The 72,089-nt window shown below is 41.2% G+C and overlaps 1 pseudogene; it reads left to right on the top strand.

The window, feature by feature from the left end:
- Nucleotides 1–38,073: 38,073 nt before the first annotated feature.
- On the top strand, nt 38,074–39,051 carry LOC142455423 (ribonuclease P protein subunit p40 pseudogene; annotated as a pseudogene).
- The last annotated feature ends 33,038 nt before the right edge of the window (nt 39,052–72,089 follow it).

Genomic DNA, 72,089 nt, shown 5'->3' with positions numbered 1-72,089 from the left:
ATTTTAGAAGGACTTACTACTTATCACAGGATCTTTGTGCAAATAACTCCTATTCTATTTAAATAAACTCCTGTTAATTTGCCTGAAATGGATTAGAAAAAGAGATTTTAACAACACTTAATCTAAGAATAAGAGGATATCTAACAGTTTGTTTACCTTATGTTTGAATAAATATACTTAAAATAATTAGCACTGCAGTAAGTCCCCGACTTACAATTTTCTTGGTAAATGAAGCATTTTCTGTATTCTGAAATGATTCCGTATTTCAAGTTATACTAGAAAAAGACTTAAGTCTCTTTTCGCTCACATACTGTATGTGTGCATGTGTATGTTCGAGTGTTGGTGGGGAAAGATGCTGAAGGAAGTAGTAATGTTAGGCCAATGAGAAGCAGTGGAGGATACGTGTATGGTTGCTCTATCCTTGCCTGTCCCTGTTCATAGAGACCAGGAAGACCCCATCTCCAGTTGAAATGCCATGAAAGACTGCTGCTCACATGGAAATCAGGGGTGTAAGTAAAGGAGAGGGAACCTGGCCACGTGAGGAGGATCATTCTGAATCAGGGGATCAAGGCACCACACTAAACCTTGTAGCCGCTACTCCCAGATCCCAGGAAGTCTGTACCCTCCCATCTGGGAACTCCTCCCTTAACCTTGCTTAGTGGTGCTCAGAGACCTCAGGTATTGGCATAAAGGAAGAAGACTTACTAAGCAAATATCATTTCCACTTATTTCTTTCTCTGAATTTATGTTTGGCCTTTTCTTTTATTCCTTATCTTGACTTTTACAGGCAATGTCTGTAATCTCTGTTCTACCAAATTATAGTATCTGTGTTCTTTCTTTGGTGCCTTAAAGTGTAATACTTAACAACTTCTCACAGACACATGTGCTTCTGAAAATAGAGGAACAGCTAAGGCTCAGGACACAGTCATGTTCATTTGACAACTTGGTTCTTAGTCTCCAGAAAAGCGCAGGTTCTCCCTTATATTAAGGGACTCACAGACTCTCTTAAGACTATCCATAGAACTCCACTGCATGGGCCTAGCGTTAGCTGGCTGCCTCTTAGAATGTGGCCAGAGTCCAACACTATTGAGAGACACACTTGAAGACAGATATACAGTGACCCCTCTGACACAGCACAAACAAGAGATAAGGCTTAGTTTCCTAGATTCAATATATTAATTCTATTCTTCTCAATAACAGCTGTCCATCAAAGAGAATACGGTTAAAAAGCCATCTTGGCTTCTGGAGAACTACTTTAGAACTTAAACTTTTAAAAACCATGTCTAATATTATCTTTTCGAAGTTCCTCTATGGGCTAGAAGTGGTGGAGGGAGAAGATTCAAAAATCCATATCTGTTTGGCATCGGTATTGCACATGGCGCATGCCCTTAAGTCTAAACTGAGCCAAACTCTACATCAAGTGTACAATGAAATGGGAAAACCAATGTCTTCCGATTATCCTAAATAATCTAAGAAGGGGAGGGTAGAAAGTAAAACTATGCAAGCTTGATGGTACAATAGAAAGATGGAAGAAGTTGCCTTCATCTTGATTAATGGATTCAGCTCCTGAAACAGGAACTCAGAAACACCAGCAACTATTTTTTATAAGTTTGAAAATCAGATCTACATAAATTTGACACTTCAGTCAACTTTTCCGATGCACATAAATTAGCAAAATGTCATGGGACAGACTAGCTAGTGCAGTGGAAAAGTCAAATGATGCAATGATTATGAATATGACTTCTGAGTCAGACTAAACCAAAAACATTAAACTCACTGCCATCAAGCCAATTCTGATTCACAGTGACCTTGTAGGACAGAACAGAAGTACCCTGTGGCTTTCCAAAACTAAACCTTTATGATAGCAGAAAGCCTCTGCTCTCTCCAATGGTGTGTCTGACAGGTTCAAACTGCTGGCTTTGCAGTGCACCGCCAGGGCTCCTTTTGAATCACACATGAGTTTAAATAATAGCTTACCAACTAACTTACTATGTTATTTTGAATAACTTCAATTTCTTTCACCTTTACTTTCTTTGCATATAGAGATAGTCATTATTTTAGTGGGTAATTGAAAAAAAATTAATAAAATGTTTTAGCAAAGTATTATGTATTAATAATTTTCAGAGAATGATGTGTATTACTTGAACTACATAAAGGCAGTATTTTGTTTACCAACATAATTATTTAATTGTCAGATTTATGGAGTAGGTGATGGAGAGTATTGTAACATTGATGTATAGAAAAGGAATTAGATCATAGGTTCCAAAATGTGTTTGGTACCCCACTTCTTGTCCAGAAACACACACACACACACACACACACACACACTCCATGCCCCCTGATCATTAACCGCATTCGTACCACAGCTGTAACGAAGAGAAACTGTGGTATGTGCTTGGCAGCACCTGCATCCTTCTAGCAACCACCAAGGATCAGTATTGTCTACATTGGGAAACACTAATGTAGGTGAAGATTTAACAAGCTTTTAATATTGGTTACTTTTAAGTGTGTGTTTGTCTGCATACTTTTTCTTTCTTTTCTAAATAGGACATGTGCTACTAATCTAGCTTTACAGAAATACCATGGAGACAAATGAAAAAGTTCCTTAACAAGCATGATAGATAAATAGCTGAGTTGAAAAATTTAAATTTAAAGGGAAGATGAGTTTTCAAATAAAGAGTGCCATCATGCAAATAAAGCAGTGTTTTACTATGATAATTGCAAGAAAATGTTTTACTGGACAATTTTTTAAAAGGATGGTTTATTACATTGCTTTTAAAAAAATAAAAATCACTTTTTGTACTTGACTAGTTTATTCCCTGTGACCTTCTCTCTCTTCTAAAGATTTGCCTCCCAAATTGCATTCTGCTGTCTCCCTAGCTTTTGAGCTTGTGAGTAAGAAGAGTCTCAACACGTGCTGGGAAGTGCTCCTCGGCCACTCAGCTGCAGTGACAGCTGCATCTTCACATCGCTTTGTTTTGTAGCATTTTCTCATGTGAGAACACTTAGCGCATCTATTATTTAGAACTGCCGTGTCAAATAATTATAGTCAGAGAGAAATACCAGTCGGCAAAATGAGGTTTAGAAAGACAAATAAGTCACTGTGATGAAGATGGGCAGGAGGAAGCGCTCCCAGATGGCCTCCTTTAAGATAAAGGGAAGTCTCAATGGCCTGAGTAATCCCCTACTGATGAATTAGCCTTCCCAGTTTCAGCAGGGCTTCCAATCTGTGGCTTCATTTGATCTTCATGAGAATTGCTTGAAGACAGCGTCTTTCTGTTTTGCACGCTCCAGATATGAGGCTCGGTGCTTCTTAAATTAGAGATCCTTCCAGGAGGGCCCGGGCCTGGTTTCAGGTTGCACATCTGGACACTCGCATGGAAACCTTAACTGTGACTCAGGGATCCGCAGCGGAAATAGCATTTGGGAGCTTGTTAGAAATGCAGAATATCAGCCCCACACCCAGTCCCTTCAGTCAATCAAATCCTAACCTGTCTGTTAGCAACCTGATCATGTGCACAGCAAACTGTCCTAAACAAGGGGAGACCCACATCCCAAGCAGTCCCACCCCGCCCCACTGGGTTCCCACTGCCCTTCCGGGATCCCTTCCTTTCTAGTCTGCTCTTCCTTGTTACTGGGCTTTGTCAATTTCTATTCTCCCTGTGAAGTCGAGTTTATATGCCACCTTTGTGAAAACTTCTTTGATCCTCTCAGGCTGAACTAATCATGCCTACCTAAGTACCCCGTAATACTTTCCTCATTACCCTACGGCAGTGGTGCACCACCCTGGCTGCACATTAGAATCACTTAGGGAGAGTCTTTTGAAAATCCAGTGGCCTGACCCCATCTCAGACCAATTAAATTAGGACCCCTAAAGGTGATGGCTGAACATCGGTATGTTTAAAAACCTCTCCAGGTGGTTCTAATGTGCAAATTGGGCTAAGAATGATGCTCTACAGATAGAGTGACCATATAATTTATTTTCCAAATTAGAGCAATTTTGAGAGGTTGAGGGAGAAGAAATGATTCCTCCAGGAATTCCAGAACGACCTCAGAACTTTCCAGGGAAATTGGGGTGTCACTCCAGTTAATAGTTTGTGGATCACTTCTGAAGCAGCGTATGAACAGACACTATTTTAATGACTCTTTTTTGCTCAGTAAGTTCTGTCGGTAGATAGCACAAATGGATAAGCACTCAACTATTAGCTAGTAGGTTGCTGGGTCAAATCCACCCAGTGTCACCTTTGAAGTCCTAGAGATATGCTTTTGAAATATAACCACCTTGGGAACCCTATGGAGCTACTCTGGACACCAGGGGTCCCCATGGGCTGTAATCCACTTGAGAAAACCTAACAGCACCTACCAGAAGATTGTAGACATTGACCCACAGAAAGACTTGAGAAGTACACAAATCGTGATATATTACTGAGGGTCTGGGTCCAAGAATGGATTTCAGGTTTTCTGCTTTCTCCTGCTGTCTTTCCATTACTGTATCAGGGTTACAACATCATATTGCACAGACTTTAAAAAATATTTAGGAGAAACATATGTTAAATGAAAAATTCAAGACTGTGAAACCCTGTTTTGAAAAATAACAGATAAAAGTTTTCAAGAGAAATGCACAGCAGTTTGTTATACATCCTGTTTTTTTTTTTTTAAGAGATTTTACTTTAGTAGTGGGGCTATAAAATGATGCCAAAGGGTAACTGGACATAAAAAGTGAGAAAAAAAAGTTGTAATTAAGAAGGGTCTCAGGGAGGAGACAGCCAATCAGAGTGTGATGTAGCAATGATGAAACATACAACTTTCCTCTAGTTCCTAAATGCTTCCTCCTCCCCCACGATCATGATCCCAATTCTACCTTACAAATCTAACTAGATCAGAGGATGTACACTGGTACAGATAGGAACTGGAAACAGAGGGAATCCAGGGCGGATGATCCCTTCAGGACCAGTGGTGTGAGTGGCAATCCTGGGAGGGTGGGTTGGAAAGGGGGAACCGATTACAAGGATCTACATATATCCTCCTCCCTGGGTAACGGACATCGGAAAAGTGGGTGAAGGGAGATGTCGGACAGGGAAAGATATGATGAAATAATAATTTATAAATTATCAGGTGTTTGTGAGTGAGGGGGCTGTGGGGAGGGAGGGGAAAAAACGAGGAGCTGATGCCAGGGGCTTAGGTGGAGAGCAAATATTTTGAGAATGATGAGGGCAATGAATGTACAGATGTGCTTTACACAATTAATGCATGTGTGGATTGTGATGAGTTGTACGAGCCCCTAATAAAAGGATTAAATAAAAGTTGTAATTAGTGAAATGTACTGGCATTCTGGGATTGCAGGCAGAATGTGGGGACCCCAGAAGAACAATGTGAGGGCAAACATCTGGGGGAGTTCTACTAATCATGGAGTAAAACCTTTCTAACATGCTCTCCCGTGGAACTTCACAAAGAAAGAGACAATTCAGTAAGGAATATAAAAGTCCAACTATATCACTGATGGCAAGAGAAAGCTTCCAATAAAACAGGATTGGAGCAGCCATTAAATTAGAAAGTTTTGATACGCTAAACTCAGGAAAGAGAAAAACTACAACATACCCTTAAAATAACAATATGAAGGTTTGATAAAGCTATTATGAATAGTAAAATATCTTTAAAAGAGTACAAATGCTCATTAACGAAACTATTTCAGTTACATAATTGGATACTGTATGACTACTGAAAATGACATGGTGGCTTAGGATAGAAAGACAAAGGACGGTATCATAGTTTCCCCCTTTCATTTACAAACTCAGCAGCGTGGGAAAATTGATCATAGATATTGGAAAAGTAATATAACTGTCAGAAATATGCTAAGTATGAAGATTAAGTTACAGTTCTATTTGTTTTATTACAGAGTTAAATCGTGTGTTATTTATTAAGCTAGATTTTTTTTTTCAGTTCCATATGCAAGTAAACTGACCCTGAATATTTCAGTCATACAGCTCTATGCTGCAGAAAAAATTTAGAAACAATGAAACATATTGATAATCCATTAAGTCATAACAATAGAAGTAAAGAATTATGTTCATGAGGAGGGGAGGGAGACAGGAAAATAAACATGGAAATGCTATTTTTAATTATCTCTGGGTGGGCCTAATAAATACCTTTGGTATTTGTCTACATATTCAAAATTTTTAATAATGATTAAAAATTACTTCTGATATGATATTTGAAAATTATGTCAACTATGATATTTGAAAAAATATCATGTTTAAAATTAATATTACCCACATATTTCTAGAATTAAAGTGATAATGCAACGAATTGCTATCTGATAAAAATGGAGCATTCTAAATATCAAATGAACGGAGCAATTGATTGGAGTAACAATTAGAATTACTCCTTCTACCAAGGTATGTGTTTACTTTCAAATCCTTTATTGATGGGAAAATATTTAGCCATATCAATATGATAAAAATAACTAGGTATATGATAATCGTGGTTCCTAGCACAATCTTAATTGCTAAGCTAATCAATAGCATGTTGGATGTCTATATCGTATATCTAACAGCAGTTCTCAACCTGTGGGTCACGACCCCTTTGGGGGTCAAACCACCATTTACAGGGGTTGCCTGATTCATAGAAGTAAAAACAATACAGTTTTGAAGCAGCAACTAAAATAATTTTATGGTTGGGGGTCACCACAACATGAGGAACTGTACTGCAGCATTAGGAAGGTGGAGAACTACTGATGTATAATCTCCGGTTAGATTGAGCAAGAGTCATACTCTGTTTTTCCAAAGTTTAAGAAGGTACCTACATAGACAGTTCCCTATAAAAACTGGTTAAATTAGAGAAAGTCTAGTTTTGCTGCATGCTACAAACACGGAAAAGAAACTCCAGTATGAAATAACAGTGGCCCTGAATATGAGTTTTAAGTGAAGTCATGAATTAATAAATCTATGAATTAACAGGTTAAGCAAGAGAATAGAAGGAATTTCTATGATTTACCAAACATTGACATGCAATCTTTGGATGCAGTTATGTAACATAATGAGTGATAATCAGTGTATGCAAAATTAAATGTTTTAGCATTTATTTAACGTGGAGTGTGTTTTAAAGAAGAGATTATACTAAATAAGTATTACATATCAAGTATATTGGCACATCTCTTCATTCAAGTGGTACTTCCTCAAAATTACATTTCTTTGAACTTCCTTTTTTCTCTTGGATCACATCTCTGATATCAAATTTTCTTTTCAATAGCTTTTACATATTTAAAATGTAATCCTTGAATATTTCATTTTTCTATAGAAGCCCCAGCTGTTTAGTTAGAAAAATCACAGTGTTGTGGAGTTTCTAAAGTAGTCTTATGTACTTTACATCATATTTGCTGCATAAAAGTGATTTAAAAAATTGGTCTTCTAAACTAGGCACAAAAGTAACAGTTAAAAAGTACAATTAAATGAATGATTTTCAGACATAGGTTATAAAAAATTCACCAAATACACCCCATTAATTCAACAATAAAGGTGTAAGGATGGTTTGTCACTTCACCTATTATCATTATAGAGTTCCTGGATATTTCAAACCGTTAACATGAGCTGCTAACCCAGAGAGGTTGGTTGCTTCAGTCCACCCCAATGCACCTCAGAAGGAAAACCTGGTCATTCTTGACCCCAAACGAAGTCGATGCAAGCCTTATGGGGCCAGTTCTACTCTGACACTCATCAAGTGGCGAGGAATCAAAAATGACACCACAGTAACACAAACCTTTCTATTGACAGATGGGTGATTCTTGCATGTTGGGCATTGGCCGTACATCAGACTTATTTGTCCCACACGAAGAGTGAAAATTCTCCAATGGAACCACCAAACTCCTCACAAAAGGGAGGTGGAGCAGTTTATGTAGATTCGTGATTGGGTGTCTGCATCAGGTAAATCTGTTGTACAAGGTCTCTTCAAAACGGTGAAGAGCTAGAGTGCAGTTAGAGGACTAAGGTGCGTCTGACCTAAGTCATGGTATTTTTAATTGCTTCATATCCTACATATAACCTCCTCCCTGGGGGGTGGACAACAGAAAAATGGGTGAAGGGAGACATCAGACAGTGTAATATATGACAAAATAATAATAATTTATAAATTATCAAGGGTCCTGAGGGAGGGGGAGCAGGGAAGGAGGGGAAAAATGAGGAGCTGATACCAAGGGCTCAAGCAGAAAGCAAATATTTTGAGAATGATGATGGCAACAATTGTACAAATGTGATTGACAATAGATGGATTCATGGACTGCGATACGAGTTGTATGAACCCCCAATAAAATGATTTTAAAAAAAATCTGAATTCAAACTTATTGCCTGCGGTGGCAGATGAAACACTGATGCCACATTCTGTTTGGAACCAGTAATAGTAGCAGTGTACAACCTTATACACATGTGTCACTAGGAGCAAGATCAGATATTCTGGGATCAGATAAGTACAAGCTGGAACATACATAATATATAGATTTTAAAAACTCAGAGTGTAAATATAAAAAGCAAACAAATTAAGGAAAACTTCTGCTTATAATGTCATTTCATTTCTGTGCTTCTGCCCCTTTGCTCACGCATTTCTTTCACCTACCTTGCTCTCGCTATTTGTCTAGACCAATGAGCAGTACTGGAGTGGGTCAGAGAGCATGCAGCTATGGACTCTGATTGGCACACATTTGAATCTCAGTTCAGAAACTGAAGCCTTTTGGAATTCCTTCGCTCCCTCACCAGGAAAGAAAGCTACTGGAGTTATTGTAAAGAATTAGATGTAAAATTTGGAAAACAGTTTAGTGACTGGTATTTGGTACACGGTTGCTACGAGTTGGCATCGAGTCACTTCCGACCCATGGAGATCTTTTGAAAGGCGATTGTCTGCCCTGTCTCTGAGGCACTTCTAGGTGTGTGAATTACCAACCTGTGGGCAAGTAGTCGAGTTTTTTGTGCCACTGCTGAGTCCATGCTAATGATATTACTCCTCAGAGTCAAAGCTCATCTTCATGGCTTGATGTTTATTTTTCTCTTATATCTCTGTAACACTCGTATCACCTGTCCCACAACCTGACATAGGCTAAACTGGGGTGTTATTTAATTTTGATGTGCCTGTCATAGTTGGGCTACAAAATTTAAACAATATACATATTTTGAGGGGCTAATGCTTAAAGAAGTTCTTAATATTTAAACATGCACTACCTATGCGCATTATTATTGAAGATGTGTTTGTTAGGTCCGTGGACCTAGCTCAGTTTGGTATTTCCCATTTCTTCCTAAAGAAACTGAGGCATTTAGAAGCTATTCTAAACCTGAGACGATTATTTCTTTATAACCCAACATACTTTAAAATCTAAATGATTTTAAATATTTAAAAGAAAGATAAATATTTTAAAAAGTGCTTATACTCTCATACTTATATGTATTTAACACTTTTGACAATTATGTGATTTCCAATAAAGCAGAGGTTCTCAACCTTCCTAATGCCATGACCCTTTGATACAGTTTCTCATTTGTGGTGACTCCCAACCAAAACATTATTTTCGTTGCTGCTTTGTAACTGTCATTTTGCTACTGTTATGAATTGTAATTTAAATATCTGATATGTAGGGTGTACTTTCATCATTACAAATTGAACATAATTAATCACAAAAACTATATATTGTTAAATATTTATTCCTAATTACAAATAAATGAAACTTTGTCTTGAAGCATGGGTAACAGTCTTCATATAGCAACAGTAAACTACAGTGCTACATTTTGCAACAGTCTGCGTAAAACGCCAACATCAGTGTCAAGGTTAAGATAGCTTCTTTTGCACCAGATCAGCATATCTGCACGAGGGCAGACCCACCTGGAGACCATAGGAAATATGTTTTCCGATGTTTTTAAGTGACTCCTGTAAAAGGGTCCTTCGACCCCCAAAAGAGCCGTGACCCATTGACAATTGGTGCAATAAAAACTATCACGGAATAAATTAATATTAAGAAAACAGTATTAGACCCATTCACATTCCAACTACATTCTGCTCATGAAAAATTTGTGAACTCTATTCCTATAGCAACAATCAATATATTTTTAACAACTGTTACTGCTTTCCATTCTAAGAACTGCATTGTCATCTATTTATGCAAAAGCAATTTTCTGAAGAAGTTCATATTGTGCTAGGTCAAATGCCAAGTTCCAGAAAAGTCTTTTGACAGTGTTTACCTGTTTCTGTTCCAGAGGGTAAAAGACTTCTGACTTTTCCTTCAGTGATAGTTCCAGGAATACATCCTAGATTTAATTAAATCTTTTAAACAATATTTAGTTTAAAATCTAGTGGTGAATTACTAACAAAGACTTTTCTCTAATATCATAGTTCTCTGGGTCTTATTACCTTTAACTTAGATGAATACTTTTGTTATCTCGAAGAAGAAAAAATCCTTAGCAACCCATTAAAATGGCATCCTAATTTAAGCTGGAGATCTGGTCAGGTGACAAACACATCATACAATTGTAATTTTTCTCATGACTTTAGTTCTCAGTAATGGGAAGATCTTTATTGTTTCTCTCTCCCATGAAAAGACAATGAAGTGGGACATAAATAAGGGTAAGAGTGGAAGTAACACCTCAAGTCTAAAATAAAAATGTAAATGAATGTAAAATGTCATTTAAGAACATGTTTCAAAGGAAACGATGGCAGAGAGTATTGCAATGTGCAAAAGTTGCACACAGGATAAATCCCCCCTGCTACTGTGAGCTGAGTTTTGCTACAAAAGATCTCTTTAAGTGTTAAGAACAAAGCTGTCACTCTGAGGACCAAGATGCACCCGAACCCTGCCTCACGCCATGGCATTTTCAATGGCTTCAGACGCATGTGAAGGTTAGGCACTGAATAAGGAAGCCCGAAGAAGAACAGGTGTGCCTGTAAATTATGGTGTTGCTGAAGGATGTTGAATGTGCTCAGGACTTCCAGAAGAATGAACAACTTTGTGTTGGAAGAAATATAGCCAGAATAGTCCTTAAAACACCAGGAAGGAGCAACTTTGTCTCAGATATGTTAGACATGTCATCAAGGGGGACTGGTCCTGGAGAAGGATGTCAAGCTTGGTTCAAATGAGAGTGTGTGAAAAATAGGAAGACCACCCCGGCTATGGGTTAGCATAGTGGTTGTAACAATCACTCAATCACATCAATGATTGCGAAGATGGGAAATCATAGACAATGTATCTTTCTGTGGCACAGTGTCCTGTGAGTCAGAAGCAACTCAAAAGCACCCAACAACAATATCACAAGAGAAAGCAATATTAAGGTTAGAGCTCTGTAGATATGAATAGACAGGGTAGGAAGAAAATGAAAAGTCTGGGATCTTCAACTAGTGCTATATTGCTCATTATATATTGCTCATACACATCCTTTATACCAGATATTATCATTTAGGTTTCCCCACTTATAACAATTTTTAAGAAATGCATGACTATCAGTCAAAAAGTATGGCTTTTAGATTTTCTTGTCAAGAGGAAATGTTTAGTCTAAACAAAACATGCATAAACATGGTTTTCCAATAAGTATCTTGCTTTATTTCTCTCAAAAACATGCTTGTCTTGATTGTGCTCCTTGGCTTGGCAAAGTTTCCGTGCAAACAGGGACTTGTGAAGGGACTGGCGGGGTCAGGTCACCTCGGGGCTGGAGGTCATCTTTGAAGGCTATTATGATGGCTTCTTGAGATGGCAAAGGGAGAACTTTGGGAGACTTGCTCCATAGACACCGCACGCTGCGGGAGCTTGTTGCCAAGGAACGTTAAGGAAATAAAAACAGCATTTGTGACGAAAAGACCTAGAATAGTTGTCAAGGCATTCTGGTTCAACGTGGCAATGCACCTACTCATTTCCCAAGAGTGGCAAGGGCTGTTCTGTGATAATTTCATTGGGAAAATTACCCTATCCATCCTAAATCCCTGGTCTGAGTGCTTCCAAAAGAACATATGTTCGGGATGCGCTTGCTCGATTGATTCTCTAGAAAGGCTAGTCTTAAAGGCAGCCATGTCTGCTGCAAATAGAATAGAGCCTACTGCGCATGCCCATATGCGATGGCATGGGAAGTAAGCCCATAGAGCTAGACAACTCAGTAACCAGGGCCACTGGGCCTCTAAATTGATTTAAATCACGTCTGCCAGAAGAATCAGCCCATTACTCCCATCTGTGTCCCTATGACGCCCCTCTGCACCCATATTTCCTTCTATATTTGTAAATATACTTACATAGAAGAGAGGTTTAGAGTTGAAATACAAAGTGTAAGCAGGAGGAAGTAAGCTGCCCTTCAAAAGAATGTTTGATTGTTCTAATATGTACAAACAGAAACCCAAGGACCATGTGTGGAAACGACTGTTAAGGATGTATAATGGCACAAGGAGCAAAAAGATGGGTAAGTCTGAGTTTCCTTGGTAGGAACCCACTAAGCACAGGGCTTTTTCATCCCATTCTCAGCTGGAGCGTTTAGGAAAGGATCTTCCAGTTTCTTTGGTTGGTTCACTGAAGCATGGACTTAGCAGTGGCTACCCTAAATCAAGTTGAGATGCCAGACTTGCCTTGGTATCCAAAAGCCTGGGGAAACTAGTATGCTAGATGAGTTGATCAGATTGGACCCCGTATCCAAGCACGGAGCGGCCAGAGGGTACATCTTGACCTCAACAGTGAGGAACAAATATTATGGGAAGAAAGCGCCAGCAGTCTTGATGACTGCTCATATTGCTGTTTTATGTCAGTCAGACTTTTTATGTTTTGTCAGTCATATTTACAATGGGAATTTCCCTCACTTAATTAAAATACCAAATTATAATGGGATGATTGGACTCCGTGGTGGGAGAGGCCAAGTGATGGCATTTAATTGAAAACGGTGAGATAACCATGGTAACCATAATGAGGAGCAAAGTCAAGCCGTAATCACATGGACATTTGTCTGACTCATATGAAATTTGAGAGTGGATATTTCGTCATGGTGTCCCTAGGAAGGAACTAGGATGTAAATATTTACTGTGTCTGTACAAGCAGAATTATTCTAGGTCAATTGAATGGCACTCTAGCTTGAATTGTCACAAGAGAGAATGATGGCCGGTCTGGATTGGATCATGTACCCCCAACAAAATACCGGTAGGTCACCTTGGCTGGATCATGATTCTCAGTGGGTTTTCTTTTGTGTTACAATGTAACCGCCTGCTGTCATCTGATGTGATCACTCACTCAGTTGTTACAGGGTTAGTGGGGACTGCCTACATCACCGTTGATCTTACAGTATACAAAAAGGAGAGATAGGTGAGCAGCGAATAGGAGCCTTGTGGCTGTCCAGAAAGAAGAGCCAGGAGCAGAGATGTCTCTCAGACTTTAAGTCTCCGTGTTGAGAGCCAGCTCCTCTTAATGAAGCTGGATGTCAAGACACACAGAGATCTCCAAAGGGTGGTGGGCCCCGGGAAGGGGAAAGGAGACAAGTTTCTCCCTTTAGAGCCAACACAGAGAGGTCTTCACTGGGACCTCGCTGAAGTCACCTCTCTACTTCCTACACTGTGGGAGTATACATTTCTCTGTGGGATTTTTAAAAACAGAAGCACTAGATAACCAATCACCATCCCTCAATCAATTCCCTCCTTGAGCCAGTTTACAGACCCACAGGCCCCTTAATGAAGAGCAGAACTGGTTCCCTGGGGAAGGTTCCTGCTACGATGACAAAATTAGACGGTTCATCTTCCGCCTGGCTTTCTCCAAAGGAATCTATCCCGCTTATAAGAATGGCGAGAGAAAATAAAATAAACGGACTTTGGGCGGATTATTGGATACTATCTCTGAACTGACACTAATGGCAAGAGACCCAAAATGTCACTGTGGCCCAACAGTAAGAGTAGGGACATATGGAGATCAAGTTATTAATGTAATCTTAAGCCATGCTGGTATCATAGTGGATTTCTGAAACCCCTCGGTAGAGCTTTCCTCAGTTCCAGAATGCCCCACTGGATTAGACATACTCAATCATTGGCAAACTCCCACTCTGGATCCCTGAGATCCATGTAGATAAAGGCTATTGTGGTAGGAAAGAGTAAGTGGGAGTCATTAGAATTGCTCCTAACTAGTATATGCAAAGGAATACTACATTCCTGAATGGGCTACAGAGCTTACCGTCGTCATCAAATATCTGAAAGTTGCACATCCCCCATTCAATTTCCCTATTTGGCCTGTGTAAAGAGAAACAAATGCATCTTGGGGAATAATAGTGGATTATAATAATCAGGTGGTGACACCAACTGCAGCTGCTGGTGCAGATGTGGTTTCATAAACCTATCCATACATTTGGTATACCAGTGCTTCACTTAAACTGTAGTCTATTACAGATATTCTGGCAAGAGCCAGACCAGAGCCAATGACTCATATGCCATAACCTTCCCCCGCCCCTCCCTTCTGCCCCGCTCGTATGCCTTTAAGCCCCACAGAGTTGTGGGGAAAGAATCACAACAGCAATGGAAGGTCAAGGCATGAACCCACCCAAACGGAGGGTCTTATTTACATTTCCACAGGAAAGGAGGAGGAGAGGAGAGCTAATTCCAGGGTGCAATTCACGAGGGAGAAGTTCCTCCTTGGAACAGTTAATTCCCAGAGACAACTGCAGGGCTGGCTTCAGCTCAAGACCTGACAGCCTCTCCCCAGATGACAATGCTGCAGTGGACAGCCTGAAATACAGTTTTGGGAGAGCTGCTGGATTGACTTGCTCACCTGGTGCAACAGACCAAGATGGCAGTGCAACAGACCAGTGATGGGAGGGAAACCACAGAGTCCCCATAGGATTCTGAATGTAGACTTCTGGCTTGAGGGCAACACTTGGCACCCCATCTGAACGGGCTGTGGACTACTGAAAGACTAAAGGCATACCTTGGGATGGGTGGTGGTGGTGGTGGTGGTGTACTAGACTGCTCCATCTCTGACCGTGGGAATAGCGACATGGACTTACAGGATGCTCACCTTTTGGCCATGAGTGCTGAAGACTAAAAGGGTGTATGTGCTGTTAGGTAAGCAGTACCAGGGTTGGTACCCTGAAAGATGGAGACTACCATGTCTTTCTCCTGTGGGGCTGGTGGGTTAGCAGCCAAGTGCACAGTTACTTATACCAGGGTTCCCTGATTATTTGGTTGGGGATTAAATACGATTTTCTCAGGATCAGACTGAGCAAGTTTCATATTTACCATGAGAAAACATATCTTACATGAAATACAACTGAGCTGCTGAGCATTAAATTCATTTTTGAAGACCCCAAATATAACATACTGTAATGTTCTCTCCAGTCCTTTCAGATAAGTCCACTTCTATAGGGAAGAATCCTAAGTAGGTTTTGGTTCTTGAATAATGTGTGACATTGTTTATTTTGGGGAAATGGATAAGCTTAGTAATATCCGTATTTCCTTTTTTCTCTCTAATGATATTTACATAAGGGATCTTGGCTTGTGGTTTTCAGAGAGGTATTATTCTCTCTGCTTCTAAGAGCTTAAGGTCCCCCAGGGAGCTGTGAGAACATTTGTTATACTAGATTACATATGCTAGGTGGAGAAGTAGTGTTAATAAGTAAACAGAATTTGTAGAGAGTTTGATAAAATCTGGATTACTGCAAATAGGACTTGATCTGCTCACTGTTACCTCAATATACGAATTAACTCTAGAAAAGAAGTCATACTTGATGAATCTGTTTATCTGCAACACCTAACACAGACCTACATATCTAATGGGCGATCAGTGATGTGCTGAATGTATGCTTTTAGAAACTAACACAAAATTTCCAGATCAGTCTGTTTGATGCTTTGATGCCCAATATTCAATTGTTTTATCATATTTATTAGGCTCAGGCTTCAAACATGTCAGCTTTAAAACATTTCTTGGATTATTTCACCACACAGGAAGTACCATTCACCAAAACTCTGACATGATTCACTGAAAAATAAAACCCTTTTTATCCAGAGCAATCTCAGTAGCAAGTTGAAAAGATTGAAATATCCAACATGTTATTTAAATATGAACTCTAGCCTTTAGGGAAGTTTAAGGGATTCTCATTCATCAATTATTTCCAATCACCTGGATTGAACACATGGAGTCTGTGAGTAATTTTAATTCACTAAAAAGTCACAGTTAGAATCATATAAGAATATTTTCAGACACTTTGACAGATGACCTGGTTAGCAACTATAGCCAAAATTTTAGAGAGAATTTTTAATAATTTAAATTCAGGATAAGCTCTTTGAGTGTCAATAGAGTACATGCCAAGAAATTTCCTGAAGGGGATTTAGGAATGCTGTCCTAATTCATGTTTATCTGCTCCCCTCCAGGAAATCACATCTGAAATATGTGGGTTGGCCATGCCAATTCCAAAACACAGCTAGAAGCAGATTTTAGGATGGTCAACTGAGTGAATAAAGAAGCTAGATAGGGCCATGGAGATAATCTATACAATGGGTGCAAAATTGTAGAGAGGTTGTGTCCCCAGAAGGGTAATTGTGTGACCAATAGCAATGTTAGGGCTCAAATACACAGCATGTTATTTTGCACACGTGTGCTCACTATTTGAGTGCCTGAATTGTCTTCACTACACTCCTGCCACTGCAAGAATTGTAGCATTTGATTACATCAGCCAATCTCCTCTTAACCAGTTTAACCAAACCCATGTGCCGGGGAATGGCATGTGCTGCTTGGGCTGACGGGCTGTGGCGCTGGTATTGTGTTTTCAAAAATCCATAGCATGCCAAATATAAAAGATGACGCGAAGAACAGTGTGATGTAAGTGCTTTCAACAGGAACATTCCGCATGTGTGCGACTAGCAAGAAAACACTGGCTTTGCCTTTCTAGAAACAAAACTGGAAAGAGATAGCTGCACAAATGTCCTAACATCTGCTCTTCACTCTTTGCCATTTCACCTTCTCCCCCTTGCTCCAACCTTGTCGGGCAACTAACAGTCATGTTTAGACAAAACTGCGGTTTCTGGGATTAGGGTACTCTCTGGACTGTGACCCCTCGAAGTTTACAGGATATTGCATTCCCCCTGGTTCTTTTTCACAGGCATGTAGCATTCCTGCAATGGGAAAGCAGCTTCCCAGACGACATTTGGCAGCGTATTTTTGCAAGGAAAGCAAAGCAAATCAATGGAGAATTTTTAAATGCTACAATCTCAGTCTTGGCCACTGGCCTTTACAAACTGTCTGTGCCAAGAATAAGGACAGGGTAAAAACATAAGGAAGAGTCGCTGATCCCGTGGTGTGTGTGTGTGTGTGTGTGTGTGTGTAAGTGGTAGCACACTCACTGCCATTGAGTCAATGTTCATTCAATGTGGGTTTCTGAGACTGTCACCGCTTAGGGGAGTAGACAACCTAGTCTTTCTCGTGTGGAGCGGCTGGTTTTGAAGTGCTGAGCATGTGGATGACAGCTCAACACACTAACCCAGTCAAAATGCCTGGGTTCCATTCCCAGATAATCACTGTATGTACCTAGCTGGTATGAGGTGCTGTGTGACAGTTACTGTCTCAGGGTTTTACGATTAGTTACTCGTTCAAGCTTCTAAACCAGCTGAAATAAATACATTAGTGTCTCAGGTGTATAAATGATAATACTTTTAAAAAAAGTTTGGGTACAGTGCCCCAGATTGCCAAAATGATGAGGAAGAGTGTTGAGACTTACACTCAGCACTCATACTCCAGTCTACATTCTCAATGCCAAGAAATCTCTCAAAACCCTCTAACTTTAGAGTGAGAACCTGCGCCTGAAAACTGTTCAGAAAACCAGTACGGATATTCTGGACTCTTCCTTCTTTGCTGTTACTGCTCTTGATGTGTTTATTTGCTACTATTTGTTTATGGGTAGGATCTTCTTGGTTAGCAAATAGGCTTAGCATAGTGTTTGACACCTACTGAGGGCTTTATACCAATTAAGCCATAAATACAGTAAATTAATGAATAAAAGATACTCCTACTTTAAATGATTAAATAATGAAATTTGCTGATATTTAAATTCTGAAAATTCTGAAAACCTTAAAGCAGAGCAGAAACACAATGATTCCAATCATGTGTTTGACATGATGCTACTCTTATTAGTAACACATAATACATATAAAGCATATTTCAGTTCAGATTTAAACTTGAGTATGTTTTTTCTCTATTTTACCCTAAAATTAAATGTTAGAAAGTAATAATAACACCTAAATTTGCTTACCATTTTACAGTTTATAGATATATTTTATGTCTATGTATGAAATATCTCACTATTTCTCAGGCAAGAGGGGTAGATATTCCAGTTTCATTTTGAAAATAAATAGAGCTAAGTAATGAGATCACCAAAGCCTTGTCTGACGAGCCCCAGTGAGACCAGAAGCCAAAGCAAGGGGACCATGAGCAGAGCAGCAGTCCTGGGACTGAGAGTCAGAGCAGCCATGGAAACCTAAATCTTTATCACTGGGTTAGTGGTTGCAGGGGCAGTGAATTATTTAATGTGGCTCTTCCAGCCAAAGTCTCCAATTCCCCCCAAAAACCTTTTCTTGCAAGGGTCTGGTAAGAAGGTGGGGCAAGATACTGACAGGAGTCACCTGCGAATATTTGGGAACAGGATTCCCTGGAGTGCCATCCTGCTGTGTATAAATGAACCCTCTGGGAAGCAGGAGGATAGATCTCATTACCAGCAAGAGCCAGGAGTGGAGTGCATCCTTGGGACCATGTAACCTTTGCACAATGAACCTCCTGGATCCAGAAGACACCTAAACCATCAGAGTAGCAGAACCAGGATCCAGAGCCTGGAACAGAGTGGTGGGCTTCCTAACCCAGAGTGCAAGTAAAGTGGAGTGGGGCAGGTGGCTGGCCCGTAGAGTGGAATACCTCGGGATTCTTCACTGGAGAAGCTGGGCTTGCTGACCCACAGAGCTTGAGCTGAATGCCTTTGGGTTGAGGCTTCCCCAGAGTGGCATGCCATTTTGGGCATTTATTAACAGACCTGAAAGAACTTTGTAACATTTTCTGATAAATAACTCTGTCTTCAGCATTTCTTACTGGCACTACAACCTACTAACTTCCTTAATAAACCCTTTAATCAGGAATTTCGCCGCTGAGTTCTGTGTGGCCATTGCAGTGGGTATTAGAACCTGGAGATCAAGTAGAGAACACTAAGACATCTCAGTGGCTGGTTCATACATTTGAACAATAGTTGTATTGACTGGATTCCTCAGAGGCATATAGATATTATCCTACAATGGCAGCACCGTACTTCAAGAAAGATTTTGAAATTTACTTTTTGGCCAAGAAAGTGATGCCATTCCTCTTGCATTTGTCATTCAGGTATCATAGCCCATATGACTGTCCAATTCAAAGTGGACAGTACCAGAGTATTTCAGTTCACTAATGTCTAGGCTATACATATGTATGGATTTCAGTTCATTTTTGTAGACTTATTTTTTTCTTGATTCATACTTCATTTATTCTATGTTCCAATGATTCATGGATGTTTGCAGCTGACCTTTCCTATTTTGAGTCAGGCTACAATAGCAAACAGAGATGGGAGAAGCTTTTCTCTATTGATATCATAAAGACGGACTCTCATTGGAGGAGACAACCCTCCCTAGTCGTATTTTGTGTGCCACCCAACCGGTATCATCTTCCAGGAATGTATCAAAAGTGGTCCACTGTCATTAATAAGGCAGCTAATTTTTCAGACCTGGGCTTATTGATTTTCTAGTAAGTCTAATAAGTCTTATTTCCAAAACTTCTCTGAAACTTGTCCAACTTGTTGGTATTTCAAACACCAGTGGCAGAACTTTCCACATCATAACAACAGGTAAGCCATCACAGAACACCAAACTGAGAAACCTCCAGAAGAATGAGCACATCTGTGTTGGAGAAGTAAAGACAGATTGCTCCTTAGAAGCAAGGACGGCAGAATTTCATCTCATATCCTTGGACATGTTGTCAGGAGGGTCCAGTCAGTCCCCGGAGAAGTCATCATGCTTGGTAAAGAAGAGGGTTAGAGGGAAAGAGGAAGAGCCTCAGTGAAATGGACTGGCCTAGTGCATGCAACCATGGCCAGAAAGCAAGGACCGTGAGGACGCTACAGGATGACGCTGAGCTCCTTTCTGGCAGATAAGGGGTCATCAGAATTAGAAACCAACCCAGCGTCCCCGAATAACGACATAAAGTGTTCTGCATAAGAACTTTTTAAAAGTTGAAACCATGGCGTTACTGTGAGGACTAAAGTGTGCCTTACTCAAGCCAAGACACTTTCAACCATCTCATACACATGTGCAAGTTGGACATGAAATGCCTTCTTGTCAGGTGCCATTGCGGCAGCTCCGGCCCACAGTGACTTTATCCACAGCAGCATGAAAGACTCACTGGTCCTGACCATTCTTATGATTTTTCCCACCCCTGAGCCATTGTTGGAACTATTGTGTCAGTCCATCTCCATGAGGCCCTTCCTCTTTCCACTGCTCCTCCCTCTTACCAAGCATGATGGCCCTTTCCAGGGGCTGGGCTCTCTTTACAATAGATCCAAAGGATGTCAGAGGAAGTCTTGCCATTCTTGCCTCAAAAGTGTATTCTGGCCATACTTCTTCCAAGACAGATTGGTTTGTCTTTTTAGCAGTCCATGGCACTTGGACAAGCCCCACAATTCAAGCACATCAATGCTTCAGTCTTCCTTGTTCAATGCCCAACTTTCACATGCATAGGAAGCAATAGAAAAGACCATGGCTTGAGTCAGGTGACCTTAATCCTCAAAGTCACACTCTTGCTTTTCATTTGTTTAAAGAGGCCGTGTGCAGTAGATTCACCTAATGCGACTGGAATTTTGATCTCTTGGCTGCTACTTCCAAGAGCATTGGTTGTGGATCCGAGCAAGACAAAATTCCTGACAACTGAAAACTTTCCTCTGTTTGCCATGGTATTATTACCTATTGGTCCAGTTGTAAGACTTTTGGTCTTCCTTAATTGAGTTTTAATCAATACTGAAATACTGAAGGCTTCAATCCTTGATCTTTATCAGCAAATGCTTCAGGTCCTCTTAACGGTCAGCAAACAAGTTGTGTCATCTGCCTATTGCCGGGTGTTAATAAGCCTTCCTCCAATCCTGATAACACCTTCTTCATTTAATCCCGTTTCTCTGATGATTTGCTCAGCAATCATATTGCATAATTATGGTGAGAGAATAGAGCCCTCCTTCACAGCTTTCCTTATTTTAAGCCAGGTAGTATTCCTTTGTTCTTTTTTGCACAACTGGCCTCTGGTCCATGTACATGTACAAGTTCCACATGAGCACAATGAGGTGTTCTGGAGTTCCCAATTTTCCATAGCTTCTTATGATGCACACAGTTGAATGTCTAGGCATAGTAAAAAAAATTAAACATGATTCTGGTACTTTCTGCTTTCAGCCAAGATCCATCTGACTTCAGCAAAGATATATTCCTTGTTCCCTGTCCTCTTCTGAATTCAACCTGAGCCCTGGAAGCTTGCTGTCAACACAATGCTGCAACCATTGTTAGATGATCACAGCACATATAACTTCCATGTGGTTTCAATGACATTGCTCCATAGTTTGAGCATTCTGTGGGGTCACCTTGCTGTGTAACGGGTACAATATGAATCTCTTCCAGTCAGTTGTCCAACTAGCTGTCTTCCAAATATCCTGGCTTATATAACTAAGTGCTTTCAGTGCTTCATTAGTCTGTTGAAACATTTCAATTGGTATTCCATCATTTCCTGGAGCCTTATTTCAGCTAATACTTTCAATATTGCTTTAATTTTTTCTTCCTTTAGCACCTGCTACCTGCTGAAAGGGTGGAATAACAACCAATTATTTTTGGTACAGTGACACTGAATATCCTATCTTCGTTTGATGATTCCTGCATCATTCGGTATTTTGTCCTTAAAACATTTCAATATTTCAATCCGAGGCAGGATGTTTTCTTGAATTCTTTCAGTTTAAGATATGCTGAGGATGTTCATCCTTTTGGTTTTTGAACTCTTGAGTTTCCACCACTTGTTTGCCAGCTTGCCATCCTGTGATGCCTTGTGTCTTGCTGGGGTGCTGGAAGTTGTGTCACTGGTATTTCGAATGCCAGCAGGGGCACTCAAGGTGAAGAGGTTTCAGTGGAGTTTTTAGATTAAGGACAGACAAGGAAGGAGGTACGAGCTGCCTGCTTTGAAGTTAGTAGCTGCTTAAAATCTTATGCACAGACCGTTGAATAAGGAAGAACAAAGAAGAATTGTCGCATTTAAATTTCAGGGATTTTGATGAATCTTGAAAGTACCATGGACAGCAAAAGGACAAGCAGATCTGTGCAGACAGACTGCTTTTTAGAAGCCAGCATGGTGAGACTTAGTCTCATGTGCTTTAGACATGTTATCAGGAGAGACACATCTCTGGAAAGGAACATCATGCATGGTAAAAGAGAGGGGGAATGGAAAAGAGCGAGACCCTCTACAAGATCAGTTGACACAGTGGTTGTAATTGTAAGGGAGGTGCAGGATGGGGCCGTGTTGTTTATGTTGTACATCAAGACATTATAATCCAGAACCAACTTGACCACCCCTAACAACAAACAATAACAAAGTTATCCGCTGAAATACAGAAAGTTCTATTCCTTTGACACTTGTGGGAATTCGAAAGTAAGCATTCAAATAATTAATTAGATAAAGATTTTTAAAATTAATTAGACAAAATATTTTATTAGCCATTTCATTATTACTATTTGATTAATAATTAATTAGACAGAATATTTTTTCCTGGCCTTTAAAAAGATTATTATTATTGCTTCTATCCCATAAATTCACTCTGTTTTTTAATTTTCTTGATGACATATATTTTAGTGGGCTTTTGTACAGTTGCCAGTAAATCGAACCAAATCAGTTGCCATCAAATTGATTCTAACTGGCGAGTGCCCTCTGTTTGCAGAGAGCTGCTCAGTAAGGATTTGGATGGCTGGGACTCTAGAAATCGGTCACCAGGCCTTTCTCCCGAGGCGTCTTAGGGCGCATTGGAACCGTCAGCCTATTGAGCAGTAGCAGAGCACTTACGTGTGCCACCCAGAGATGCTGGCGGAGTTACACCGCCGCCACTGCTTTCTGGTTTTCCACGTAGACATGAGATTTGGGTTGAGAAGTTATTTTTTCTGCAACATTTCAAAGCTATCCCTTTATCTTCTTGGATAGACCATTCCTAATAAGAACACTGTTGTTGTCCAGTTTGAGTCAAGGGCCTCCCCAGTGTTCCCCATCTGCACCCTCCGAGGTGTAATTGCAGTTACTTCACTCCTCCATGACAGCCCTGCTGGGGCTGTCCCAAAAGCACTAGATGGCAGGCAGCGACTGCCTGTCAAACCCACCAGCTTCCCACCACGACAAAGATAGGCTAGAAAGACGCCCAGCCTTGGAAACCCTATACAGGGTTTGACGTAGAATCGACTCGATAGCACAGCTTTGGGTTTGGTATGAGACTCGAGACCATCGACTAGACCCGAGGACCTGACTCCCAGCAGAGGAAACCTGGCCCGGGGTCTCTGAGGACACACATGGGGGAGCGAGAGGAAGGAAAGCCTCCTCTTCCTCTCGTGGAGCCTCTGGTGGGTTAAACTGACCTCGCGGTCGTCAGCTGAGCCTGTCGTCCACTGCCCCGCCAGGGCAAATGGCAGGGAATCATCTAAGCGTACGGACTGTTACCGTCATATTACCTGTGATTGTCATTAAGTTAATTCCAGTTCTTAATGGCTATATATGTGCAGAATAAAATTTCTCCTTAGGGTTTCAAGGCTGTGACCATTCATGAGCAAATCACCAGACCTCTCTAGTCACAGCCTTCTGGGTGGGTTAACCACCAATCTTCAATAACCAATCACATGATTAAATCTTCGCACCTGCCAGGGAGTTTTCTTATTACCGATTCTATATGAAAATAAAACTCATCATTCTATATTGAATAAGACCCAAATTATATTTTTTGGCTAAACAAAATATGTAATAGTACATTTAGCAGACACTATTAGAAAATGATATATTCCTTAAACTATTCCTTATGTTATTTATAAAGGAAATACTTTAAATCAAATAGTATTTTTACATAAATAAAGCACTTGGTGTATGTGTTTTATCCTTTTGCCAAGTGCACTCTCCCCAACATGTTGGCTGTAAAAAATCAACATATTGTGCCTAAGTGAAGACCTTCTGGGAGAAGACACGGTTGGAGATAACATGTCGACTGTGTACATTATTTGTATCAAAATACACCAAATAAGGTTCAGAATTCAAACTCTCTGAGTCCATAATAAAGTCAAAGGAAGAGAAAGAAAACAAAGAAATCTTCTTCTTGACTATTGGATGGTAGCCTATCATCTAGGAGACATGCTTCATTTAGAAAATTACCGCCTTCAAAACCAATGTAAGGATTGCATTGGGCTGGTTTTTAGAAGGCGATTGGACAAGAGAACGATCTCCCCATCAATTATTTACTCTTTGAAAGTGGAAAATAACGTTTTAAAATGGAGAGATTTAACACTCACACCTGAACTACATGATATGTGTTTTTATTACTGGTCATGGATCAACCTACAATCATGTGGCTCCCAATGAGTTGCCGGTAGAAGTATTCCCACCCACCATGTTCAACCCGAGCCTCCTCCGGACATCATTGTTGGGAGGAAATATTGAGAAATGACTTGAGGAATTTGAGAAATGACTTGCATTCTTCAGAAAGACAACGTCGTGCCAAAAGAGGTTCCATGTTTAATGTAACTAAAGTGATAACGTGATTGCAAGTGCAATCACATGAACTTTCCTAGTTTGAAAAACAAAACAGAAGCTGTAAAACCCAATATGAAAACAACATAAAATAACAAATTAAAAATAAATATTATAAGAAATGGGGAATTTAAATGACAACATATCATTAGTATTAAAGAAATCATTATTATCTTGTTTGATAGTATTGTGTTTTCTTAGGAAGAAGTCCTGGGTGTTCATTTTGAGGGATTTAGAATTTATTTAAAAGATGAAACTTTGAAAAATATATAGAAAACATTGCAATTGTAGAGAAAGGAAGCAAATTGTAGAGAAATATAGCAAATTTGTGAATTTAGGTGGTGGGCATAGAAGTTTAATAAGCTTCACCTTTGTTGCATGTTTGTATGTTTTTATAATAAATACTTTGGAAAACATTTTCAGAGAGAGAAGAGTCCTTGGAAACAGTCCATCATTCTATACCTGGGGTTTGGGACTTTTTGTTCTGTTTTCCAATTGGCCTGCTCCTAGTTTTGTCACTTTCCCCAACTGCCTTCAGTGGCTAGGACGATCAACATTGTAATAGACATGGCCTAACATTTTGTGTCTTCATGTTCCACCCACTGTTCCCGCATGAACTGCAGACAAACATTGAGCTCCCTCTCCTCGATAAGGCCACAGAGCTGATTCCACGGCATGAAAGCCTCACTTTATCTCCACTGTAATCGAAGACTCTTGTCTCCTTACTTGTCACTATCTCACTTTTTCTACAGATAGTAATTTTAAACCCCTTTCATTCTCCTCCATCGTTGGATTCTTTCCCCTGATTTTTACAGGCAAATTTGCTTACTTTATAAATTCCTTCTTCCAGGAAGCCTCCTCTATCTTCACGGGACTTGATAGGGCACGTTGATAGTATGTCCACACTGTGTTTCCCCCGTAGCCCTTACCATACTATGTTGAAACTATTTATTTATTTATTCCCTCACTTGAGTGCAAACTCCATGAGGGCAGAAATGATGTCCAGCACCCAGCATACTGCCCGACACATACAACAGCTCCCCAATAAGTGGATGTTGAATGGATAAAATTATCTACTCCACTGTGTATCCTGAAATGTCTTTTCAGCTTTAATAAGTAAGACTTGTCCTCTTTTTGAACAGTTTCAGCAATAAGGATTTCACGGAAATTTCTATGTTGTGCAAAAATATGCTTACTCAAACTTTCGGTCACTTGACCTCCTTTTGTCTTTTAGAGCAACACAACACAAATGGAACCCCTTAGCATTTCTATATCTGAAGACGATTGCTGAGCTAAACATCCCTGTTCCTTTCCAGTGTTTCCCATCGAGGACTACACCACCCCCAGGGGGTTGTGGAAGGATCCAGGGTGATCGCATAAGCAGATACCTACACTTTATCCTGGACGATGGGCTATAGTACTAAAGTTTTTATTGCCAAAAGGGTGTTGAGTAATTATTTTTCTTTCTGAAAAGCAGGGAGGTATAAGTCAAATACGTTTGGGAATGCAACTTTAGCCATTGCTCTATTGACAATGAAACAAATCCTTTTCAAATTCTGGCTATTTTCTGATTCTACATATTCTTTGAATATTTAACAAGATTTACTACAAATCACCCAAAGTGCTAACCAGTGAATCTAAGCTTGCCTTCCATTAATGAGTGCCTTAAAAATGGCAGACAGTAAATCAGGATTTATCTAAGTGTTCTATTGCCCACTCCATTTCCTCCACTTAATTTCAATTTTCTGTCTTAATTAAATTAAGATATAGATAAATTACATACATCTTAAAAAATAGAAATGAGACCTGATGCAAAGGGCTTAAGTGGAGAGCAAATGCTTTGAAAATGATTATGGCAAAGAATGTACAGATGTGCTTTACACAATTGATATATGTATGGATTGTGATAAGAGTTGTATGAGTCCCTAATTAAATGTTTTAAAAAAAGAAAAAAATAGACATGAGGATTTTCTAGCTGAATCTGATAATAGTAAAACCATGATCACTTTCTTTTCTCAATATCAGAAACCACTCAGAGCCTACTTGTGAATTTTGCAACAAATGGACATCTGGCCAATATATAATTAATTACTAGAATCCACTGCTTCCCTTTTCTTGAAAATCAGAAAGGTATTTTTCTACTCTTGGTCTTCTGGCATCTTTCCCATTTTCCATAACTCTTCAAAATCACTGCCAGTGTGGGGGGTTCTTCTCGACAAGTTCTTTCAGTTTTCTGGGGGTGACATATATGGGACTAGAGACTGAAGCAGATCTAGTATGTCATTTTCTCATGTATACTCCTGCCTGCTGTAGACTGTGATTCTCTCCTATTCTATGGGATGGCCAGGGCCCGGGTTTGCTGGTCTCTGGAACACTAGGAGCCAGAAGTGACTCAAAGGCGGTGGATTGGCTGTAGGTGTTAGTTCTGGGTAGTGGCTCTGCTAGAGGATCACATCCATAACTGACTCAGAACCCTTTAGGAAAACAAGTCCAGAGAAGTTAAGGGGCACTGATAAAATTTCAGATGAAAGAGCTTCTAAAGGGTTGAGGGTACATTAAAGATAAGAAATGATTACTCTGATTAGAGCAGTTTGTGTCAATGTGATGGTTTCTTATATTTGATGGCTCTAGAAGGCACATCTTCAATCACAGGGAGAGGTACAATAAAAACCGAGTCACTTTCGTGTCATTTCTCCATTGAAGGTTATAACACAAAAAGCAAAGCGCCTCTCCCTGAGCAGCGTCCATCTGCACCCCTCCCAGTTGCAGACCTGGGACTCTGGAGTGACAGAGAAACCCAGCTTCCTACTGTGTGCATCTCTGCTTTGGACGGGCTGTGTGAAATTAGGAAGCTCCGTCAACTTCATCATGCTTTAGGAATGCCGTTGAGGGTCTTCCTCGATTACAATGACTCCGTCTTGCCGACCTAATGTCCTTCTCTAAGGACCGGTCGCTCTTGATGGCATCGACGTGCTAGGCAATCAAACTCTCACCTTCCCCTCTTCTACAGAGTATTCTGAATGTACTTCTTCCAAAACACTCTTGTTTGTTCTTTCCATCTATGTACAAAAACATTGTTTTTAGTTGCCATCCATTCGACTTTGACTCATGGGAACCTAAGTGAACAGCATGAAGCGCTGCCTAATCCTGCTTTATCCTTGCAGTCACCACTGTGTTCCTGTCCGTCTCACCCAGAGGACCCCAGGCTGCTGCCGACCCTCCACTGCACCAAACCTGTCTCCTTCAGGGATTACCCCTTCCTGATGACAGGTCACAGCAAATACGTTGGACAATGGACACGAGCCATAAGTTTTTCACTGTCTAGATTCTGAAAGTGGGCCACTAGGCCTTTCTTCCTCATCTTAGTCTGGAAGTTCTTCAGAACCTCTTCTCCACGGGCTGCTAGTACTGAAATCCTGGTGACTTAGCTTGCCTCATCACAGAAACGTATGTCACCCCCATACTGACAGCCAGTTGGTGATCTCTATCTCTAATATACACAATATATTAATATGTAATATGCACATGTATCAAGATGAACAATTATATAAGTATATCATAATAATGCACACGTATTTAATGTGTTATATATTTTATATTATATTTAATATATAATTATACACAAAATTATCCCTTTTGCCATTAATCTCTATTCTGACTTTTTTATAAACATTGGTCGCATCAATATATAGAAGTATAATTTTCATAAATTCCCAACTTAAGATAATAATGGACATCTTGCCCATAGTTTATAAGCATATTATAAGACTGAAAATATACTATAAAACTGACTCTGCACTATCAAACTTTGCTGGCCTATATATTAACGCTGTGTGAATTGTTCAGGTGTTATTCAGAGTCTCATATTTGATATTGATTGATGAATTGCAGTCAAAATTTTGTTCAAAACACAGCTGGCAGTTCTAATGCATGCAAAACATATACACTTTTTTCAGTTTAAAAAGTACTAGATATAAAAATTGGAGAAGAGCAAATGGCAGGCTGTGTTCACAGATCACAACAGCTCATATACACATGTCATAAAGAGCATGAATCTAAAGCAGTCTCTCTGGAAACAGGAAATAAGTATCCTATTCACGAACCAGACTATTCAAAGACCTCTGCTGGACACTGGGGTAGCTTGGTCCCCCAGTTTTCACTTGTCATGAGTTAAAGAAGTGAGCCCTTGCTGCGTACAGGGTTGCATGTGGGGCCGCTAACAGCAGCCCCAAAGGAGAACAAGGAGGCGTGCTGCTCCATGAAGGCTGACAGCCCTGGCAACCCCAAGGGCAGATCTCCTCTGCCTCAAAGGGTCACTAAGAGTGGGAGTCTACTCAGTGACAGAATTAGAGGGGAGAAAATGGAGGGATAGGAATGAAGTTTTCTTAAAAGTACATTTATCTCATATAAGCTGAAGTCAAAGCAGGGATTCGTATCAGAGTCTAAACCGCGAGAATCTGGGTTGCAGAAGCTCTGGATGACAGTGGAAGCCCAAGATTCATTTTTGGGAACTATATAGAAAATAAGCCTCTGGCGAACTCCCTCTAGCCACAATTGAGGATGGGACAATATTTATTTCTAAACATGGTGCATTGGAGAGATGAGTATGAAAGATCAAAGGCATAAATCTGACTTGAGCAGTTACAACCTTGTCAGTTGATCTCTCCCCCCGCACCCCAGGCATGCTGGACCTGATCTGGTTTTTAGTATTATCTGTATTTTGTTTGGTCCTAGTTGGGTGTATAACATCGCAGAGGTGTTACGTCATTGGAGATCGCCATCTTGAAGTTGTGCTATGTGTTTTCTGAGTTTTGGTCTATTAAACCCAGAATTGATAACCCGACAGAGACAGCAAGTAGAATACGAGCTTGTGGGGTGAAAGGGGGAGGTGCCAAGGAGTCCAGGGAGAAAAAGAATGTTTGGAAACTGTGGTAGCAATTGTACAATTCTGCTTTACATTATATTTACATATATAGCTCAATATATATGTATTGAGGGATATATGTATCAACTCCCAATTAATAACATTTAAGCGCATTTATCTGAAAGAGTAAAGGTAGACTTGCTAATTTATTACTTAAGAGAAAGAAAGAAGTGAAAAATGACTTCTGAGTAATGAAGAAATAATTATTTCTCCCTAATATGCTGCAATTACATAGCTCCAATAACTTTTTTGTGTGTCCTGAGAATATACATTATAAAAGTTAATAGTTTTCAGTTTTAGGATCATTTAAATTGAAGGAATAATTTTATTCTAACAATAAAATTTAATAAAATGACTTGGTTCTATTATATTGACTATCCAACTCTTAAATATTCAATGGTGTTAACTATTACTAAGCAAGATTACATTTCTGCAAGTTCTTTTTAAGAAGAATCCCGTTTATATAGCAATACTACTTCGAGCTACTCGCTGAATTCTTTGAGGGTAGCTAATTCTCTACTTCCCAGGCCTAGAATTTGAATGAAGACAGACCACATTCTATCTATAAACACATGCTAGTTCTATGTATTTGTTTCTTTTCATCACAATAAGTAAATGTGAATGGTCGCTCTGTTTTTAAATATAATATTTCATTTTAGTACTCTAACTTGTATGTTGTAACCCTGTGAACTCTTGCCAGTGAAGCAGTAATTAAACACTTCAAATACATTAGCTATATTTGTGAAGACATGGATCAATTTATGTGAGATCATTTTACAGGATGTCCCTTGGTCTGTGTCAAAATTTTGGGACTTCTCTACATGAATCTTTCACAAATAAACCAGGCAAAAAGTGGCCCCACCGGGCTAGTGGGAAGGACTGAATACGCAATCATCATTTCCAACCTTATAGTTTCACCCTCCTTTGTATCTACCCTCCCCCCTCTATTTCCCTCTCCCTTGTTTCCTTTGAGACTCCGAGTTCTTCTGCATTCATACCTCTTGGTTATCTGCTCCCTGACCCTGTGACAGGACTGCACGGCTCATCGTTTGAAGCCACCGGAGGAAAGATGAGGCTTGGCCCCCCACGAAAGAGTTCCAGCCCAGAAACTCACATGGGCAGCTCCAATCTGACCGACAGCGCTGCCCTGAGCCAAAAAGCGTCTTGCTGCCATTGAGCGAGTGAGAGGGCGAACCCTTCAGAGGGGAAGGCAAAATGATTTGAAGGTTGAGAGACACAGGTCTGGTTAATCGGGCTTCATCTACCAGTATAAAAACAGTGGTAATAGCACAGAAGGCTGTTTTTTCTGTAAAAATTCAGTCAAATCAGTCTAGTTGCTTTTCCCTTTTCTTCCTGCTTTCTTTAGCTGAACACTGTGGTAGGGAGAATGTTGACTCGTTACATAAACAGTATTGATTATGGTTCCATTGTTGACTCAAATGGTCGGGTTAACAATCAAAGCACCGCCTCTGGAGCCCGGAAACATCAGGGATTTGGGGTTTCTAACTAAGTAAACCTATTACTTAGAACAAAAGTCCAGTCTTGATAACTTCAATAGGTATTCACACAGAGAGCAGACTTATGCCCATCCTTTGGAGCAAATGCTGAGGAGAAACAGAACACAGGAAGGAGGGCAAGTGTGCACGGACCCACATTCCGCCGCCAGGAATAGTCTCTTACCCGGGACCGCTGGGAGACTACCAACATCACATGCCCTTTGTCTCCACTGCTGCTCACACGTATGAAGCCTCCGGGTAGATAACGCTGCTCTGTGTTTCCATGTTGACATTTCATCAAACAGGGCTCAGTGCAAAGCTCGCAAGCCTCCTTTTCCAGCTGTTTGGCTTTGGGTGGTTATGCACTCCTATTCAGGCTCCTGCTGTTCACCAACAAAATGGAACTGGTATAATTTGATTCTGCTACCACACAGGTCATGTTGCGGATCAGACCCATTGATGAAATGGTTTGATCTATCACCATGACCGCCTTGCCGTGGAATGGACTCAAGCTTATAGAGACCCTAACTGATAGGATAGAACTGCCCTGCAGGTTTCTGACATTGAAAATCATTACAGAAGCAGACTGCCACACCTCCCTCCTGTGGAAGGACCTTGCAGTTAGCAGCCAAGTGCTCTTACCACCAGGGCACCATTTAATTTTCCACACACATGTAAATAATAACATCATTTCTTTAAATACTTTTGAAATTTCAGCCATGTTGCAAAGCGTGCATTTAGTAAAACTTATGAATGTTACACTAATCTTTGAAGACCAGTTTCCCTAGTGGTCATGGTAGAAACAAGAAATGACATGCCAGGCTGAGTAAATAATGGTATAGTTAGGTTTGTACCAACTTGGCTGAACCAGGATTCTCAGTGGTTTGGCAACTTGGTGTGATTTAACACAACATAATCAACTCCATAACTGGATCTTCTGTGAGAAACTTAAAAGTTGTAAGATGGAGGTGTCACACCTTCCCCTTACTCAGGTCATTGATGCACTTGAAAGGAAGTTTCCTGGAGGGTCTGGATGCTGTGGGAACACTTGCTAGCTTTTTGCTGGGTCTGGACACTGGATATGGCTCTTTGTCCGTTGGTCCTTGGCACTTGAATCGATGGCCTGTCTTCCATAGGCTGCTGGTCCCAGGAGGTAGGAGTGGCCGGCTATCTCACCTAGTGTCGTTGGAATCATCTACCTCTGCAGCAACCAGTCTGTGGTCTGCTGCAACACCTCCAGCATAACGTCTGACCCACGGACTGGGAACTGGATTGGACTTGCCCACTGCTAAAGCAGCATGACCCATGTTTTGATATAAATCTCCCTTTAATTCTCTCTCCAAATGTATATATAATCACTGGTTTTGCTTCTCTAGAGAAATCATCCTAATACCAATAACTATAACTATTCTGTGCTTGTGTATGCGCAAGACAAAAACTAAACCCATGGTCATCAAGTCAATTGCTACTCACAGCAGCCCTGTGGCCTTTCTGTGACCATCATCATTCAGGAGGCTGACTCACATCTTTTTCTCACAGAGCCGGAAGCTGGTGGGTTCTAACTTCAATTCCTAACTGGGCTCTGCCCCACTGTGCCATCAGGGATCCTTTTGAAACGGACACATCAAAGAATACTTCTAAGAAGAGTGGGATTGTCATGTGTTTTAAATTGAATTGGGTGCCTCTCGCAAATAAGTTGAAGTCCTAACCCCCATACCCATTCTTTGTTTGAAAAATCGGGGCTTCCTGTTCCTCACCATAGAACGCCACTGCCACTGAGTTGGTTCCGACTCTAGCAAGCCTGTGTAGGGCGTCTTAGATGGCACACTTTTATGGGAACAGACAGCCTCATCTTTAAACTACAAAGAGACACCAGGGAAAATCTTGATAAGAAAATTGGAAACAACTATTTAGTATCATATGATGTCTGCAAGGAGTAAAGCTCGTAGACTGGCGAGGCCACGGCCTCCGAGACTTTCCACAGCCTCATTTCCCATGAATGAGGAGGCTTCAGAAAGTGTGAAGACACATTACATCATCTTTTATTCCATTTTCCTATGAACTAATTTCCCTGACCCCCTTCAGCTAGAGTTGAGCACCTTCAGGTTGAGGTTTTCAGCCGAGTGGAGTGTCCTTTGGGCATTAGCCGGACATACTAAGGAGATTTGCAGCTTTGTTTGACCAAGGCGGAGCCAAGGCCCTGTGGCTGAAGGGGCAAGGGCCTGAGCGAGGCGTGCCTCACTGAAGAATCTTTTCTGTAGCAAAGTTGACCCTGAAATGTAACCTGTCTACTTCCCCTAAAAAGCCCCACAATGGTGTTTGAGAGCCTTCTCCCTGTATCAAAGTGCTATAAATGCAAAACAAATCTACAGTAAGACCTATTTATTTTTTAAATGATCTGTAATTAGAAGTCTCCAAATAGGCAACTGTTTGGAATAGGGCAGAGACAAAGACATGGCGGTGGATTGTGTGAAATTCTCACAGGGCTATGTCAGTGGGCAGACATGGATGTGCCAGAGGACCTTGAAGCGTCTCAAACACGTTCTATTTCCCGATTTGAACATAATATATTTTCTGTGACAAAACCCTTTTATTTCCATCCTGATTCTATATTTGACAATATTAGTGTAAAATAGTTAAAAGCACTTGGATAATCTAAATACATTTTGAAGAGTGTTTTTCTTATGCTTACCTTTATAGATTCGTTTCCAAGAAAATATTTTCCTTGGTGGTATTCCAACACTAGTATATTAGTATATGCTACCGATTCCACGCGGTCAAGTTTGTTTATATTCTAACATATAACCAAAATCATTATTTCCTTCTCTAGCTCCATGCAGAGTCAACCATGTGCGCATCTTCCTGTCAATCATTTCATTTGTAAGTTTCTTCTTTTGCTAATTTATTAAAGGAGGCTTTTAATGAATACTCATCGAGTCAGGTCTCTGCACCATCAGAGAAACGAAGCCAACGGACTGTGAATGCAGGGTCACTCAGAAAATGATGACTGTTAGTAGGACTTAATGCTTAGCCTTCAAACCCACCAAACTGTGGGGATTCACACACAACATGTAAAAGCCACTTAAATGAATGTAGAAGGATAACTTAATGAACGTGTGGAGGATGTAGCTTAGACATTGTTAAAACTTTAGCAGGTGGCTCAAAGCAGAAGGTGAATTAATGGACGAATAAGGCCAGATGGAATTAAGGGCCTCACAAATCTGCTTCATGCCACGTGCTTTACATATTGGTTACCTTATTTAAGCACCCTGGTAGCCCCCTGGTGTAAGCTTATTAAATCATTTTACCGACAATATGCCCAGGCTTGAAGAATTAAAATAATTTCCCGAAAGTTACAGAGAAAGTGATGATGAGACCTAGAGTCAAGCCAGTGTTCTCTGGCTCAGTGTTTTATTATTATTTTTTAAGTATATTTTTCTGGACCTTTAAGGGGAAAACATGCATATATTAATACCGAGTAACATTGAAAATCAGATAGATGTTTTTCTTTTTCTTTTTAGTGTTGTGAGTTTCTTTCACAGTTTTAACTGAAAAATTGGCCATTTTGTGGGTGAAAACCTGATGATCGGTTCGCCAAAAGATTACAGCACAGATCCCCCAGGAGACAGTCCTCCTCTGCGGCACGAGCATGAGCATAACAGCCCATCGTTCAGCCAGTGGTTCTCGTTGTTCAAACCCATCCGTTCAAGTCAATGCAATGCGAATTTCAAAATAAAATATGTGAAGTGATTAATTTCTCTATTTCATTCAGAGGGACCATTAGCATAGGGCTTTTTTTCTTAAGAGAAATTGGATTTCGGGTCAAAGGATCTATGCTGAAGTTCGGGATATTTAAGCGGCATTCCTTAGGGTTATCTTTAGTCATGCCTCACAAAACCTTCAGCACACTGAAATTTAGTAAATAATGATGGAAGAAATATTAGTTTAATTCTAAAATCAGACTACTTATTATCGCTACAGAACTATAATAAAACATCTACTAAAATATTCTAAAATAACTGCTTTTAAAGTTCTACTAGCACTAATTATTCCTGCCAGAATAAGACTACTTAGGACAACAAAGGTAAAAAACAACAGCAACAATTACAACAGCAACAATTCCTTGCAACTGGACACCCCCTCACAGAAGGGTTGCAGGGAGGGGATGAGTCAGTCAGGATGCAGGGTAGCAACGGTGAAACATACAACTTTCCTCTAGTTCTTGACTGCTTCCTCCCCACAACTACCATGATACCAATTCTACCTTACAAATCCAGCTAGACCGGAGGAAGTAGACTGTTACAGATAAGAGCTGGAACCACAGGGAATCCAGGACAGATAAACCCCTTAGGACCAATAATGAGAGGGGAAAGGGAAGGCTGGGGAGATGGGGGAATTGATCACAAGAATCTACATCTTACCCACTCCCAGGGGGGTGAACAACAAAAAAGGTGGGTGAAGGGAGTCAGTGTAAGACATGAAAAAATAATAATAATTTACAAATTATCAAGGCTTTCTGAGGTGGGAAGGGAGGGAGAAAATGAGGAGCTGATAGTAAGGGCTCAAGTAGAAAGAAAACTTTTGAAAATGACGATGGAAACAATTGTACAAAAGTGTTTGACACAATGGATGGATAGATGGATTACGAAAGAGTTGTAAGTGCCCCCAATAAATTAATTCAAAAATAAAACCAAAAATGAAAATAATGATGGCACATATGTACAGATGTGCTTGATACAATTGAGGTGTGGGCTGTTATGAGTTTTAAGAGCCCCCGATAAAACAAATAAAGCCTCGCTATTGCATATAAGCTAAGATATTTATATAAAAATAAAAAATGTCCTTGCCTTCTCAGACTAATGATGACAATTTGAGAAAACCCTTAAATAAAATGAATGATGATTTTCATTCAACAGCTACAGATTTTTTCACCTAGAATTAGAGTTTGACTCCGGTCTTGTATCCCAGGAGCGTTTATACTGCGTAAAACCACTGTGTACTCTGATCTCTCCTTATCCAAAACTTATACTTGGGATTAAAAATCATTTGGCTATATTTCATTCCAGGAAGAGGGGTGCTTTAATGTTTAACTCACAACACCTTTATCATATTACTTAGTGAAGTGAAGTTTTCTTCTTAAGAGAAAATGATTTCTTTGATCTGATTAAAACCGTTTTTGCTGTTAGGCGCCACCGAGTCAATTCTGACCCATCACGGCCTTATGGGCAACAGGTGGAAAGGCCGCCCTACCCCGCGCCATTCTCACAGCGATGGCCGTGTTTGAGCACATTGCTGCCGCCACTGGAGACCACCACGCCACACCATTTGTGTAGACATTGAATGGAGCCAGAAAACTTGAAAAGAATATACCTTAATAAGTACATTAAAGTTGTAAAACCTGATGTAATATTTAAAGTTCAAACAGTGTCTGCTTTAGGGCACTCTCTCCCACCATGAGACTGGCTGGACCACAAATCCAAAGGCATACATTTTGATCTCTGTGTTACGACTTTGGGCATGCTTATTGTCGTTGTCCTGAAAGTCCAGTGATGCTGTCACATTCTGATGCAACTCGGAGTCTGACAAATTTCTGAGTGGGTGGGCATTGATGGAGTCCATGGGTAGGGTATGCACCTTCACTCTTCTGTGTTTCCTCCATCTGTCAGAGTCCAAGTTGCCATGAGAAGGTACATTGCTTGGTTTAGATTCGTAATTGATTTTCATCGTCAAGGGGTCCCTACCATTGCAGTGACTCGGAGGAATAGAAAAGGTTGCTTGTTTTCTCATTTCCTGAATTAAAGCAAAGGGCGTTTCTTCAATTGATCTTTGCTGAGTCAATGTCTTCTTGTTCTTTCAGTCACAAATGCTGTGGCCGTGAAGATGAGACAGGTATCTGCTACAGTAAGCAGGGAGATTCAGTTATACTCCAGACATAAATGAGATTCTGGAACTCGGAACATTTGACTCAGTTTTACATGTGAATTCATCTCATAAAGACAAATGAAATTCCAATCATCATTAATACACGAGTAAATCCCAGGGTAAATAGTTCATCAGAAAAAATGCTGTCAGCTTGAGGATTTAAAACCTAAAGTTTTATATGATAATAATCTTCTAATTAGAGGAGCTATGGGCTATAAAAGCAATTAGAGCAATCATGGCCTGTGAACATCCAGGATTCAAGCTGCATACAGAAAAGGATGGAAACAAGGGATGTCATTGCTGATGTCAGATGGAGCTGGGTTGGCCACAGAGAATTCTAGAAAGATATTTGCCTGTGTTATATTGACTGTGCAAAGGCATTTGACTGTGTGGATCCTAGCAAACTATGGACAACATTGAGAAGAATAGGAATTCAAGACACGAATTGTGCCCTGAAGGAACCCTAGTGGTGTAGTGGTTACGAGTGGGCTACCTGCTGCAAGGTCAGCAGCTCCAAACCCACCAGTGGTCTCTGGGGTGGGAAAGACTGAGCTCTCTGCTCCAGCCAATGGTTACAGCCTCAGAAATCCACAGGGGGCAGGTCTACCGTTTCTTATAAAATCACTATGAGTCTGCAACAATTCATTGGCAGTGAGTGAGAATGGTGCCTATGTGGAATCTGTTCATAAACTAAGAGGTAGTCATTGAAAAATATGTTGTTTAATGGCTTAACTCAAGAAAGGTATTTTTCACCATAATGATTCAGTCTCTAGGCAGAGCAAATAGAGATACTGGACAATAGGACATTAATCATTGCACTGGAATAGAAGGAATGTTTATTAACAACCTGTGATATTAGATGACATGATTTTGCTCATTGAAAATAAGGAAGGTAGAGATGGAGAGGAGGAGGGGAGGCACCTCTTGGCCGAGATGAGGGGCTAGGCGGGTTGATCTCTTCAATGGTCACCCATCCAGAAGCTGTGGCCACTCTGCGCAGGCTGCAGGAGGTCTGCGGCACTTGCTGGTCTGTGAAAAATCTAGTTTCGGCCACGACCAGTCACGTCACCAGCACCTCGTGGAGATACAATATCACAATTCCCAGGTTTCATTTCTGATTCCTGAATGTGGGATATTATCCAAAGAGCTGAAAAGCCTGGACCACTTTACTCTGTGAAGAATTTACCTCTTCAGGAACTAATTTCCTATGAGCTCCTCAACACCTTGGTAAAGAACGCTGCTTGCTGCGCACTCACATACAATATAAGAATCAATGAAGAGGATGCTGTTGCCCTACTACCCAATGTTGTCACCGCTGATTTGCTGGATTTATCCTTTAAGCTGATTCCAAGAGCTTCAAAGAAAAAAAGCCTTTGAAATTTCATTTTCTTTTAGTTTGGTACCCTACAGGTGCAGATGAATCAACGATGATGTCATACCTTTCCAGTGACCAAATTCAGGAGCACCAGCCAAAAGTAAGCCCGAGCCTGCTGACAGACCTGCAGTGCCCAGTGCCGCAGAGCCACGTGCTGCAGGGGGCGCCCGAGGTGGCGTGCAGTGCCCAGGGACTCTCCGACTGGCTCGGAGCTGTCTTCAACCATGTGAACTTAAATAATGAGTCTAATAATTTCATATCAACCTATTGCTGTCCTCAGCCAAGTACAGTGGTGGCAAAAGCTTATTTATGCACAATCACTGGTTTCCTACTGCCACAGAAAATTGGTCTCTTACTGGAATAGCTATGTCACTACTTTGATGAACCAAAGTTAGCTCCTTGGATTTCCTGATTTGTTCAAGGCTTTGCAGACAGTCCAGTTTCATGGAGAGAAAATGAACATGATTTTCTAAAAGGAGAACATTCGTACAACTTTGTGATTTTTAATAATAAGGAATATTGGCTTCAGATGCCTGTTGGGGCAAGTGTTGATAGTCCACCATAAAAATAATTTTAAATTTAAAAAAAAGAAAATTCAGAAGGTGTAAAGCACTTCTAGATGAAGGTCAAAGACTACGGCCTTCACTATAGATCATAAATAATGTACAGAAAATCAGTGTCCTCTAAACTGGACCAATAAGAAAGATCATGATCAATGAAGGTAGCTTTCACTTTGATTTTGGCCCCACAATCAAGGCCCATGGAAGCAGCAGTCAAGAAATCAAATGGCACACTCCACTGGGCAAATGTGTTACACAAAACTTCTCTAACGCATTAGCAAGCAATGAAGTCACTTTCGGGACTAAGGTAGGACTGACTGAAGCCATGGTGGTGTCAATCGCTTCATTTGCACACACACAAAAAAGCCTATGCAATATGAAAGGAAAACTAAAGAAAAATGAACTCTTTTGAATTATTGTGTTGGCAAAAAATATTGACTACAGCATGAACTCTCAGAAGTTCAAACAAGCCTGTTTAGGAAGAAGCCCAGTCAGAATATTCCGTAGAGAGATTAACAACAGAAACAAAACAAAACATCGATCCAGGAAATGGGTTGGGGCTTGCACTAGATCCTAGCTCCAGTTTAAGAACAATTAGTTCCTACATCACGACCCTTGCTAGATATTTGCCCTCCGGAAGGGAACACAGAGGGTGCCACAGCAAAGTGTGGTGAAGAGATTAGATAGTGCCCAGCTATCAGATAGAATAGTGTCTGGGGTCTCAAAGGCTTCTTTCTAAGCAGCCAGATGTCAACTAAGTCCACATGGAGGACACATACCATTATCAGTCACAGAAGGACTCTAAATCATATAATCTGAAGTAGAAGGAGGGAATATTCTCAGAGCCTAAATTGTAAGAATCTGGTTTGCAGAAGGCTATGGATGACAGGGGGAGCCCAAGATACAGTTGTGGGAACTACATAGGAAATAAGCCTTTGGCGATCCCCCTTTATCCACATAGAGGGATGGAAGGAAAGTGGTTACTCACGAGAGCTCATTGGAGAGATGAGTATAGACAATCAAAGGGATAAACCGGGCTTGAACAGTTACAACTGTGCCAACTGATCTCCCTTCGAGTGCATTCTGAACCTGATCTGGTTTTCAACATTATCTGTAGTTTGTTTTGTTTTTCATTTGTTCATATTGGGGATTATCTCAGCTACTCCTGCCATCGAGGACCACCCTCCTAAGTTGCGTTATAAGTTTTTCTGTGTTTCGGTGTATGAAACCAGCATTTATGAACCAGAGGGACAGCGAGTAGAATGAGGGTTGTGGGGGTGGGGTGGCGTGGTACAGCGGCGGGGGGGGGGAGATAAAAGGAGATGATGTCAAGGAATCCAGGGAGGAAGAGAATGTTTGGAAAGTGAGTGTGGTAGCAATTGTACTATGGAATGATATGATATGATACATGTATTATCGCCCAATTAATAATAAATTAAAAGAAAAAGAATATGTCTTCGAAGTGGGGAATGATGCGATTTTGTTGCAGGTGCTTTGGACCAGCTCTTGCGGATGAATTCATCTTGGTAAATAGAGAGTCAGTGAAAAAGAGGCAGCTCCACAAGGAGCTGGCATAATGCAGCGACTGAAAAGGGGACTCAGACGTAGCAAGGACTAGGAGGACGGCACTGGACCACGGCAGTGTCTAATTCCATTGCACAAATGGTCGCTATGCTTGGGAATGAACTCAGGGGCACCCAACTACGTAACAACAGTCAGTGCACAGTCCTGCCTTGATTTTTATTTGACCAGATTTTTCTTTTTCACTTTTCTGTTGAAATGTATAATTCACATTTGTGAGAAGGTTATTAAGGCCTGAGATACATTGTTCAAAGAGACATACAGTAAAATATTTACATCTCCAGATAGTAGTTTTAAGACTTCAAATTTGCGGAATAGTCCAAACAGTACATGCCTGTGGCTGACAACATTGTTGTTACACTGGGCAATATCATCACAGTCATCTGAAAGCCTGAACAAATTCCCTCTGCAGCACTCCTGTGGGAGAAGATCCACGCAGACGCGCACGACAGCCCATGTTTACACGTCCTCCCTAACTGGCCGTGAGGGTGAATGGGGCAAACTGACGCTCTTGCAGAACAGAAGTGAGGAGGGAATATGAGAAAGGATTTATTACCTGACAGGGACAAGGCTATCTTTCAAAGTGCAAGTGGAAAGCATCAGAAAGTCTTTAAGGAAGAAGGAGCATAAATATCAGGAGGAAGAAATAACTTTGAAATGGGTATTAGGAATATTTCAAATGTGGTAGGTGACTGAACGAGACTTGAAAAGCACTAGGAATATGTGTTGGATTTCGGCACTTAGATGTTTTCTCTGTAGGCTATGGGAACAGAGAGGGAATTGGAGAATAATTAGCTATATTATTAGATAAATCAGTGCTCCTACTCGGGGTGATTACACCCCACCCTAGAGCTATTTGGAAATATTTGGAGAAATTTCTTATTAGGATGATAGCAGGCGGTGCTGCCATTGGTTTCCAATAGGTGGAGTTCAGAGATGTTGCTTGACACCCTATGATGAACAGGAAGCCCCTCCAAACAAAATCCATATGGTCTGAGAGTTCTACTGAGAAACCCCGATGTGGGCTTTGCTCTGAAAATTATTTACTGAACAAGTATGCAATAAGCAATTTTGGGTGATAATGACATTCTAGCACTCTGATAAGCTCACCTGCCTTCCTGAAGTCGCAGTCCACATTTAGATGGGGCTTTCTATTCTTGTAAAGAGTCGGAGTCTCAGAAACTCACAAGGGCAGTTCTACCCTGCCTTACAGAATCAATATGAGTTGGCATTGATGCAATGCTGGTGAGGGAAGGGGAGTCATTTTGAGAGAATACTCAAAACTCACTGCCATCGATGCAATGCCAACTCATAGTGACACTCCTGTGAGTTTCTTGGAGGAGTAGAATAAAAGCATCCCATTTAATCAAAACACAGTCTCTCTCGGTCTCTCTCAATTTCCCTCTCTCTCACATAGCACTGAACTGCAATTATCCAAAATAAAGAGCACAAAAGCACAAGGCTCTCCTGCTGTACAATTATCTAGCCCAAGTTCAGCATATCTGCTAAAATGGGAAGTGCTGACCAAGTGACTTTGCTGAGTCTCCAGAGATGCAGAGAAAACTTAACAGTTCATTAGCTGGCCTGTGTTACTCTCAATTGGTTTCCACACCATGTAAGGTCACAATTAAAATTCAAAGTTAATATGAAAATAACCAGTCTATTTTAGGCAATTTCAGACAAGGTTTATTTGCTTTCACTCAATGGCATCCTTACCCATGGCAATAAAGCACAGCAGGATATGGCACTTAAAAGAAGGGCCTTCCACTGTCAGAGTCAGCAGACTGAGTTGGACTCCACTTTCAAATGAGGCTGACTTGAGCCAGCAGCTTCCCTGAGTCCTGGGAGCGTATTTAAAGGCACTGCGATCATTTTCCCTAAGAACACAGGACACGGGAAACCGCCATATTCATTCATGCAGGCTATTGACTGATGAATGAATGGTTCCCTTCTTGCCCACTCTACGACTGACTCATCGTGAATCCAGGCATCTAGTAATGGGTAATTAGCATCCTGCCCAGGAAGTTAGCAGTCTTGGTTTCTAGTTCCTCCATAGCATCTGGTCATTCATCCTCTCTCCTCTGTAAGTCCTAAGAGTCACTGTCAGTCCCCTTGCAGATACAGCGGTTACTTGCTCAGCTGCTAATCAAAAAGTCATTGACGACATCACCAGCCACTCCATGGAAGAAAGCTATAACAATCTGCTTCCTTAAATATTTTCAGTCTTGGAAACCCTATGGAACTGCTCTACTCTGTCCTACGTGTTGCTATGAGTTAGAATTGACAAAATAGCATTGAGTTGGTATGAACCAGGTTATTCTGAAAGGTTTTCTAGTGTTGGAACAACCAGCAATTTTTCTTAAAATTACTGATGGCCTCCATGTCACTCATCTATCTTCGGTTCTCTGAGATGAATGCACAAGTCATGAGGCAGAAGGAATGTGCAAACATAAAATAACAAGAGACTGAATCAATAAACTTAAGGGTTAATTTTAAAATGTATGTTAATATCTCAAGAAAGCATGGAAAATCTGGGAAAAAAAACATTCTTCCTACTAAAATGACCTCCTTAAATAAGAGGTAAAATGAAGAAAAGTAAAATATAGGAGTACCACAAGAATTACTTGCTCAGAATCTTCCACAAACTCATGATCTTTCCTCCTATCAGAGCTTCTGACTTGGAGACAGGTTTGAACTTCTAAAGATGGCTTACACCCACAATGGATGAAACACTGTTGGCGGACCAAGTTATGACCACTAAAATGATCAAATATTCTGATTGCCATGGTCAAAACCTCAAATATCTTTGATTTCTTTGTCTTCCTATCCTTTATTTTTTGCCATTATTAATTATATCTTCATAATGTCTTTTAAAATGTTCTTATTCTTTGTAATCTAAAGGTAATCTGTGCCTGGTATTGAATCTGGCCTTCTAACTGGACTTCTTATGTCTAACCTAATGGTACCTCCAACCTATACTGCAGTCCAAACCGATATATATATCTCAGATAGTTCACTCTATTGCTCAAAAACCTTGACAACATCCCCATGACCTAAGTTTGAAACTAAAATGACTACTTTTAGAGCACAAGTCCTATACTATATGGCCCCTGTGGACACTACAAAATCAATCATTCATAGTTCTTCAATATGAACCCTCCACACGAATTAATGAACTTTTTATTATACCCACTCTTCCGCTCTCAAAAAGTTATTTCTATGTTTGGAAAGGCTCCTTCCTTTTTCTGAATATACTAATACAACTCATTTATCAAAGTCTAGCTTATATTGATTCATAGGAGCTGCTCCACATAATCCCAGTTTGGAGTAATTGCTTTTCTATTTATGCTCTCAAATTACTTCATGCCCTCGCAGCTCACTTGGGATATTGTTGAGGAGTCCCCTACTAATGGTGACCCCAAACCCTGGGTGACCTCGTGCACAACAGAACAAAATGCCACAGTGTCCTTTGCCATCACGAACAATTACAGAATAAACTGTTGTGATCCCCGGGGTTCTCATTGGCTGAATTTTGGAAGTAGATCACCTGACTTTTCTTTCTAGTCTGTCTTAATCTGGAAGCATTGCCAAAACCTGTTCAGCATCATAACAACCTCTCAGCCTCTTTTGATGGCAGGTGGCACCTGTACAAGAGTTGAACTGGCTTGGAATGAAACCTCGGACTCCTGCCTGGAGGGCAGAACTCTACCGCATACCACCACCACACTGTTAGCTATGCTTCAATGCGTTTCCTAAGCGGGACCTCCCTGACTTAGTCCTTTCTGCACGGTCGCTATGTTGTCTCATAATTCTTAATTTTTACATGTTGCACAAAATTTTTGCGTTTACAATGGGTTCAAGTTAGCTTTTCATAGATTTCAATATAAGTGAGCACATATTTTTGAGCTTAAATCTCCCAAGGATTCCAAGGCGGAGGCCTCAGTCAACCAAAAACATTCCTTCCGACTGCACCTATCACACAAGAGCATTCGAAAGGCAAAGGCGCGAAAGGTGGGCACACATCCAATCCTCAGAGAAAGCAGAGGACATTCCGTAATGAGTCTTCTTTCCCACAAAAGCAGGAGTACAAATTGCAGTGCTCAATGCAGAGGTCTCAGGATAAGAAGGAAAGGTTTCTACAGATTGTACCTGGAGCCAGCATTGCAACTTAAAGGTCATGGCCATCTGTTTGATTTTAAGCCTTCCCCAAAATGGATTCAATTATTCCAGCAAAAAAGGCTAAAGCATGGAAGAAAAAATATTACTTATTTAAATTTGATTTAAAAAATCTAGAGCCTTGTAATGCTGTGTAGTAACAAGAATTTTTTCTATACGTCCTGCAAAAATCTAGCTAAAAGGCTTTCATCTGATTTTCACCAATTGTTCTCACTTACAGTAAAATGGCTTTTCCTGTATCCAGATAGTCTACAAAGAGATGAAAATGAGCTACCTCCATGAAGGAGGTTGTTAACTACAAATATTTTCAGGTAATACCAATTTGGAAACACACCTTTGCCTGGGTTGTAATTGTAACCCCCAATTGAGCAGCCCCACTGTTATCTACTGTTGGAAGGCAGGTTTGAAAGCTAATATTCATGAAAAATATTTTGAAGGACAAGCAGTATTTGTCTTTATGTTGCATCATCCTGCAAAATGCTAGGCTTAAACAAAGCACAACTCTTTATTTACTGGATGGTGAGCACAGCTGGATAAAAGTTAATAAACTGAACAGCTTAGTGCTCTAAAATTCTCTATCCTTTGCTGTCCCTCTAAATACTGTCTTCAAGCTCATCTGTGTGACTCTTCCAAGCCATTCTCTTTCCCTCATCAATTGTTTGCTAAGCATTTACCTTTCAGAAAGCTCTACCTTGACCTTCCTTCTTCACTAGACGTTTGAACTCACCAGCCAAGAGCTCCCACGGTTCACTCACTACCTAAGAACTTCCATTTGTTTTGCTGTCCTCCATGTCTTTGAAGAAATCCTCTCATTTCCCACCCGAGGTGTATCTTTCTACCTAGATCCACATTTGTATGGTCGGCTTCCTTACTCAGTGAGAACATTCAAGTTTCATCTACCCTGATTAAACAATTTACTTTCATACATGCTCATTTTATATTGACTTTCCCCCAAGCACCTACATTCCTGAAACCATTGACTCTGACCTCTCCCTACCCAGCATTCCACTCTTCTCCGGGATTTGAGCATATTCACCTGGCTCTATAACTCCAGTCATTAGTTCTCTCCTGGTGCCCGACACATCTGTACTTCTCACTCAGAATTCTCTGCTGAGCTCCAATTCCCATACATTTAACTGCATCCAGGACATGTTGGTGTTTATTTACCACTGAACCAGCTCCATCTGGCCATTGGAATTCATTAAGTCTTAAAGTGACATTGTATACGCCCCCTTTAACAAGTTCCTATTCCTGCTTGTTCTTGCCGTTGTCCATCAAGGCAATAGATGTCTGAAGAAAGAGGTGGGTTCAAATGTTTCGCATTTTCAAGTTTCAGCGTAGTATCAAATGCTGAGTCAACAGCAATACATTTCTTTCTTTGAGAGAATAAATGAATTCTTTAGATATTATCCCTTGTTTGATATCACTGATTGTTGTTGCTATCAATGGTTTGCTTCCAACTCAGAGCCACACAATGTGGCAGTAGAACTGCCTCATCGGGTCTCCTGGGCTGTAATCGCACCTGGAGCATATATTCCTGTAAAAAAGTACGTTTAATGAGTTCCACTTGGACATTACACTCCTGATATACTGAGGGATGCTGTTTCAGAAAACTACCATAAATCCAGGCAGTGTATTTATTTAATGAGCATGATGGATGTTTCCTGTAACACTGTACCATATAGCCTATTTAAATTCTATGTAAGCCATTTCTTCATACCTAACACTCATGAGAATCTTTATTTATTCGGAAGAATTGGTATGTTCTTTATTATAATGGACCATAATCATTTTGTAGCTAATGCGATTTTTTTCTTTTTTTGGTGTCTCAATGATCTGGAAACCCACAATTAAAAAAAAAGGTTATTATCTAGTTGTGACAGTCATCTAGAATTTTATGGCCCATCTGCTGATGGATTACTAGCTCGTCACTTCACCTCTCTCTATCCTTCTCAATCTCTGTGTTTATTTTTCTATTGAATGCTATTATATGCCTTCTTCTTCCACATTATTTTAGTGCTTCCTGAAATGAAGCAAATTGGAGTTTCATGAACAAACATTTTTCCATTTATTCTTCCAATTCTGCTTTGAATTTTATTGGCTCTTAGTAATCTTTACAAATCACTTTAGTCCTCCGCATTGTTGACATTGGATGCAATTGACCTGTGTCTAGCAGGGTATTTCAAGGAAAGGACAGGCTGGCCAAGCAGGGGATGCACATGGTGTATTCCTCAGAAAAGTGCTGCATCAGAAGTTCTGAGGCCAATGACAGCTCACAGAAGTTGGCTGCAACACACAGACCTCAGTTAGCACTGGGGAGTATCAGGACTGGAAGATGAGGCTTAGCAAGTCCATGTTCATTTCAGGAAGGTGTGCAGACAAGGTGAATCTGCTTCCTAAGTGGCGCGAGTTGTCAGTCCGGGTGAAAGGATATGGCAAGGAAGAAATGATCTGACAATCAGAGATGCCACATGAAAAAGATGCCCCCCCAAAAATAGAAAAGAAGCATGAATAGCTGACATATATAGTAAGGAAAAACTTAATCCCAGACATTAGTCCAAGCTTAAGCCAAGAGTTTTCACCAGGAAATAAAAAGCTAATACAATATAGGTTCATCCGGCATCTTCATGGGGATTTTTGTTTGTATTGGGGTGATATGGACCTGAGAGGCCTGATGCTTCTCAGCTCCTGAGGTAAAACCAAAAAAGTAAAAATGTCACGTTTCATCAGTTCTAGGGTGAGGACTACAGGCACTGCGTGGTGGTCTTCCCACTAGTTCAGCAGAGCTGCAGAGCCATCCTGGACTGGCAAGTGCTGAGTAGCATGGTCAACACCGACACCTATGTGAATTGATGTGGGCTGAACAACCAAACTCTGCCAATAGTGTGTAAAATGGGTCAATCGCCAACATGTTTCAAACTCAATGTCCTATTCTTCCCAGAAATGAGTAGCTAACTACTCTTATGATTATGAATCTTTTTATCACAATGTGTGTGTTTTTTATAGCTACTGAATTGGAATGCTAACTTTATGAATTCAGATCTATTTATTTTTTTCATTGATAATTGAGTAGGAGTATATTCTTTTCCAAGATCTGAAAGACCTCCTGAATAATTAAAGTCCCTTTATAATTATGGATACATATTTCATCATCACTCACAATAGGCAGTGAATTTCAAAATGTTTGCATACATCTCTCTTTATGAACACATTGCATTTGAAGAGAAGAAATGGAAGCAAAATGACCTTCTGCCTATCAGAATCTATTGCCAAAGGCATTTGGAGCAAATGGACTCTGTCATCCATGAAGAGTAAATAGATTTATTAGTTTACTCAGCTGGAGAGTGCTTGCTGGGAACTGCCAATGGTCATCTGACCAGGAATTTAATTCATACTTCCTGTCACTATAAGGTTAATATCGGCTTTGAGTTTGGCATTCAAATACTGAGAACTTTTCAATAGCCTGAAAGAGAAAATTATGAAAACAGAGTTCTGAGGAAGGCAACCTTGAGATTGCAATCCCAGCAATAAAGAACTACGATAAACCAAACTCTCACTGCTATGCAGTGGATTCTAACGCATCGTGAGTCCACAGGACAAAGTACAACTGTCACTGTGGGTTGCAGCGGTTGTAATCTTTACTTGAGCAGAAATGCTTATCTTTCTTCAGAGGAAGGGTTGGTAGACTTGAACTGCTGACCTTATGGTTAGCAGCCCAAAGCATCACCCAATACACCACCAGGACTTCTAGAGTGATAAACAGATAAAATTAAATATAAGTTAGATTTAGTCATTAATTAAGTAGCCTTAACCCACTGCTCCAAAATGTGAATGCAACATATCAGAAAGAAGCAGGGAACCAATAGAGAGGTCTGAGGGGCCGGCCCCAATCCCAACCACTTGGACAGTTCCCCTCCTCTCAGAAGAATGCACTTCAGAGGACAGCACTGAAGCTATAGCTCAGGGAGAGGAAATATATGATCAGGGAACACGGGAAAAATGAAGGGAGAGGAAGAGAGAGTGGAGCACACCCTGGCCCACCAAGCCTTGAGGATGATATTCCTGCTCAGAGCAGCCAATGCACAGAGAGGACCGGACCCACAAAGGGTAGAACTCACTGCAAGACATGATGTCCCTCACTGACCAATAGTGCTACTGGGGACAAAACTGGAGACACCACGTGGCAACTGTGCCCGATCTGACTCCAGCACACGGAGGGGAAATACTAAGGGGTTGTAACACAGCAGCAAGGGGAGCAGTGAAGTCCCTGGGGAAATACCAAAAGTAGACGGTGGGGCCAGGGCATGGCACACCATCAGACTCACCCTGAAAACACTCAGAAAGGTCAACAAACAGATCTTGAACTATTTATAGATTTTTCTCTTTTTTTTGGTCAGTTTTTATGTTGTGGTTTTGTTTTTTGTTGCTTTGTTTTACCCTCTCTTGTTTTTATGCATATTATATTTGCATGTCTATCTAAATAAGATAGGTGAGATAAACAATCTGGAGGAGAATACAACAGACCCAGACCAACGGTTCTGGGCAGGGGAACGGAATGGGAGAGAGGGATATGGGGGGAAGGAAGTGGTGTTAACAAACCCAGGGACAAGGGAACAACAAGTGATCTAGGAGGGTGTAGGAAGTCTGGTAGGGTTTGATCAAGGGCAATGAAACTGAGAGGAATTACTGAAACCCACCGAAGGCTGAACATGAGAGTAAGACAAAAGGAAAGTAAAAGAAATAGATGAAGGAACTAGAAGGCAAAGGGCATTTATAGAGGTCTAAATACAGGCATGTACGTATGTAAATATATTTATGTATGACGATAGGTAAATAGATCTATGTACATATATTTATAGGTTTAGTATTAAGGTAGTAGATGGGCATTGGGCCTCTACTCAAGTGCTCCCTCAATGCAAGAACACTTTGTTCTACCAACCTGGCATTCTGTGATGCTCATCTTCCAGACACAATCACCGAAGACAAAGTGGGTGCATAAGCAAATGTGGTGAAGAAAGATGATGGAGGCCAGCTATCAAAAGACATAGAATAACACAGGGCAGACAGCAGGATGGAAACTCGGGCAGGAGTTGATGTTTTTAATATTAAATCTGATATCTGCATAAAAGTAAATAAGACAGAAACTCAGCCAGGAGTTCCATGTTAACTTTGACATTTCCAGGAAACTGATGGAAAAACGTTTTTTGGTTTTGCTCATAACGTCTTCAACAGATTTACCAATTCATGGTAAATGATGCCTACATGGATAATATAGCATTATCCCGAGTAATGCTTGGCCAAGTAACTGGGCACTGAAACTTAGCAAGGGGACACTGTAAGCCAGCTTTGACTCAATGGCAATAAATTTGGTTCTTGGTTTGTTATCTTCATAAAGAGCCCTGATGGTGGAGAGGTTATGCATTGGATGTTAACCATAAGGTCAGCGGTTCAAAACTCTCAGTTCTGCAGAGAAAAATAGAGCCCTCTCCTCCCATAACAAGTTGCAGTCTCAGAAACCCACAGGGGCAGTTCTACCCTGTCCTAGAGGGCTACTATGAGTCAGAATCACTTAAAGGTACCATGTTTGGCTTTGTTTATAGCATAACAAAGATGGCATGTTGCAGTGGAGTGGAACTCTTTTAATATGTCATTCTACCCAAATCTCTGTAACTCCCACTAAATGATTGAGTAGGACTATTGAAACGGGTGTTTGTTACACTACAGAGGGAATTACTCAGTTTTCATTACCACTCCCTTGGTTATAAGGACGAGCCCATCTTTGAAGCAAGAGCAGGATTGAGAAACCCTAGGACCAGACACGGTGGCACAGAGACTAAGGGACACAGGCAGAGGAGTAGCACCAAGACGATGAGACATTGAGACAGGGAGACAGGACAGCAAAGGCCAATGGGCTCCGTGGCTGAGAAGCTGAGGACTGGAGAAAACATGGCTGCTGGCTGAGGAGAGGTGTTGCTAGGGAGCGATGCCTGTATCCTTACTGTTGACTTACCATAACTTGTGGTAACCAATTAGCTTCCGATACAACCCCCCACAATTGTGAGTACTGTCAATGAATAGCCATTACAGAGAATTCCAGCACTCTCAAACCCAACAGAGAGCAGCATGCTGTGGCAGATGAACTGCCGTCAGAGCAGTAAAGAAGGACAAAGTGTGGCCATACATGTGTCAGAGTCCTTCTTGGCAACAGGGACACCAGAGAGGGCCAGAGAAGGCCCCCTTCCAGCTATCTAATGCACATAAAAAATTAACCATCACACTTTCTCTCTACATACATATGAACATACAGACATCCACATACTGCATGAATGACTGCATATGTCCTTTCTATACTTTTGATTGCTTCTCAATATTATAGAGGTACTAAAGTTCATTTAACCATTCCTTCTTGACTAGACAAGTATAGCTACTAATTTATAGCTGTTATAAGGTTCAAGTGCACATTTTTGTACATCTATCTACACATATTTGCTTGTTATTCTCCAATATTCCATAAATATATTTACCTTTCCTGGGCTCACTTTACTCTTCTAGGTGCAAGAGTTTTGAAGGTAAACAAGAAATTTACATTTTTGCATTTTCTTTACATAAATTTGAAGGACCCCTAGTAACAGACTAGTGGACTACTAGGTAGTTTGAATCCACCAGTTCTCCACAGGAGAAATGTGGCAGTCTGACTTCCTTAAAGATTACAGCCTTGAACTACACACAGGTCTACTGTAGCCGAAAGTGTCATCGCTATAGATAAAATGAACTTTCCTGCAATGAGTCCTTAACATAAATTTGTAGAAGTGGAATTTTGAAGTGCAGGAATTCTCATTTTAAATTGCTAAACCATTTTAAATTCTCATTTTAAATTGCAATGTACAAAAATGTTTTAAATTTATTTATTCCCATTAGAAGCGAGAACCCATTTGCCATAGCTTGCTGATTTGGGCCTATAATCTTCTCCAATTTCATAGGAAAACAATAACATCTGCTTTCAGTTTGCAAGGTATAGTTGTGGGGTAAGTGTTGGGCTGTTAACCACAAGGTAGTCTGTTCAAATCTGCTAGTCTGCTGAGGAAGAAAAGATGAACAGTTTCTACAAAGGTTTATAATCTCAGAGAAATCTGTGCAGGGTTGCTACGAGTTAAAATTGGCTTGACGGAAATGGACTGGTTTGAGTTAGGAATGGAAGTTTAACAGCTTTTTAAATGCTTTTTAAATCAACACTGTGTCTGATTTCTGAGCATCTTTATAAACTACTGGTTCTTCTGGTCCTTTGTACATTTTAAAAAATAAGTGAAGAATATTAATTCAGTATCTGTTCATGATTTTTAATTCATCTTTTAAGTCTAATTTTTGTAAAAAAATATTTCTTTAGTACTTTATACATATTTTTTCCTATATGGTTTCTTTTTGTGAAATCATCCTGCAAACATCTTAACCAATTGTAAGATGATACAAAGTCTACACTTTTAATGCCCTTGGGTTTTAGTTCCAGAAGTTAGTAGGAATTCAATATCAATATTTATTCTCAGTAGCTATCTACTGATCCTACGTGTTGGTGATAAATTACCCGGTTAGTAGAATGAGTATGTAAAGACTTTTCAAAGGTCGGGCACAAAAGACTAGCAGTGTCTCAATTGAATAGTCACCTCAAGTGACCCTTTAATTTCAGGACAGGATCCAACGTATTAAGTGGTTGTTTATTCATGTTGATCTTTTATGAATCACTTTGCTTCATGTCACTTTGTAATTATGTGAAATGAAAAAGGCTTAGATTTTTTTCTCAGAGGAAAACTTTGTTTGCAAGGTATCTTTTGCACAGTAGATTATCTTTTGCGAATATATTAAAGAGTTTGATGCACTAGGCTGTGTTTTTCCAAAGATGACTGCTAAATTCAACTCTGTATTGGTAATTGAAATGTTTCTGAGGCGATTTCATTGCTGCCTTTCTGAGGAGATGGCTGTTACCATGAACCAGGTGCAACTAATTTGCAATGAAGTAAGCAGCAAAGCTGAAAGCAATGGGCCTCTGCCAGGAACTCTGCATTTGCATTACAAATAGTTATGTTAATCTTGTTTGCAAATGTTCTGCAGTCTGAAATGCCATGAGATATCCTTTCATACATTTAATGGCCCTTTCACCCAGATTTTTATACATATTCATTTACAAAAATATTTATTGAACTACTACTGCGAGCCAGCTGCTTGGCCAGGCCAGTGAATGAAGAGAAAGAAGTGAGCAAGGTGGCCACTGCTGTATGGGAGCTGACACTTCGGAACACTGAGTTTGCAAAAGGCTCCAGTGCACAGTGGGAGCCCTGCGTCCATTCGTGGGACTCCACGGGACTATGCCTCCATTCTATGCCTTCTGACACTGCACTGCCAGCCTTCAAGTAGGGTGTCTCAGAGTGGATTGATTTCTCTCTCCCAGCCAGTCCTAGAAGTAGCATAACCCTCAGTGAGTTGTCTAGGTGGATCCTTAATGGAAACTGGGGTTCTGAAGTTGCAGGAGCACCCTGTAAACTCTTCTTTCCAACATGATGTATTCCCACTCCGTGGTCCCACCCATCAGTGCCATGAAGTCCTCAGCCGCCAATCATGCTTTTGTGACAGCTCCCTTTGCACTCCCATGTCCGATTTAGGGCTCTGATGCTGTGCAAACCCCTAGATGCCATAACAACCATGTGCAAACGGTTTCGCTCATCTGGATGAGGTATCTTTGTCTTTATCCTGTTTGTCCTGCTTAAGACTTAATAAAGGTCTTCTTTAAGTTAAAATAGAGATTTGGGGTCTCTTTTGTATTCAAACGCATTACTCCAAGGAGCGGATGCCTTGGCAAGGTAAGCTGAAAACGAACACCAGCAAGCATGATAAAATAAGTTCTGTTCAGTGGAGGCTCAGAGCAGGGAGCGCCTCCTCAAAAGGCAGTCTCCTGCGGGTCACTTTCAAGGCCGGACGGCTCCACCTTGCACGAGGAGGCCAGCCTACTTTCTGCATGTGGGCCAGTCCCAGGGACCAGAAAGGAGAGTTAGACCTGGAACTGCCGCTCCCGCCGCCCAGAGCAGGGACAGAGGAAGAGGGGCTGCTGCTCAATGCACACGAGAGTGATTTCCGGAGGTCTATACCGCCTAGAAAGTATTCCCAGGAGTTTGGGTCTATGGCTGCCTTCTGTAAGTCTTATGGAGGGAAGTGTAATCCATGGCCTCGGTGAAAGAGAACGTTTGTGTCTGAAAATATGAGTTTATACGATTTAGGATTTTCACAGTTAAAAATGTAAAATGAAATCTTACTATAAATCTATCTCTACCAGGATCTTCCCCTAACAGTACATTGTGAACATCTTTCCATAATAATAAATGTTTTCCATAGCACTGGATAAAAAAGGTAAGAGGATTTTACTGAGCACTGAGCCTTTCAAAAGGAGCTTTGTGTTTGACCCACAGATGTGAAACGTCACTGGACTTCCCTACTCCTTACCTATGTGTGGGCCATTTTCCTGACATAAACTCTCTCTGTCTCTCCAAATAGTTACATATATAGATATATATCAGTATCTGTTTATATAGAGATCTCTCTGGGGGGGGGGGGGGAGAGAGAGAATACAGCCCAACACACAGACTTATTAATAGCAAAATCCATAGTTATTGTTATTATAAAAATGGAGTAAATGGAGCATGCATGTACTTCTTAACTTCTTCGTTGAATGAATGAATGAATGAATGAATAACAGTAAGATGGAAAACTGGAAAGGTAGAAGGTTCTTGGGCTAGATTGTCTTGATTTGAATGCTGGTAATATATTCACCCTCTTTTCTTGTTTCTATGTTTTTTAAAATTAAGAGATAATAGCTATAACTACCTAGTAGGCATGTTAGATTGACTAAATGAGTTAATAAAGATGAGTGTCTTAGACTAGTACCTAGTACCTACTTCACACTCAATAAATGTTATATATTGTGCAAAGACACTAAGATGTAAAGTACTTGAATCAGGTTGGTGGTAATTAAATAATACAATATGACTGGTGGGTAGTAATACAACACAGTGGCCAGATAACATTGGATTTATTTCAAAGTAAATATTGCTTGCTTTGTATAATTGTGTAGCAGTGAAACCAACTAAATCTTCTTGGGCTAAGAAATTGACTTTGAAAAAAATTATTTCAAAGAGAATAGTTATCCATACATAGTTCAATGTCAACCCAGGAGAGCAAGTGCTTTGGTTTGTCCTGCAGGGACAACCCTGAACAAGAGATGATTGGATTTTTAAAAAATGACCCGAATGCTGAAGGACAGAGCACAATTGTTAAACTTGCTGTCAACACCACATTAAATGGGATGGCTGACTCCTTAGAGAAAATTCAATGTGACCTTACAAACATTGAGGCAATGTGAGAAGCAAGGTAAAGAAATAATTAAAAATGAGAATGAAAGTGAATACAAAAGGAAGTTATGCATGTAACGTTCCCCCAAAATGGGACAAGGAGAGTACAAATGCTGCCCTTGGTTGTGACCTTCCTCAGAGCCAGAAGAAACGGGTAAAGCTATTGTTGGGGCAGGTACCCTGGCCAGGAGCATGAGCTAGAGGCCTGGCAGGATAATGGGGACACAGGTGGAAAACAAAGATGGATACTGAACAGATAATTCAAATGATTCTACTCAGAAAAAAAAATAGAGGGCTGATCCTTGGTTTCCAGTTAATTGACTCAGGGAATTCTGAGAAGAACAAATTAGGTCCCAGAGTGAAGCTTCAGGAAGAATGGGAAATCAGACAGAGTCAGGATGCAAAAGCCACAGATTTTGACAGCTGGGAGGGGGAGGGTTCACAAAAGCTTCCACATTCCTTTTAACAGAATCTCCTGATTTGTGGTATGAGCTCTCCTAGAATATTTCTGGGTTAAGCAAAAACAAACAAACAAACAAACTGTTTGCCATCAAGTCAATTCTAAATCATGGTCACGCAATAGAGTTCAGGAAAGAACTAAGCTCCATAGAGTTTCAGTGGCTAATTTTTGAAAGCAGATTGCCAGGCCTTTCCTCACAGTTGCTGCTGTATCAGGGGTGGGGAGTGTCCAGCCCATGGGTAGTAAAAGGACCACATCATCATTGGTTCTAGCCCTGCCAAGGCAACCTCAGTACATAACAGGATAGGCGAGCACAGCATGCTGCCCATCGGTTGCCCGCAGCCTGTCTGCCAGTGTCAGAATGACTCACAGGATGGTCAGTGCTGGGCAGGGTGGGGATGGACATGTCTGAAAGTGTGAACACACTGGGGTGAAACTCCAGTAATCCTGTGATGATGAAATGATTTCTTACAAATTTGATGACTTTGTCTCCAACAATTGACGTTGATGTTGTCCACTTCTGTGTTGACTCAGACAATAACACCAATCCAACCTTTACTGTCACATCCATTATCAACAACCATCCCAAAAATTGTATCTCAGATGAAGATTGGGGTAACTCGGCACATAGAAAAGGTCTCAAGAGTCGATGATGTGAACGTTGGACATGTTCCAAATCCACGATGCAGAATTACAACAGTGATCAAAGCAAAATCATTGTGTCACTGGTAATACCTTCAATGGGTAGTTATTAAAACGTAGCACAATGCACCTAATGGGAAGTCATAGCAAACAAGGCATTGGTACAGTGAACATATGGTAGTCCTGAGCCACAATTTATTGAGCAGCACCCTCAAGAAAAAGATCTGAACGAAAATCCAACAAGGAGACATTTAATAACTTTGGAACAGAAGAAATCAGCCTCTTCTCACACTGGGCCATTTCAGGCTGGAGCCCAAGGGAGGACGGCTGCGCCTTACAGGTGCATTTGAGGTAAAGTCCAGTTTGCTGAGTGAGATTTGCAAATTGTATCCTTCTGATGGGACCTTTGTAGGATGTTGTGTGGCTCAAAAAGCCAGATTCTGAAATTCTGGTAGTCAAAACTCATAGCCTGAGTCACCAAGGGCTGGCGAGAAACTAGGTCAAAGGGTCCCATTAGGACACAGGAGAGGAGCCTCCTCCCCTTGGTGTCTATGTAAACCATCAGCTTTACCTGATGGGAGATTGCTCCACCCGGTTTACCCACCCACAGAACTGCGATCGCCTATCCAAGACATACATGATTCCTCCCTCCACCTGGACTTGAATTTCTGGTAAGGTTCAAGCATCCCTCTTGTAGGAGTGTCTGCTGATGTTGAGTGACCTTAGCACAATGTTGTATGGCAACAAATGAATGGGCTGCACCCTCTCCCCTGATCTTGAGAAACGGACCCCAGCTGAGGTAAGGTCCCCTCTGTACAGGTGAGTTTTAAGAGGGCAATCTATGGTTCCTGGACACTAGGCAGTTTCAGGTTTTCTTATAACATGTATGGTCAGTCTGGTAAGCAGGGTTCCGCCTCAGTAAGTGAATATTATTGAAAAGTTTGCCCTATCACCAAACCCCATTGTTTGTATAAATAGTGTCCAGTCACTTAGGAGTTTAATCTATGCAAGCCCCAAATGAGTGATTTTCAGTCTGAAAAGCTTGCCTGTCCTTGTATAATTTCTTTTTCTCCACCGCATTTTTAACTCTATACCATTGGCTAAATTAATTACATTATCAGCATAATCACTTTATGCCTCAGGAGGATGATTTATAATGTTCTCTATCATTGAATGATAATGATGTTTCTACAGTGAACCAGAGACATGCAAACCACAGACATGTGAACACATATTGGGCTCCCACTTAAGTATAGCCCCGATCTAAAAGCGTGGTTTTTTATGATGTGACTCTAGGTCGCCTAAGAGAGGTGCGTAGAAAAACGTGGTAAGGACATCAGATGTCGCCAAGCTATCCAAAAGGAGAGCATCGGAGTCTTAAATGTTTGCCTTCAGAAAGCAGCCATCTAGGTGAGGTGTTAACTAAGTCCACATGGAAAAACACACCACCTCGTGTAATCCAAGTATTGCAAATAATAAAATCCACACTTGAAGGAGAGAATGAGACCCGAGCTTACATTCTGAACACTAGATTGGCAGAAGGCCATGGGTGACCAGGGGAATCCATTGCAGTGCTCCCACATGGATTACGCCTCCTCTGAATGCCCTGTGACCGTAGTTCAGAGAGGTGAATTACCTCGCCATCAGACAGAGAGCACTGCAAATTGATGGTTGCAAGTCTAATTGGGCTAAAATGTAACATCTTGTTATCTGATCTCTCTTTTGGCCCATTTTATAAAGTTGTTCCATATTTGAATCTTTTCTGCTTTCTTTTTGATGGAGAGTTTCGGTTTTGTTTAGTCACTGGTGTTGGTTTTATGGCTGCTGTTCTCTGCGTGAAATCTGGGGTGTGTGGGTCGAAGGGACAGCGGCTGGCTTACTGGTTTCCGTAGGCCTCCTGGTGGCAGAGATGCCATTCAGACGACTTCAGGGGTAAAAGAGCTCATTGCACGGAGGCGGAGGCCACCTGTAAAGGGTGAGTGTGAACGAGTGAATGGTGGGCACTGTGGAGCTGTGAGCATGAAATGGTCTCACTGTGACTCTGTCTTGGCCAACCATCTCAGAGAGAATTACTGATTTAGTACAAGATAATGAAACACCTGAAGGGTTCCATACAAGATTTCTCATTTTGCTCCCTGGCTTGTGACAAGACAACTGGCCATTTTTGTACATGGGATAACTGAAGAGTCTGGCACTCGACATGAACTGCTGTCACGGGAAGCCATCCAAGGCCCTCCGAGAGGTGGAACGTGCTTCCTCAATGAAAAGACGTGAGCTAATGTTCGAAAAGTTAAAATGGTGTTACTACCGATGATGCTGCAGTCATGGTTGGCTTGCAAAAAGAGTGAATTGCATTTTTCAAGAAAAGCTGAATCGCCTGAATCTTCATCCAAGTGATTTAATTATATTCCACTGCATCGCATACCAAGAAAGCCTGGGCACAGCAGTCGCAACTCAGCAATGGTGCCGTGCATGCATTTTGTCAAAAGCAAGGAGTTTAGGAGCCACCATGTCAAGGAGTCCAGAATAATCTTGCTTTTAGAGTACCCTGATCTTGTTTATCAAGGCAAAGTGTGGTGGCTGAGTTAAAGAACATGCTCATGAGGTCTTAGGAACTGCAGAATGAAGTCAAGCAGTTCCTGGAGAGAAAGGGAAAACCTGGCAGGAAATTCAGCGACAGCAAAGGCTGTGTGATTTAGTGTCCGCAGAAGCCATTACCAGGTTTTACTCGGTGCTGAACATCAGGCTGCAAGGCCTCAAACAGCTTCTCAGAGCCTTGCTTTCAAAGATGAAATCACCTGAAACGAAGCTAAGGGTGTGGTCAGTATGAATATGGGCCATTTCCCCATGGTGGAAGGACAAAGGCCATCTAGGACCCTCAAATATGCTGGTGAATGTGTGAAACTAATTGAGGACTTTAATGAAAGAGGAAAGGACGTGAAAATTAAATAAACGGGAGCAAACATGTATGCTAAACCATCCGATGTGGAATCAGGTGGCATGTCTTATGACCTACAGCGCAACAGTCTTCTGCTGCAGAGGGTGATGAGCTGAAGTGTACTTCCCGCTGCCTCACTGCTACCAACGTTACGTAGGCACCGAGGCATCTCTGCTTTGAGGAGGCATGCACTGAAACATGCACCTGTGTTTGGAAGGACTGACTGTGCAGGGAAGCTCTTTTTGAAACTTGCCATCACACGGTCAACTTCACGCCAGATTGCAGGATGCCAGCCTGGCGAAGCAGTTGTGGGTAATAACACCATCCAGACCAGCTCACATCACACACCTCACCAAAGGAAGCAGTTCCCGCCATTGTATTAAGGATGAGTTAATTAAATGCTGGACCGAATATAAAGGGAGATATTTTAGGTGGCAAGTTTGTATGGCCCACAAATGTTGTCATACATCTCTAAGTGGCTTTGCCAGAAGGAGTTCCCCGCGCCTCCTCTGTGTGGACTCAAACTGCCAGTCGTTTCAGCTCATAGTTTAGTGTACAATAATTTGTGTCTCCCAGGGACTTGCATTTCTGGATGTTTGCTGTGTGCTTTCCAGTCAATTATGACTCATAATTGCTCCACTGGGTTTTCCAGCCTGTCATTTTCATATGAGTATATCTCCAGATCTTTTCTCCCAGTTAGCAGCTGAATGTTTAGCCCTGTACCACAAAGGCTCCTTTAATGCTAGGCCACTCTACACCAAAAATGCGACATTCAGTTGAAAAAGTATAGGTTATCGTCTGCCGCACTGTGGCAGCTGGCATGCAGCGGTGCTGCTGCTGGAAGCTGTGGCCTTGCTATTTCAAACACCACCCGGGTCATCCAAAGGGCACAGGTCTCAGCAGAGCTTCCGGATGAAGAGCAGACCACGGAAAATGAATAGGCTGTCCATTTCTGAGGAATGAGCCACCCAACCCCCTTCAAAAACAGCAGCCAAACATTGTTAGACCCTCATGACAAGGAAGTATTTTCAGAGAAAGTGCTAGAAGATGTGTCCCCCAGGGCACAGACTATGACTGTGGAAGACCTGCCTTCTCAAATTACAGTCAACCAGAATAATCTGGATCGAGAAAATCCTTCAAGATCTTTATTTACTGATAGGGATGGCTCAAAATGAGAAGAAATAGCTAAAAATACTACTAATAATTGGAACTTGGGTTGTATGAAGTATGAATCGGACAATTGGAAATTGTCAAAAATTAAAGGAAGGTATAAAGACTGATAGCCAAGGTTAGTGAGCTGAACTGGACTGTTTGTTGTTGGTCATTTTGAATCAGTCACATGGTTTACAAAAAACTTTTTAAGATTTATCTTGAATTACAATCTCTGTGTGCTTGGAAAACATCTGTCTTCATAGGAGGAAACCTGGTCTATACAAATATTATTCCAATTTATGTACCCACTGTAAAACTTAGTGATGAAGAGACTGAAGAATTTTATCTAGGTCTGCAGTCTGAAATGAATTAAACATGCAATCAAGATGCGTTTGTAATTCTTGGCCATTGGAATGCAGAAGCTGGTGACAAAGGAGGACCTGTGGTTGGAAAACATGGCCTCGGGATAGAAACAAAGCTAGAGGTGCAGGACAGAATGTTTCAAGATCAATGACTTCTTGATTACAAATACCTCTTTGCAACATGAAAACAAAAAACGACCACACACATGGACCTCTCCAGACGGAATACACAGAAATCAAATTTACTACATCTGTGGGATGAGATGATTGAGCATTTGCTGATGATCAAGATTGCACCCTTCAGTATGGATTACAGTGTAAAGAAAGCCAAAATAGGTAATATCATAAGTGGAAGAAAGATTGAAACTCTCAAAGATTTCATCTCACTTGGATCTACAATCAAGGTGCAGAGAGGCAGCGGTGAAGAGATAAAAGGAAATATGGCGCTGGGTCAATCTGCTGCACACGACCTCTTTAAAGTGTTGAAAGGCAAGAAGTTACGTTAAGGACCAGGGTGTTCCTGGCCCAAGCCATGACATTTTCCCTGACCTCATATGCATGAATAAGGAAGATTGAAGAAGAATCAATTCACTTGAATCCTGGTGTTGGTGAAGAACATTCGAAGTACCACTGTCTGCCAAAAGAACAACCAAATCTCTCTTGACAAAAGAATAGGCAAAATGGTCCTTAGAATCATGGATGGTGAGACTTTGTCTCAGTTTCTTTGGACATGTTATCAGGCGAGACCAGGCCCGGGAGAAGAACATCATGACTGCTACATTAAAGGGAAGAGAAGAAGAAGGCCCTTAACAAAGCGGATTGCTACGGTGGCTGCAAAGAAGGACTTGAACACAAGGCGCAGGACGGGGCAGGGCTCTGCTGTACGCAGGGCGGCTGCGCACTGGAACGGACTCGGCGCACCTCACTGCACTCTTTCTTATCTTTGGTGACAATGAAATTTAGGCTCTTAAGATATGAAAAGACTGTGCTGTATGAAAAGTGATGGAAGTAATGATATGACGTAGTCTTTGTGAAGAGATGGCAGGGGAGAGATAGGCTTAAATTGGCCACGTCCTCACAGCCTAAGTATTCCTTACTTTAGCCCTTGTCTTGGTGAAGGAGCTTTCCATGCAGCAGTTCCCTCTAGAACCTTGCTGCTCTCTGTTCCATTGTCCTGGAGATAGTCTCACCTTTGGATTTGACAGACCTTTGCTGACCTTCCCGGTAGAACCCAGACTATGTAAGGGCAACTTATCAAGTCATCTTCCTGGAAACAACAACGCAGCCAACCTCATCACAGCATCGGGGTCCATTCCCGCTCATTGCAAGCCCTTCTGTGTCAGAGTAGAATTATGCTCTGTAGACTTTTCAATGGCTGTTTTTGCTGTTGTTTGGTTGGTTGGTTTTTGAGATCTCGAGGACTTTTGTCTGAGGGCCTTTTGAGTCTATTTTAACCCTGAAAACTCTGGTTAGAAGTTGAATGGGTCTCTACCACCTAGGGGATTCCTCATCCTGAGCGCTCTCCAAATACTTCGTGCCACCTCCTCAGAGCTGTCCGGTTTCAGGGGCATGTCAGTCTTCAAGTATGTGAAAACTTGCACCTTTTTTGGTTGTGGTTGACAGGGTTCAGTCAGTAGACTGGATACAGCTAGGGCATCATCTCTGAGGTTTGGTATTTGATGTCAAAAATAGCACACTGTAACATTGGATGGAGCCTGTCTGGAGGCTTAATTGTAGAAAGGTAGCAGCCTCAACTATCAACCCTGTATTTTAAATAGTTTAGAACCATGTCACGGTGTCTGACACATTATCTGCTGAATAAGACAATTGTCCAGGGAAACATTTGAATTCCATTATATTATGAAAAAAGTAAGCTGATTCCCATCCTTTTAAATCTGGGTCTCCAAAAGGGTTAGCTTTGTTTCTTTCAGGCTTTGCTTTAGGGGCATTTCCTAAACTAAGGAATTTTGCTTAACTGCCAGAGGCACTTCTACGAGTCAAATCATTCCCATAAACTGACTACGTTCGTTCCCCCCGAGAAGACGCTGTGAGAAGTTTGGTGGGAGCTGTCCCATTCTCTCCCACTGCCACACACACACCTCATATGGGCTCTACCCATAGTAGCAACCATTCGCTTGGCTTTTCGATCAGCAGATGGAGCACAGGTCCTAATGGGAATCCGTTCCTGTGAAAGCACCTTCAATCTTATATCAGCATTTTCTGCATCGTTAGAGCTCTGAGTCTACAGCAGCCCAAGGGCAGCCTCACTTCCAGGTCAGTGTGCTTGCATCAGCACGCGGGCACACAATGTGAAGTTCACGGCAGGTCACCGAGTCAAAGGTCCTACTACAGGGCTTCACAAAGTGATTCTATTTCTCAGTCCCGAACATTTGGTATGTGAAGTGAGAGGAAATAGCACCGAAAGCCAGCCAGTCTGCTGGAAGCAACACTCCAGTGGATATGCAAGACAACAACAATCCTACAAAGTACAGTCTTATTAATCACTTTCACTCATTAGCAATTTGTCACCAAAGCCTTGGGTTTCCTAGGCTCCTTCAATGTTGATTTGATTATTTAAATCCCTAGGCTCCTTCAATGTTTACTTGAGTATTTATCTAATTTGTAAAACACTCACCTAAAATGTAGGAGGTCTGGGATAAATTTTTATATTGTGGTGACTTTAAGAATCCTATTTTCATATTACATGCCTGTATTTAGAACCCTATAAATGTCCTTTGCCTTCTAGTTCTTTCCTCTGTTTCATTTTACTTCCCTCTTGTCCCACCATCATTTTCAGCCTTCATTGAGGTTTAGTAATTCCTCACTAATAAATTGCCCTTGATTAAGCCCCACTAGGGATCCTACACCCTTCTCTCCACTGATTTTAGTTCACATAACGAGAGTTGAATAGATTTATGTACTCATATCTATATGTTAAGAAGTAAGGTTGCAGATGGACATTGGACCTTGACTCAAGTACTCCCTTAACACAAAAACACTTTATTCTAATAATCCAGCATTCTGTGATGCTCACCTTCCCGACACAATCACTGAAGACAAAATTGGCACATAAGCAAATGTGGTGAAGAAAGCTGATGGTGCCCGGCTATCAAAAGATATAGTATCTGGGGTCTTAAAGGCTTGAAGATAAATAAGCAGCCATCTAGCTGAGAAGCAACAAAGCCCACATGGAAGAAGCACACTAGCCTGTGTGATCTTGAGGTATCAATGGGATCAGATATCAGGCATCAAAGACCCAGAACAAAATCATACCCAATGTGAATGGGTGTGGGGCGGGGAGAGTTGTGGAGGGCATGGAGTGGAGACCCAAAGTCCATTTGTAGAAATTTGGGCGTCCCTTCACAGAAGGGTCACAAGGAAGAGATGAGCCAGTCAGGTGCAGTATAGCACCGATGAAACACACAACTTTCCTCTAGTTCTTTAATGCTTCTTCTCCCTCTCCCACTGTCATGACCTCAATTCTTCCTTACAAATCAGATTAGACCAGAACATGCACACTGCTACAGATAAGAGCCTGCAACACAGGGAATCCAGGATAGATAAACCCTCAGGCCCAACAAGGAGATTAGCGATACTAGGAGGATCAGGGGATGGTGGGGGAAAGAAAGGGGCATTGATCACAAGGATCAACACATAACCCCCTTCCAAGGGGGGGGGGAACAGAAAAGTTGGTGAAGGGTAATAGAGCATGATGTCAGATGTGAAAATAATAATCTATAACTTATCAAGGGTTCATGAGGGCAGGCAGGGAAGGGAGTGGGAAATGAGGAACTGATATCAAGGACTCAAGTAGAAAGAAAATGCTTTGAAAACGATGATGGCAGCATATGAGCAAATGTGCTTGACACAGTGGATGATTGTATGGATTGTAACAAGAGATGTAAGAGCCCCCAATAAAAGTATGTAATAATAATAAAAAGAATCCTATTTTATATGGGATTTTATGTCATTAGCAATCAAAGGCACCTTAATGGTTATTTTTCATCCCTACCACCTGTTACAATTCACTACCATGGAGTTGATTCTGACTCAAAGTGACCCTATAGCACAAGGTAGAACAGAAAACCTCATTTTTCTTTCATGTTGGTTTTGAACGAAGACACATGAACTAAACACTGAGGCCACAATTCAATCCCTTACAGTTTAGAGCGATGATTTATTCAAGTGAAATTTTAACATCCAGTTTCATTATCATCAAATTCAAGAAAACACAAAAGATCTTTAAATTCCTGCTTTTCTAATCAAGCAAAGAGAAATGAGAGAATAACAGAGTTTAGCTGGAGAAATTTCCAATTACAGAAGCCACAAATGATCATTGAATATTAATCCTACTCTGGCTGGGTTATGAACATTTGAACAGAATACAAATCTGAGCCATTTCACATGTGCTATGTAGTTACCTTTACACAAGTGCAGAAAATGTACTTTACTTTTGCAAAGCTGGGGAGCCCTGGTGGTGCAGTGGGTTAATCATTGAACTGCTAACTACATGGTCAGTGGTTCACACCCGTCAGCTTCTCCATGGGAGAATGATGACTCTTCTGCGGACATTCATTGTTTCAGAGTGCCTAGGGAGCCCTCCTACTCTGTCCTGTAGTGTTGCTAGGAAACAAAATCAACTCCATGGCCATGGACTGGTGGTTGTGCAAAGCTGACAACTTTGAAGATTCTGTCCAGTATTTAAAGCCTTAACAGAGTGACTACAAACATATGACACATTAAAGGCTCCCTGAACAGAGAGGGTTACTTTATTTCCATTTAATGCCTATCTAAAAATTGTCTAACAGTTCCTAGCACTATGACTGCGTAGTGTAAGAAAAGCAAAAGCAAACTATAATTTATTCTTTTGTTCAAGGAGATGAGAAATAAACACAGAAGAATTAAAAAATGATAAAAGCACAATAGGTTATCAAACATTGCTTCATATGACATTTGTTGAAAATGAAAAAAAGTAATCCAAGAAGCTAACACGTGTGTTCTAAAGACAAATATCTATTAATTTATGTAAGCCTCATGAGAATTCCGTGTCATAAATTCTCATTTGTCCCCATTTTAAAGATAAGGAAACGAGTTTAAGGGACATGTCCAAAGCCACTGAGGCAGTATCTGAAAGAGCTTGAGTTCCACCAACTGGTTCCTATCACATACTGCCAAATTGGGGGAGGGAGTGTTTTTTACATAACATTATATTATAGTACATAGAAAAATCCAAGAAATCAATGCAAGGTCGATGGATCCTAATCTTCATTATGGTGCTATCTCTGAATACTGAAAGTACAATAGACTTCCCAAAGAACAAGTAAGTCTTTCTTGGAAGAAGTACAGCTGGAAGGCTCCTTCGAGGCAAGGATGGCGAGACTTCATCTCACGTGCTGTGGACCTGTTGTCAGGAGAAACCAGTCTTTGGAGGACTTCATGCTTGGTAAAATGGAGAGGCGTGGACAACGAGGAAGGCTGCAACAACGGGCTCCAAGAAAGGCCGCTGTGAGCGATGCAGGACCCGGCCCATGTTTCCCTCCGTAGTGCACTGGGTCTTTGTGAGCCAGAACTGCCTGGATGGTCCCGCCAGCGACCGTGCTCACTCAGCAGCCTGGCTTGCTGCATTCTGTCTCTCGGCAACAACTGGAGGGTGATATAAAGCGTTCCTGCCACTCATTGAGTTTGTTCGTTTTCATGTAAAGAAAACAGGAAGACAGATATGCCTTATTGCATGAGTGAAACTATATCAGTGTTACCAGAAATCAAGCGATAGAATCAATCTTGTTTTCGATTTTATAGTCTTCAGAGAAGGGAAATATTTTCTGCAGAAGAAGTGATATAAAAATATTCAGGCTATTCCTTGTTAAGTGGAAAATTGTTATCAACCCCATCTCCTTCCAGCCCTCACAGGTTTTATTGTTCAAGGAAGACCTTTCAGCCCATCAGAAATGGGCAAAGATGCAAAGGGTGAAATGGGCTAATTAATATTAAGCATCTTTAGTAATGGTCAAGCAGGGGCTGGGTCACTACTTAGAGTTTTATTGAACAGGTACTATCTAAGGGTAATTAGATGAAAAATCCTTTACGATTTTCTGAATTCTGATACTTTAGGAATACAAAATTCAGCATGTTTGACAAGGAATGTCACAACTTTCAGTCTATTATGAGCATATACCTTCCAAAATGGGAAGTCAGGAATCCTGGGGGAGTGACTTGGTAATGCATCGGGCTGCTACATGCAAGCTCAGCACTTTGAAACAAGCAGCTGTTCTGCATGAGAAAGATGTGGCTTTCTCCTCCCATACAGCGTTCGTCTCAGAATCTGTCAGGGACAGTTACACCCTGTCCTATGAGGTCACAATGAATAGGAATCAACATGATAGCAGTGGGTTTGGTTTCTGGTTTTAAAGGAAGGTCTTTGCACTCAGCCCCTAGGACATAATTAATAAATCCTGCAATGTCTTACCTGTCGAGCATCTTTGTTTATATGGGGACCTTGGTAACACCAGATGTTATTTATTGTTAGGTGCTATCGAGTTGGCCCCAACCCATAGTGACCCTACACAACAGAATGAAACAATGCATAATCCTGCACCATCCTCACACTTGTTCAGATGCCCGAGCCTATTGGCGCAGCCACTGTGTCAATCCATCTCATTGAGGGCCCTCCTCTTCTTCACCGCCCCTTCGATTTACCAAACATGATGGCCTTCTCCAGGGACTGGCTTCTCCTGACAAGATGTCCAAATTGTGTAAGACCAAGTTTTACCATCCTTGCCTCTAAGAACACTCTTGCCTTAGTTCTTGCAATACAGATTATTTTGTCCTTCAGCATTCCAATGGTACTTCCAATATTCTCCAGCATACACTTCAAATGGACTGTTGACTCTACAATCTTCCTTATTAAATGCTCAACTTTCACATGCATATGATGCAGTGGAGAATAACGTGGCTTGGGGCAGACATACCTCCATCCTAAAAGAAACAACCCTGCTAATACCAGATAGTCTATACTAATGTAATTTATGAAGCAAATTTGGGCCACATAGTATTAGCTTGACCTATGAAAGGACCAGACCTTAATTTGATACATACAACTTAACTCTGTAGATTGTATCTGATTGTACAGTTCACCCGAATTAACTGATTCTCAGATGAACTTCCTTGGTTGATAAAAGACTGTTCCAAGAGTTGTCAGTAGAGTCCACAACTACACTGGAAAAGCACACATGGAAGCTCCCTGTATGGAATTCTCCTGGATTTTGCCCAGTGCGTGTATTTCCTTGGCTCATTTTAATACTTTCAGTGCAATAAACCATAATTGTGTGCATAGCAGGTTTCTGTGAGTTTTGTGAATCCTCCTAGCTAATTATTGAAAGTTGTGTTAGTCTGGGTATACTAGAGAAACAGATTCATAGGTACTCATATGTGTACAAGAGAGAGTTTTATATAAAAGATTAATTATATATTGAGAAAACATCCCAGCCCCATCCAGATCAAGTTCATAAGTGTGATATCACGCTGTATGTAGATCGTAGTCCATAAACACCTTTTAGACTCACACAGCCATGCCATGGTGCTGAATGCAGGAAGATCACAGCACAGTGGGTGTGGCCTGTCCACAGGAATGTCTCACATGCAGGGAGTATGTGAGTGTCCCACCTCCAGGGAGCTATTTATCTCCTTAGCGCCTACAAATGAGGTCATCAAGCTGCGACCTGATGGATAGACTAGACCCACCCCTCCACAAGTCGACACCAGATTATGTAACTACCACAAACCTATAGGAGGTGTTAGGCTTCGTTAAACTCTGCAGTTTCTGTCAGAAGTGAGCCTAGTGTTGGGGACTATCTCTGAACTTTGCAATGGTTTTCTCTTCCTTTTGTTTTATTTTATTATTTCACTTCAATCACTCTTGTTTAATATTTCTTCAATTTTGCAAAAGTCTGATCTTTTATAAATACCACCAACCAATCACAGCCTCGTTTTGTTCTTGGAAAAAAAAACCCAAAAACAACTCCAGATGCATTCTGCACAATCTCTTGCATGAGTTAGACATTTAGAAAATGCTGTTAAGTGGACAAACGACACCCACCAGTCCTAGGACATTGAGGACACCCACCAGTCCTAACCCATTAATGACACCCACCAGTCCTAACCCATTAATGACACCCACCAGTCCTAGGACATTGAGGACCCCCACTAGTCCTAACCCATTAATGACCCTCACCAGTCCTAACCCATTAATGACACCCACCAGTCCTAGGACCTTGAGGACCCCCACCAGTCCTAACCCATTAATGACACCCACCAGTCCTAACCCATTAATGACACCCACCAGTCCTAGGACCTTGAGGACCCCCACCAGTGCTAACCCATTAATGACCCCCACCAGTCCTAACCCATTAATGACCCCCACCAGTCCTAACCCATTAATGACCCCCACCAGTCCTAACCCATTAATGACCCCCACCAGTCCTAGGACCTTGAGGACATTCTTTGGCGCTTGCCTGCAGCTGGTTTCGGTGTCCGTGAGCTCTTACAGTCCGGCCCGCCTCTTCCCTGCGAAGAAGTGTTTCCTGAGCCTTCATTGCCTAGACTGGAATAGACTGTCTGCATACCTAAAGCATTTTCCCATTTCACTGCTATGCGATTTTCATAAATATTAAGTGCTTAAAAAGTTCATTTTTTATAATGACAAAGACCTTTGAACCTTGAACCTCGAGTGTTGGTAATATTTAATAAGACAGCAAGCATTCGGCATATTCCACTTAGGAAGAATGCATCAAAATGATAAATCTATTCCTATTTAGGTATATCTGGGTCACAAGTTGAATTATATCCTGTAAAAACATCAGGATGCTTCAAATACCTTGGTAAAGGAATGTAATTTTCCAATGCACTTTTTGAAGTACCATCATATGTGACAATTTGGCTAGGCCACATTGTGTGTCTTTCTATTATTTTGTGTTCTGATGCAATTATTTCACGTGTTATAAAAACCTATCCTCCACCATGGTGCTGATGAAGACTATTGGCAGGACCCTGGACTTCCAGTGAACCACAGATGTGTCTTGGACGAAGCACAGCCAGACTACTTGGGAGCGAGGGCTGGAAGACTTCCTCTCATGGCCGTTGGACGTGTTACCCGGTGAGGTCACTTAGAATCTACGTTTGAAGTACATCTGCGTCTCAGAGCCGCGCCATCAGGGACGTGGCGACGTTAGACGTGAGGAAATCCAGCCCCTGCATGGAGCAGGGCCCGGGTGGTTGGGTGCTGCCCAGTCACTTCCACCCGAGAGACCCGGTTTGAGAGGGGTAGGTTTCTAGACTGCCATCTTTACAGGAGCACAGCGGCAGGTCTTTTTACCTTTGGTCAAAGGAGGCGGGAAGCCCCGGCTTTTTAAAAACCATTCTTACTGGACTCCAAAGCAGCAACACCAGGGCAGAGGAGAGGGTGGAACACTGAACGGTGCTAGCTGATTCATATTTTCTCAAAGGAAATCTAAAAGCCTGAAGGCAGGAGGGTATGTAAGTGCATGCTCTGTGCATTTTCCTTCTGCACATTCTTTCCGCTCCCACCAGTGCGTGCAGAGCTTAGGCCTGGAGATGGGGAAGTAACTTGGTAGTTCTGATCAAAACCTGACATTTAGCTGATAGCTTACACAGCAGAGTGTTCTCTGAACTGCAATGAAGAATATACATATTGCTGCCCAGGCGATCGTTTTCCTTCAGAAATCGTCTGAAATGATACTTGTCACATGTGCTCTGCTACACCACCCAAGTACAGCACAGGAGCTTAGGAACCAGCTAACTTCCAAATACTTGCCCTTAGACCCGTGTGAGCTCAAAGAGCCCTCATGTCCCAGCCGTGCAAGCACACGGGCGGCAATGCAAGCCCCCTGCCATTTTGCAGGGGAAGCTGGGGCTGCCTGCTTATGAAAGGCTCTTCAACGACCCAGTGGCGCAGCTTTGCTCTGCCCCACGGGGCCGTGCAGTCATAAGCGACCTGATGGCAGTAGGTTCCTGAGTGAGTTATTGAATTTTTAAAATGGTGTTAACAGCTCTGAGTGTGTGTGTGTGTGTGTGTGTGTGTGATGGTCCTTTCCCTCTTCCCTCTAACTCCCCTTTCACAAGTCAAATCTGGACACTGGAGTTATGCATATGAATTAGCAAGTTTTGAAACTCTGGTGTCTAAACTAATTTTTGTGTACTTGTTATGTGAACATTTCTAGCGACCAAGTTCCAAGTTTTAAATAGATTCTTCAAGCACCTTGAGAAACAAAAGCGATTCCAAAGGAGGAGCTTTCAGATCGATGTGTGTCCCTAGAGAGGACTCTGTAACTCTATGCATTCAGCATCACATTATCTAGTCTTCTAGAGGGCAACCAAACAACCACCCCATCAAACCTTAGAGAAAACCCGTCTCCAAGTGTGATCGGCAGGTACTAAAGTCCACTGGTGATCAGGTTCCGTGAGCAGCTTAGTTTGGGCACTTTGGATAATGTCCCTTTTCCGTATTTGCTGACTACAGAATGAACTTCTCATGTTTCTCAAAAACTTACATCACGACAGAACTCCTTTTATGTCCTTCTTCCAAGGAAATGTCCCACAGTGACACTTAGGAAAATCTGACTTTAACTGCAGAAATATGTTCAAGGTATTTCTTGCCATTTCCCTATCTCCTGTCTCATCACTCCCATTTTCTCTGAAGCTTCTTGTGCATCAGGCTCATTTTTATTCCTTGAACACACCAATAGCCTCCTTGTTTATTGATTTTGCTCACGTGCTTGATCTCATTGCCTGGAGGAGTAGCTATGACCTCCAGGCCCCCATTCCCACCCTTTTTCATTTGCCTAATCCTACAAATTATGGGCAACACTGTGAGAACGGGAGGGCCAGAAAACTTCCTTATGCTCACGTTGAACGTGTTAACATACCAGGAGGCTGTTGCTTGAACAGAACGAGGGGAAATGCATGGTTAAAATTTAGAAAGCTGTGCTTCAGGGCTGCATCCTTGCCCCATACATGTTCAACCTGTGTGCTGAGCAAATGACTGACTCATCTGGGCTGCATGAAGAAGAATGTGGCATTAGGGTTAGAAGACGGTTCATTAATCATTTATGAGTACACAGATAGCATTACTTTGCTTGCTGAAGTGAAACGGACATTTATTGATGAAGACATACTTGTATGAAATACAAGTCAATGTAAAGAAACCCAAACCCACACAACGGGACCAATAGACAGCATCATGATATGATCACGGAATGATGCTGTCAGATATTTCATTTTCCTTGGATCCATAATCAAAAGTCCAAAGAAGCAACCATCAAGAAGT

This window comes from Tenrec ecaudatus, chromosome 8, assembly GCF_050624435.1.
Source record: "Tenrec ecaudatus isolate mTenEca1 chromosome 8, mTenEca1.hap1, whole genome shotgun sequence".
In the NCBI taxonomy this organism is placed as follows: domain Eukaryota; kingdom Metazoa; phylum Chordata; class Mammalia; order Afrosoricida; family Tenrecidae; genus Tenrec; species Tenrec ecaudatus.
The sequence above is the reverse complement of the archived record's forward strand: the minus strand, read 5'-3'. Positions and strand labels throughout refer to the sequence as shown.